Source organism: Rhododendron vialii, chromosome 1a (assembly GCF_030253575.1).
Source record: "Rhododendron vialii isolate Sample 1 chromosome 1a, ASM3025357v1".
Lineage (NCBI taxonomy): Eukaryota > Viridiplantae > Streptophyta > Magnoliopsida > Ericales > Ericaceae > Rhododendron > Rhododendron vialii.
Window position 1 is genome coordinate 35,846,122 of NC_080557.1, and position 70,882 is coordinate 35,917,003.

General features: G+C 37.0%; 5 protein-coding genes and 3 long non-coding RNA genes across 17 annotated transcripts; 3 read left to right on the forward strand and 5 right to left on the reverse strand.

The window, feature by feature from the left end:
* Positions 1–368: 368 nt before the first annotated feature.
* Positions 369–3,006, reverse strand: LOC131334642 (uncharacterized). Of its 7 annotated transcripts, none has more exons than XM_058369788.1 (6): positions 2,681–3,006; positions 2,499–2,553; positions 2,155–2,400; positions 1,256–1,556; positions 1,041–1,118; positions 369–632 (listed from the first exon to the last, which is right to left on the reverse strand). In XM_058369788.1, the coding sequence occupies exons 3-6, from the start codon at positions 2,364–2,366 to the stop codon at positions 582–584; spliced, it is 642 nt and encodes a 213-aa protein (XP_058225771.1). In that variant the 5' UTR covers positions 2,367–2,400; positions 2,499–2,553; positions 2,681–3,006; the 3' UTR covers positions 369–581. The 7 variants fall into 7 exon arrangements, with proteins under 7 accessions (XP_058225771.1, XP_058225794.1, XP_058225783.1 ...); XM_058369811.1 differs by having other exon boundaries at positions 2,495–2,553; XM_058369800.1 differs by having other exon boundaries at positions 2,675–3,006.
* Positions 3,007–5,035: 2,029 nt separating this feature from the next.
* LOC131318485 (mitochondrial dicarboxylate/tricarboxylate transporter DTC-like) lies at positions 5,036–11,016 on the reverse strand. Of its 2 annotated transcripts, XM_058348313.1 has the most exons (6): positions 10,734–11,016; positions 9,455–9,538; positions 8,495–8,556; positions 6,352–6,713; positions 5,886–6,100; positions 5,036–5,460 (listed from the first exon to the last, which is right to left on the reverse strand). In XM_058348313.1, exons 1-6 carry the CDS (start codon positions 10,848–10,850, stop codon positions 5,404–5,406), a joined length of 897 nt encoding a protein of 298 aa, XP_058204296.1. In that variant the 5' UTR covers positions 10,851–11,016; the 3' UTR covers positions 5,036–5,403. The 2 variants fall into 2 exon arrangements, with proteins under 2 accessions (XP_058204296.1, XP_058204289.1); XM_058348306.1 differs by having other exon boundaries at positions 5,036–6,100; positions 10,734–11,014.
* A 2,105-nt stretch (positions 11,017–13,121) lies between these two features.
* On the forward strand, positions 13,122–13,796 carry LOC131333519 (uncharacterized). The gene is made up of 2 exons (XR_009201830.1): positions 13,122–13,198; positions 13,646–13,796. It is a non-coding gene; the product is annotated as an uncharacterized LOC131333519 (long non-coding RNA).
* Positions 13,797–16,071: 2,275 nt separating this feature from the next.
* On the reverse strand, positions 16,072–16,740 carry LOC131331134 (uncharacterized). Its single transcript, XM_058364982.1, has one exon. The coding sequence runs from the start codon at positions 16,738–16,740 to the stop codon at positions 16,072–16,074; it is 669 nt and encodes a 222-aa protein (XP_058220965.1).
* A 14,041-nt stretch (positions 16,741–30,781) lies between these two features.
* LOC131325661 (uncharacterized) lies at positions 30,782–36,469 on the reverse strand. The gene is made up of 3 exons (XR_009199780.1): positions 36,109–36,469; positions 33,748–33,841; positions 30,782–31,881 (listed from the first exon to the last, which is right to left on the reverse strand). It is a non-coding gene; the product is annotated as an uncharacterized LOC131325661 (long non-coding RNA).
* Positions 36,470–37,894: 1,425 nt separating this feature from the next.
* On the forward strand, positions 37,895–48,162 carry LOC131336327 (uncharacterized). Its single transcript, XR_009202779.1, has 4 exons — positions 37,895–38,373; positions 46,534–46,585; positions 46,667–46,778; positions 46,880–48,162. It is a non-coding gene; the product is annotated as an uncharacterized LOC131336327 (long non-coding RNA).
* An 8,418-nt stretch (positions 48,163–56,580) lies between these two features.
* LOC131304439 (tubulin alpha-5 chain-like) lies at positions 56,581–61,624 on the forward strand. The gene is made up of 5 exons (XM_058331678.1): positions 56,581–56,786; positions 58,601–58,815; positions 58,908–59,107; positions 60,049–60,557; positions 61,073–61,624. Exons 1-5 carry the CDS (start codon positions 56,674–56,676, stop codon positions 61,383–61,385), a joined length of 1,350 nt encoding a protein of 449 aa, XP_058187661.1. The 5' UTR covers positions 56,581–56,673; the 3' UTR covers positions 61,386–61,624.
* A 665-nt stretch (positions 61,625–62,289) lies between these two features.
* Positions 62,290–69,621, reverse strand: LOC131332970 (uncharacterized). 3 transcript variants are annotated; one of them, XM_058367276.1, is made up of 9 exons: positions 69,151–69,621; positions 67,483–67,575; positions 67,046–67,257; positions 65,797–65,941; positions 65,632–65,704; positions 63,916–64,062; positions 63,656–63,781; positions 62,712–62,815; positions 62,508–62,553 (listed from the first exon to the last, which is right to left on the reverse strand). In XM_058367276.1, the coding sequence occupies exons 1-8, from the start codon at positions 69,435–69,437 to the stop codon at positions 62,723–62,725; spliced, it is 1,176 nt and encodes a 391-aa protein (XP_058223259.1). In that variant the 5' UTR covers positions 69,438–69,621; the 3' UTR covers positions 62,508–62,553; positions 62,712–62,722. The 3 variants fall into 3 exon arrangements, with proteins under 3 accessions (XP_058223263.1, XP_058223259.1, XP_058223270.1); XM_058367280.1 differs by lacking the exon at positions 62,712–62,815 and having other exon boundaries at positions 62,290–62,553; positions 69,151–69,528; XM_058367287.1 differs by lacking the exon at positions 62,508–62,553 and having other exon boundaries at positions 62,706–62,820; positions 69,151–69,521.
* Positions 69,622–70,882: the final 1,261 nt, after the last annotated feature.

Here is a 70,882-nt window from a genome sequence, read left to right on the forward strand (position 1 = left end):
GGATCCGGTTGGATCGGTTTGGTCGGATTTATTTCGTGTGGAGTTTCAAGACTACTAAAATACTCCTATCAAGCCCCATTTCGTGTGGAGTTTCAAGACTACTAAAATATCAAGCCCCCTATCGTTTAAATCGGTCTTATTTATATATTTCGGTTTGGGAGCATTTTTAGGTACCCGAGACCGAACCAAAATTTTAAAATTTCTCCCTTAAAAATCGAAACCGACCAAGACCAAACCTAAATATACTTCCACCCCAAGGAGAGATCCACCACAATTCTAGGCCACCAAACATCCACCAAAAAATGAGATATCCAGCGAATCTTCAAGACAAACAGACGAGGGACAAAACCTACTGAATATGAGCAACATGGAAAAAAATTTCTACCCAATATGGAAGAAATTAGATTAGAATCGGAAAGATAAGATAGCATTTCTTCAAACATACAATAACAGAGACCACCTCAATTTCTCCTTTCTTTGTCACTTTCCTACCTACCAAACAAGAAAAAATGATACTATCCAATGCAGATTGCACCAGCCAGCCCCTGTTACCTTCCTTCATCTCTCTTTCAAACTTCTTCTCATTCCGAATCGCTTTCCATACTTCCCATAGCCTTCAATCCTCTAGGTCTCTGCATCGTCGTCATCCCATAGCATTCAAATGAATTTAATAAATCTCCATCTCAATTCATATGACATAATAATCAAACAGAACAATGTGATGCATAATTTTCTTGATGGTGTCGCTTTTTATGAACCGAAATCCATTTCAAATCCCGATAGAAAGGTCAATATATAATAATCCATTTCGTGTAACGTACCAAAAAACAGTATTTCAAACAAAAATTTCTTGCAGAATGACGTGATTTTTTGTGATTTTTTTGTGATTGCTCTATTTCAATACTAAAATACCCATCTGTGGCTGTGGCTCATAACTTCAAAATGCCACGGCCACGAGTTCTCTGCATAAATTCTTGGTTTTGAATCATATTATATTTTCATTACCTTGAAATGGAAAAGGAATAACTAATCCTGATTACCTTCTTGGAAGACTTCTTCTCCCTCACTTCATACCTCTCTTGGCAAAGGTCTGATAACCATGCTCCTGGACTCACCAACTGCAAAAAAGTTCAAAGAGAGGAACAATCCAAATGGGTATTTTGTTTTTTGTTTTTCTCACAGAGCAAACGCAAATGGAATCAAGAAAATACCAATCCACAAAACAAGAAATCCTTTTTATGGAAAATAAGCTTACAAGTAAGGTTCTTTGGATCAATTTGGCCCTCTTTTTAGGCCTCTGAGGTAGTTTACACCCTTTCATAGCCATAAAATCTTCCTCCTTTTCTTTGCTTGACAACGTAACAAATAGTTTTGGCCACACAACCTCTCCTTTATTTTCCTCCCTCCTTGGCTCCGTAAACAACTTTCCATTATCATGATCCAATCCTATTGAACCCCTAGTCGTATAATATCGATCTTCCTTCTCCGGTGACGACGAAAATGTGGCCACTTTTGTGTTCTCGTTCAAACTTGATTTGTTCATCGTCCCCAAATCCCTGTAACCAAACAAAAAACTGGCGCATCAAAGTTTGCATTCAACATCCAATTTTCCAGCTTCCTTTTTTCGAATTTTTCCCTTCTGTTCCTTTGTAAGATACCATAGATAGATATATCTGTTTGGAAAACTTGGGAATCTCATAACTCAGAAATCCAACCCTAAAAAATCTCTAAATATTCCTTTCTGTTTTTCAAAATTTTCCCAGCAATCAAACATTACTGCCCCAAAATATTCTGCTTCATGAACTATCTATTTTGGTTATAGATCTTCAAATAACTACCAGGGAAAATGGATCTAAAACCAATAATCAGGAAAACCATGACTCCACAGTCACCAATCTCAATGACATTCCCACCCTTTTCCCACAACTTTTCCCAAAAACCAAACAGGACCATTACCCAAAACCTAATCTTTTTCATACATTTCTTTAAACTCTCCATTTTTACTAAACAAAAATTCAACAAAAATTATTGAAAACAGTCCAAAGTTCTGAATTTTTTTTTCCTGAAGTCAAACAAAGTATCATAATCTAGACTTCTGTATATTACCTCTTCACATTTCTAACTTTTTAGAGGTTTTTGTTGTTGTTGTGTTACCTGCTGAGACGATGAGGCGATTGAAGAGAAGAGGGGTAGATTTGTCTATTAGTATCCGCAGCAGCACTGCCAAGGACACGAGATGTGATTTTCTTCCTCACAGCACCATCACCGCCGCCTGCGGCGGCTGATTTTTCCCCCAAAACTGAAGAGTCTTTGACCACCTTCACGCAACGCAGGCGCTTTCTTTTTCCCCACTGTAACTTATCCATTCTCTCTCTCTCACTCTCTACCCTTTTCTTCCCTCTGCTGCACAAGCAATTCAAATCCAAATACTCAGAGACCCAAAAGAAAATGAAAAAACAAGAGGAAATTACGAATTGAACGGAAAAGATTTTACCCACCTCAAGATCTGTGAGAACTACAAAAACCCACTTCTTCAACAACAAAAGACATAGCCTGCATTTGAACAGATTCACAAGAACCCATTAATATAATCCAACCAAGAAATGATAAAGTGGAGAGAGAGAGAGAGAGAGAGAGAGAGAGAGAGAGAGAGAGAGAGAGAGAGAGATATTACACATACAAGGAGACCACTCTGCAACAGAGCAATCAAAAGCTTGGGAAGATTGATTTTTTTTTTTTTTTGGGTGTGAATCTTTTTCAAAGAAGATGAATGAATCGAAGGTAAGACTCCTCAAAATCTTTCTGGGTTTCTTATATTACGGCAATTTCTCCCTCTAAAATCAAAATATGTGGGGCTTTAGTTCTTCTTCTTCACCCCACACTCTCTCTTTCTCTCTCTAAGATACAAAAACTTGTCTATGCATTTTTCTCTCTCTCTCATCAGCAGTTGTTGCCTCTTTGTTTTCTTTTTCACCCTATTTTTTTGTTGTGGGGTGGTGTTCAATACTGTTGAGATTAAAGTGAAAACAATCGAGGCCGTGGGTTGGTAAATGAACGGTCGGATGGACTTCCCTCCAACTGACCTCGTTGCAGGAGCACGAGAGAGAAAAAGAGAGAGGACTAGGGTATTGTTTAGACCCACCATAAATTCTTGGCAAATGAAATGTGATACATATACAAATAAATCACAGCTTCTGTGATTTTAGTATTTGACGCCACACGAGATCCGTTAGTCTTATTATTTACTCCATTTGTATATTTTCTCCCCGAAAAGATTGTTTGGTTCGCAAAACGTAAACGTAAAAATGAATTATTTGTCAAGATTAACTCAAACTTTTTTTCCCCTTAAGTTGAAAGAATTCATTAATGTCTCGTGATTTGACCCAAAAAAATTCGAATTTGTTTACAAAAATGCGTTGATTTTAAGTTCTTATTGTGTGGATCGAACATTATTTTTGGGGACAAAGATAGTATTTTGTATATCTTGTCATGCGGAGAGGTGAAAAAACCCTATACTTTTCTTTACAAAACCACCATCCTCCTGCTTCTTGTTTTGATGGCAAGCCAAGCTATGTATCATCTCGATTTTCTTCGAAATCATCTAAAAAATGCTTTTGTCCGCATATTTGTATTGCATAACAGAAAAAATATATATGCTTTATGGATAACAAAGGTCCTGTAGATATTCACACAACATCTCCTTTATTATTCATGCACAATATATCATATTCATATGGCTATAATAAAACCATAATCTGATCACATTTTAGTAGAAGAGAAATAAGTGAAGTTTGATTCTTATGCAAGGACGATAAACTTATTGAGACTTACAAAGTGACTCGAATTGTGAATCCTATTTTACGGCACATGCATTTCTCTTGTGCAACAAATGCATTAGCTTCCTGCAAGTTTTAGGTTTATTTTTGGACATGGTCCAAATCGGTGGACTTCATTTTAATCTCATTTTGATAATTTAAATTATTTTTTTATAGGCAAAATTAATTTCTTCAATCCCGAAAGATAAATGTCTTCTTTTTTTTTCACAGACAATATATATTATTTATTTACATTTTTTTTTTGGATCTGATATAGATATATTTACATGTCTCAATACATATTACTAGATTTTATATATATATATATATATATATATATATATATATATATATATATATATATATATATCTATCTATTATAAAACAGAAGGGTGTGGGGACAAGTTGTTGGAATGGTCTAGATTCATTTGATCCAATGGCTGGAGTGCATCTTCTCACTTCCCGGTTAAGTGCACATGGTTTTCACCTAAATCACACAACTGCCATGCCCTTCCAATCGGGATGCGTAGTGCCGTAGGCACGGGGTAACACTAGTATATATATATAATAAGAAAGAGCTCGGTCAGAACCATCCAACCTGAACTCTTATCTTTTTTCACGATTAACGACAAGAAGCAATTAATACTACAAGTTAGGGGTTCATGATTTCATCCCCGCCAACCCTTAAACTTGACAAACCTAATCCTACACCCAATTCAACCCTAAAACCTTCTCAGCCCTAAATTCAGCCTGATGCCTCCATTCTGCTGTGAGTGAACTTAAGGAGTTGTGATTAGAATTTGCCTACAGAGCAAAAACCTCTTGAGACTGCTGAAAATTTGTGTGGCAGCAAGCTTCAAGATTCACAGATTAATTAAGGTGTGCGTAAATTAACCCAAATAACTAATTATTAAAAAAAAATCAGGGTAATTTTAGTACCAGGAACCACCGGCTATCGGTTGATCATGTTAGTACCAGGAACCACCGGCTATCGGTTGATCATCTAAACGAAACAAAATAAGAAAATGGCAATTTTACAAATTTCCCTACATGAACAAACCAGGGTCAGAGTGATCAGGAATCAGGGGGGTGCGACTCTGTTTTTATCTTCCTACCATTGCAAAGGTTCACTTTAATATGAAAGGGCATGCGATCAAATACTGCTACCAACAACACAATTCTAGTCCAATGACATCTTCAAAATCAGCAAATAAAAGCGATTTAAATCAGCAAATAAAAGCAAATTGCAACAAACGATCAGAAATACATCCGTCCATAGAGCTACTCAAGAGTTCACAAGATTATTTTGCTTGAACAATTTTTTCTCAAGCATTTCCAAATAATTAATTCCCGAATTTGTCTGACTGGAAAACGCAAAAGATCCCACTTCTGTCGCATCCAAAAAATTTCTAACTCGATTCAAATGTAATACAATAATGCAAACGCTGTAAAAGTTTCTCAAGCAAAAGGTTTGGCCTGGAGGATGCGAGGTCACCAAAACTAGTAACAAAGTACAACAGATGGCCCAAAGTATTATTCCAATAGTAATAGAGCTGAACTCCGACTGAAATCTTCAAATCCGCTAACACTACAACCCAACAGATTTCTCAAGCTTCTGGATTTGGTTGAGGAAAATCCATGTCATCTGCACGTAACACACCAAACAACAGTAATGTAAAACATGAACAGAACAAAAGTGGGCTCCCGTGTCCCACCTCATTAGCAGGTGGGGTTACCATAAATAACAGGCGTGCACACACAACATAGTGGTGGAACTTGGAATTTTGTTTGGTTTGGGGGCACCTTTACACGAGTGTTTCAATATAATGACATCAAAGATGGCTTTCTATGCATAGAAACACACTAGTATCAGCCATATATATCAGTAAAAATTGAAATTCCAGGGGACGAAGGAAATTCTGATTGACATTTTAGGAGCTAAAAACATTGGAGGCATGTATAATAATGATTATGATTTTATTAGGGGCAGCTGCCCCATCGTCATTCAATAGCTGCACACAGAGAGAGAGAGAGAGAGAGAGAGAGAGAGAGAGAGAGAGAATTGATTACCATGACATGGGGAGCAATCCTGACACAGTATACAGGAAATCCAGTATAGAACTTGAAGGGCCCTCCGGCTTTGAGGGTTTTCATGGTACAATCCAGAGAACCTGTGTATGGGTATTTCCCCTCAGCATCAGGTTGCATCTTCTGTATCTGGGTTTTCACATAATCAAAGGGTAAACTGCAGGCTGCAGCAAAGAATCCTGAAACCGAACTAGCCCCTGAATATAAACAACAAATACATAACCGATCAAAACCACATATAACGCTGGTATTTGTAGCAGAACCAATGCCATTACTTTATCGTGGATGACAATTGAAGAAGAAGAGAGTATGAGTTGATCTACTACGTAAACAACTAAACAGCAAGGTCAACCTTAAGAGCATTTTTATTACTCACAAAAAACCGAAGTACAGCTATGGAACATTTGGGCATTATTCCAGTTATATAGTGTTTGACAAAGAGTCTTACCCACCACTGTAGCAGCCTCACCCAACCCGAGAGTATCCTTGCAGAATTCCACACTTTGGTCATATGAGGCAAGCATTCCCATGTTCAGTGCCATAGCTCTCACAACAGTAGGGCCCGCACCTTTCCAAAGAGACAACACACCTTCATCTGCAACAATACGATAGAGGGCCTGGAATGCATTTGTGTAGTTCCGGCGCTGTGCAACAGGTAAGGTAGCATCTGCCTGCATTCGAATGAGGGCTAAATCTGCTGGACTACCAACACATGCTCCAATTGCTCCAGCAGTTAAGCCACACAAAGCCTTCTGATACAAGGGTAGGGGCTTCCCATCATTAGCCTCAATTGCCTTGTTTGTCAGAATCCTGACACCAGAAGGAAGAAACAAGTTCCAAACAACATCATCCTTTGACAAGAGTCAAGTGGCACGACTGCCCAAAAGGGAAGAGCACCTCTGATTTGTTGGAAAAAGCAATTTAAATGGGTCCGATGTCAAAGAGATTTATCTTTTTGCACCAACTAAATACTGAATCAGTTGGGGGAAAAGAATTCCAAAAATAATCCCCACATTGAGTGGTGGGTTACCTTGCACATATCTTGTGGGAGCAAAGAATACACTAAACCAACTCAAGTAAATGGATAAGGCCCTTCTCTTAATAAGTGTTGGGATACCTTTCAGATATGTTCTGCTTAAATAAGTCCTTCATGTCTCGTAAAATCTTACAACTTTGGACAGTTGGGTGTGAAACTGTTTTTTACGAAGCATTAATTTGAAGAGATTTTGGGAAGTGATAGCGATAAATTCCATCAGATTAAAGGCACAATCGCCCAAAATGGACATTCAAAATGCTACTATGATATGGAATCAAGGGGTCTCTCGATACAATGAAGCCCAAAACGGCGACCAAGGTAATGCGCTAATGTTTGGCTAACACATGAAGCCTCAATCAATGTTACAGAAATTATAGGTTTATCCAAATTCATGCTTGAATAAGGGTATCCTCCTAATTGGCAATCACAGAAACTTAAATGCAAATTTAGTGGTCGGGGGTAATAGGCACGTCACAGGTCCTCTTTGGAATATCGCTTCCAACTTAGATTCCAATTCATCTTACTTTCCGTTACTATATTATTATTGAGCAGGTATTCTCCACTAATCACATATCCTTTGAGGCGCTGAGATCCTATTTACTTTTGTCCTTTGCAAAGATTCATTACTCAACAAAAATGAATGCAAATCAATGGATCCTTCCAAATCCCCAGACCATACTATGTGTCTATGACATAGGAAATATACAATACAGTAATCAAAAGAAAGATAAGAGAACACAAGTTTCTAATTATGAGCCAGTTCATTACCTATTCACATTTTCCACATTAAAATCAATAGGATTGTTTCAAATTGCATCACCTTCTTTAAAAAAATAAAAATAAAGCAGCATACCATACCATACCATGAACGAAACTTCTAGGAAGGGAAAAAAACACAAAGAAATTGGATGTCACAAAACAACCATACAATCAAGGAAGAACAACCCTGGATATGAATATGATAAGCCCAACTACTTTATTCCACTAGTGTCACACAAAGATGCACGAGAGAGGGACTGTATGATGGAGTATGCTTTCAACAAGATGGCCTGATTAGTAATTTGATTTTGTAGTAGGGTTATTTTTGCAATCTCATTTTTTAGGATTTTATAGAGGACTAAAGTCTTCCATTATGAGGAGACCAAGATCTGGGCACCACAGTTTTTTGCAATCTCATTTTCTAGGATTTTATAAAGGACTAAAGTATTCCATTATGAGGAGGAGGCCAAGATCTGGGAACCATAGTCTCTCTCTCTCTCTCTCTCCATATATTCATGTTCTCTTGTGGTTTCAAGGCCCCTACTTGACACTAGATTTCTTCCCTTCCTTCCTCTTCTCTCTATCCTCAATTCTCCAAGTATTTTGAGAGTGTTTTGGTGAAATAAAAGAGCTGCAGTTTCCACAAGAACTTTCAGATTATGTGCCATTTTTAGTTTTGAGAGGTTTAGTGTGGCTTCGATCTCCAGATTACATCACTGTATGTGAACAATAAACGTACAGCCTTGAGATAAAATGTGTCGATCTTTGTCAGTGGTCAACATAGAGAAACACTCACCTAAATGTTCCAAGCCGGGCAGTTGTATAGGTAGCTTGTCTAAGCAGCCCAGCAGACAGCCCCTGGTCAAGATTAATCAAAGTTAGACAATAAAATGTACATAGCAACTGGAAAATCTCGTTACTAGTCATATAGTACAAGAAAATGCATGAACTGCTGAAGAGGTCTGGATGATGTTTTAGTCCTTCAGTGGACAGAACTGATAGAACTTAGTAGGGAAAAATAGAAATCCAAAGAAGTCCCTTATGTAAGCTAAGAGGCATAGTATTTTCTTCCCCTTTTTGCTCAAGGGAATTAAGTTATCTGTTGACTGTCTTGTCTATATCCCTCCGACCAAATCAGAATTCAAAAGATTTGCACAAAAACGTAACCAAAACTCAAGACAATACCACTAAAATGGAGAAAATGTGAACTTAGAAATATTACTTTTACACCAAGATGCAACTTCTTAGTTTTGATGAACAATTTGCTTGAATGTTTGGACTGTCAAATACGAGAATAACAAACAACACACAAACATAACTCCACGAAGAACACCTTCATACAGTTTATCAAAAACTGCAACTTCTTTGAGAGGGAATTGTTAGGTCATTGAAATTGCCAACAATATGTGTTCATCTACATTAAAAACTTAGAAGGTCTCTTAGTGTCCTTCAGTTCGAATTATGCCATTGCACTTCATATGCGGCTATTCCTTTCAAAATATGTATTTAACGCAATAGTAGTATGCGACACTGAGGGAAATGAGAGATTGCACCATTTCACCTACTTGATTACTTCTACACTTACTTGAAAAGCCAAAAATTTAATACTCATGCCCAAGCAATTTTCTCTTTTATATACGGGTATGACTAAAAGCAAGTGCAATACTTACAAACACCTAATAGCACGCACTAATTACCTAAGAATTCAGTGAAATGAAATCAAACTCGTAAACAACATCAAATGTAAGAAACAAACATTGTAAAAGGCGCGAACACCCTCATTCTTAAGCATGTTCTTTGTCACATCTGCCGCTGACCCTTGACCCAATTGAATCCTGACCTGTAGTTGCCAAGAAACCACAATCAAATAAAATTCACTCACAATCCCACACAACAAAATTCAAAAGTTGACAATTAGAAACAAGAACATGAAATTAGCCATCTCAATCTTCAGATCCTAACAAATAAAAAGTTGAACAAGAGGGATTTGGTCTTTCACCCACTGGCGGCTCCCTGTGTAGGGAAAGGTGTTCACTTGAACATCCTAAACCATAGATAACCATGAGAAAAAATTACATAACGTTTAAAGTTCTATGACATACACTTTGAATACCTTGGAAATTGTACTAATGAACACCCTATATCTTGTTATTTATTCTTAAAACAGTTTATATATGAACCCATTACATTACTCCAAACACCTAGTTTGCTTGAACTTACCCATAACACAATTATATTTATAGTACTTCTCAATGTATAGTTATTTCAAAGTTTCATTCTATTTCTTTCTCGTTGAGTGGCCATGGTCCCAATTCATCCTGCTCGAGAGCGCATTATCTTTGCCATAATAAGATTTTCTTTTGTTCGGTACACAGCGGAAATAAACTAGAAAATCAGATAATTGATTTGTTGGCTATGATAATCAAAAAATGGGAACTTAAATGTGTACTTGTAATTTGTTGTGCAAAGACTCAATGGAGTTAAATCTTACCGAATGCAATGATTGATTATTTGTCCCCGTACACGGATTCTTTCTTGGAGTTTTTTCCCTCCATATGGGGCCATTTCCTAGGTTGGTTGTATACTGGGCTCGCTTTAGTTAATGTGGCATTGTCGTAATTCTCATAGACCCTAATCCCTCCGTCCCAAAATGTTTGTCCGGTTCGCAAATAGAGAACTTAAATACATTTTTCCAATAAAAAATTAATTTTTTTTTAACAATTCACTAGATAAATATTTAGTAACAATTATAGTTCAGACATTCACAACATCCGAGCAAGACCCATGGATCTCAGATCTGATACAATTCGAACCCATGTCCAGAATTACAATCCTAAAGAAAAACGAATGTAAGACCTGCCAAAATTCCTATTGGATCTAAGATCTGAAACCCTTGAAGGTCACCAAAAACTTCAGCCATTTTTTGCATGAATTTTCTTACCACAATTACATAAAATAACGCGAAATAACATTTCTATAATCTATATTCGTATTACTTATAAAAAAAAGAGAGGTTATATTTATGTTATGAGTACCTTGATCATATCGACGGGTTGGATGACACAGGTGGCGAGCATGCCAGAGGCTCCGCCATTGACGAAGGGCTTGACGGCCGGCCATACACCGACGGATTTAGGCTTCTGCTCTCCCATTTCTCTCTTCAATCTACGAGTTTAACAGAGAGAGAGAGAGAGAGAGAGAGAGAGAGAACAGCGGGGAGCTGCGGAGGAAACTGAGGCGCCGCCTATGTATACGTATGATGGGAAATGTAACATAGGAGAGATGGAGAAAACCCTGATACCAAGAAATGCAAACGGAGTTTTGTTATTTTTATACTTCTTGCTTATATATAGACCTCGATTTCCACAAAATTACGAAAGTAGTACCGCCAATCTCAATTGACTGTTATGCCCTCCTGCTTTTTGAATTCCTTTTGGGAAGTTATTTACTTGCGTATTTTTTTTCACTCTTTTTTTTACTATCTGGAAATGTAGGTGCATGTAAAAAAAGTATATGAGTCAAAGTATAGCACCTACTTGCGCGGAAAGTGTCTTAATGCGGTGGCAACAAATGTGGCTCTAGTTGCGCGCAAAGTCAGAGTCAATCCAATATGCTCTCGTCTGGCAAGGCAGAGGAATCAATCTCGCATGTATTGTTTCGGTGTGAGGGCTGCAATCAAAGTCTGGATTCATTCTCTGTTTCGTTTAAGTCCTGAGGAGCTTCTTGATTGCAGAAACATGACAGATTGGTGGGATTGTATTCAAGAACGTAACAGTCAAAGTCACTTGCCTCCTTTCTCATTAGGTATGGCTCTTCTTTATTGATGGTGGATTTGACGAGCTAGAAATGATTTTATTTTTAATGGTAAATGTTGGGCCACGGAAGCGGTTAGTGGTAAAGCACAAAGAGATTTCTATGAGTTTCAGGATGCTAACTCTAAGGTTCCATCACATCTGTCGAGATCCACTTGTGATGAGACCTTAGTGTGGCAGCGCCATAGGATGAATATAACCAAGATTGATGTGGATGTTGTTGTCTCTAGGAGCTTGAATTCTATTGGTACAGGAGCAGTAGCTCGAGGTCATGATGGCAAGGTCCTTGGTATCTTCTTGAGTATTTACACTACCATTGTAACACCCGTTCCGAGCATGCACGTGCATCGCATATGACATTTAATTTTATGTTGCATAGGTCATGCTAATTGTTACACGTGTTGGGTTATCGTTCACATATCATTCATAAATTGTTAAGCGATACATGATTAAATTTGAGGTTTAATTAAGTTAATTAAAAAGGGATTGGTCTTGGTAGGGAGAATGAAGGGTTAAGATGAGTTTTGACCTTTTAGAACCCATACACCCAACCTCATGGGATAATTATTCCCTAAAAAAAACCTTCTACGGTATTCTACATTATTCCACCCCTCCACCGTTTTTTTTCTGTATCACGTAGAGAGAGAGAGAGAGAGAGAGAGAGAGAGAGAGAAGAAGAAGAAGAAGAAGAAGAAGAAGAGGAGGAGGAGGAGGAGGAGGAGGAATTGGGGAAAACTAATTGAAGGTAACCATCTTTTACCTAATTTATGTTTTGGGTTTTGATCAAACATGTTTATACCTAGATATTCTTGTAGTTTAAATCCTAATTGGTTCATGAGAGAATGGATTTTAACCTAGCAAATTCGTCCATCTTTGGGACATGTCTCAATTCTGTCAATTAGAGCTTGAACTTGACTGAATCTGTCATGTTCTTAGCGAATTTTTCTCATAGACTTTCCGACCTTGTAATTTTCTGGAATTTTTACTGGAGATGGATATGCATGTCTAGTTTGTTGGGTAAAATTTTCAGAATTTATTTCGAAGAGGGGAAAAGTTAAAATCGCGCACCGAACTGCTGCTGTGAAATTCGTATTGCTGATTGCACTGACACAAGTTGAGAAAACAGTCATATCTCCTAGCTCGAGACTCGAAATCACATTCCGCTTGCTTTGCTGAAAACTAGACTCGTAGGGCTTTCCAACGGTGCAACCCGTGCGCTGTGGTTATGCCCTAGCAATAACAGAATTTCTGTTAAAGTTTACTTAAAATCTGTCTCTGCACCAGTTTTAGTATTTGTTAGGTTACAATCGCGAGGCCGTAGTAAGGTTACCCGAACTCCGTTTTTTATGAATGGCATGTCGATTCGAAGAGGAAGAAGTTTACTTTTCAACGGTGTAAGTGAAATTCTTAGAATTCACGATTATGTACTGGATATGGTCAGAACAGTACATGTTGGTCATGGTCTAAGCCTTATTCTTGGGAATTCTTGTATCAAATCTCATTGAATCATCTTTTGAGCATTGAAGCACATCACCCATCATTTTTATTGCATTTTGCTTGCATTTTAACATGAGTTGGTGTATGAAATATACTAAGTGTAGTGTCATTCATATTCTAGGATCGGGGGACGAGTCTCCACCTCAAGGTTGAGAAGGAGGCGTTTCGCTTTTGTCTTTTGAATCTCTAAGGTGAGTGTGCTATTTCATTGAAGTGGCTAGCTAAAAATAAACTTATTATTTTTCTGCAAATGTTGGAAATTTTGACGGTAGTGATATGGATCAAGTTGCTTGAAACATGATTTATTTCAAGAGCATGCCATAGCTGTATTGTTGGTTGGAATTGTTTTCTTCTTGATGTACACAAGAAGGGTATAAATTGTCTGTTTGCTGTACACAAACAGGGTATAAATTGTTGGAAGTACCCTGTTCACAGGGTCACGGTACCGTCATAACTCCTGGTTGCGAGGGAAGCAACCCTATGGTTTCTTGAAATATTGTTGCTTATTTTATGGTTTGTGAAAAATAGTATGTTTCTTGCTAAATATGATTAGAAGTATTACTCGATCCATATTTGCTCATGTAAATTGTTTTATGCTTTCCGCTTGAATGAAGTAGTAACACTCACAATCCTTTCAGGTAACTGAAGTAGAGTTTTGGTCCACTACTGGTCTGACGGGCTGTAGGAGCGAGGATGAGGGTCGACTTGGTGTCCTTTTGGCATAGTTCATTTTGTGATATCAATTTTTGGAGAGTTGTCGTACCTTATGTGGAAGCAACTCATCTTGTAAAGTTCTCTTGTAAATTTTATTTTGGAAGCCGGTTGTAATATACTTAGTTGACATTGTCTTGCGTTTATGGAATGAATTTCATTAAGGTTGATATTAAGCTTTCATTAAGACTGATTATGTTAATCCTTCTAGAGCAGGTCGTTTCAACCATTAGTACTTCATGAAGAATTACTGAGGCTATGGCTATTCAAAATGGTTTGAAGCTGGGAATTGATTTAAATCTATCTAAAATGGTTATTGAATCGAATGCGGAGGTGATAGTAAGTAAATGTTCTGCCTCTCTAGACCCACATGTTGATATAGCGGCTATTATTCTTGATTGTTTGGCTTTGAAAGAATCTTTTTCTTCCTATGAGTTTGATTTTGTTAAACGTGATTGTAATAGAGTTGTACATTATTGTGCTCAAAAATCCCTTTTGAATGGTTGGTCTGGTCTGGTCTGTGGACTTCCATTTTGCCCCATGGGGTTCCCAACTGTCTCATGTTTAGTCTTTTACGCCTTCCAGATTAATAACACTTCTTTCCTTTTGTCAAAAAAAAAAAAATGAGTATAGCACCTACTCGAATTTCGACCGTTTAAAAAGAAGAGTACCACACCTACTCAATGGACCGGCCAGAGGGACATGGCAAAGGCAGTAATCTCGATGGGGATGTTCTTACCATCGAAACTAGTCCTTGTCGGAGACTCAAAAAGAAGGGAGGATTTCAGTTTTGAATTTATAATTTTTCTTTTTGCACGTATTTTTTAATACTTGTCTAGGATCTTTTTTTCTGTTATTGTAGCGCCAATTTCTTTTGGGGCGACTATTTGCAATCTCGTATTTTCTCCCTTAGTCCACTACATTTCGGTAAATAGTTGTTGAAAATCATACATAAGATTTCGGTAAATAGCTGTAGAAAACAAGATTATATTTTGGTAATTACGTGTCGAAAATATGTTCAACCTTCGGTAAACAATTGAAGAACATACATTTTCGGTAAATAGCTGTTGAAAAAAATATTATATTTCGGTAATTGTATGCTGAAAATGTATCTTAATTTCGGTAACTAATTGTCGAGTATAATTAAAAAAATTTAACGGGCTAAGGAAGAAAATACAGGGTTGCGAATAGCCGCGCCTTTTCTTTTGAGGATCGAGACAACGTGACAGTATATTTACAATATCATCCATAGTCATTGACTTTGAAGTAAGAATCCTAGTCCTTGTGGTAAGAGCATCCGCATCAGTCTCAGTAAATTTTGAACCAAATTACACTTGAAAATTCATTTTTTCTATTTTAACTAGTCACCTTTTTACATGGATCCACACCAGACTCCCTATTCTAACTCTATTCTATTCTAATATTCTCTTTTTATACTATTTTTACATTTTTTGTTTGAATGTATATTTCATTCTTTTAATCCCTTGGCCAACAAAGTATCAATTGTTAGTACTTTTAAGCTCAACAAAAACAGAAACTACCATCTCTCCTGAAAATATGATCCTAAGCACAATCCTCCAAAAAAAAAAAAACATTACCCAATGAAATACCAAGTGCTAGTACTTAATTTTAAGCTCAACAAAACAAAAATATCTCTCTCCTGGAAATAATGAAAGCCCATGTCTTCATAGACACATTCTTCAATTGAGCACTACTTTTGTCTTCAAACTACAAAATTCATTACCTGCAATAGTAAAATTTAATTTAGTTGACTGATTTTAAAGAAATACTACAACAAAAAAGTGTACCAAGAAGTTCATCACGAGACTGAAATTTACAACAAAACTGTCCAACCAAATTGATTCCTTGTTGATCAATTTGATCACAGGAACTTCCACCAAGACTTTCAATTGATTGGTCAATATCCATGATTATTTCTCACAAAATCGACCTACATCAGAAAAATGTTTTAAAAAAAAGATTCAATAATTCTACACCATACCCAACTACACACCCAAAAATTCACATCCATACTCACAATAGGAGTGGGTCCCACACACATTGAGTGTGTAGTGTGTGCAGGCTCTACCCCTATTACGAGTGTGGGTGACCGGGTGTGTGATTGAGTGTGGTAGTAGAATGATTGAAAAAAATTATGGTATCTTATGATGACAAAAAAAATTGAAGTATATGCATAAAGACGCACAAAAAATAAAGTTTTCTCAAACATTTTTTTCACAACAATAATGTCATAAATATGCATAAGAAAGGGAAAAAGTCTTACAATAGACAAGTTTTTTTTTTTTTTGCCACAACGATAACAGATGATATTATTAAAATTCCAAACAAAACATCAAACGGAAGACTCGTCCCTAAAAAGAGGACCAAGCAACCACAACGGAGGGGACTCAGTCCAACGACTATACCCCAAACCACAAAAACCTTCACCAGCTAAAACATGAGCAACATTATTAACGGTCCTACGAACAAAGGAAAAACTGCAACAATGGAAATTATTACTCAAAACCTGAACATCATGAGTAACGACTTCCACCTCTTGACTAACTGCAGCTTGACTATTGAGCATATTCACGAGCAATTGAGCATCACTCTCCAAAATAACAGACCCTAAACCGAGTTGAGATCCCAACAAAATACCCTGCCGAATTGCCAAGGCTTCTGCAACCAATGAACTCGCACACCACTGAAAAAATCCCATAGAAGCAGCAACAAAACAACCTCGAAAATCCCTGATCACAACCCCAAAACCCCCTCTCATCAACCCTTTCTTCCAAGACCCATCCACATTAATCTTAAAAGTACCAGCTGGAGGCCTTTGCCACGAACTAAGTCTTCCTTCCCCACACGATATTACTGGTGCAGGACCCAAGGAGTTCGCAGATAAGAACTCTTGCAAATACTCCACAGCCCGCTTACATACCATCCCAGGGAGAGAGAGCTTTTGTTCAAAAATAGCTCCATTTCTACACTTCCATATAAACCACATCATAACTGCAGCCATCGACATACACCAATCCTTATTAGCGTGATTATGCCACCAAAGCTCCATAACATCCCAAAAACCATTAAAAGAATTGAGTTGTACAGCCCTCATATCAACTTGTAAATGTGACAAACGCCACACCTGAACGGCTAAAAGGCATGTACAAAAAAGATGAACAATGGTTTCTTGGCCAAATCCACAAACTGGGCAGCTAGAATCCTCCACCACCTGTCTCCGCTTCAAAGCTATCCTAGTTGGTAAAATTCCATGAAAACATTTCCACAAAAAGTGCAGAACTTTCTTAAGAATGTTGCAACGCCAAATGCTTTTCCAACGCTTCTCCTTTACTTCCAATATGATCTAGGTCCATCCTCATCTCGTATTCTGCCGACCCTGGGCAAGCTACTAGAGAATGTACCATGCCATCCCAAGTTTAGAGTACAAAATATGAATAGGCCACTGATAAAAGAAATAAATAGGTCACTGCAAAATTTAAAAAAAAAAAATGTACTCTAATAGAAAGTATGAATAACATACCTTGAATGAGAAAAACTTGTTTTCAGTTGTGCTTACAGCACTCAATTTTGACCGTGCAAAAGTGTTCTGGACGGTCTGGATTTAAATGAAACTTTTTCGGAGAAAAATTAATTATGACCAGTCATAATTAAAAATGAATCTCAGCCATTAATTATGCGAATAGATGGTTGAGATTGACTGATGTGTTTATAGCACATCTGAAAATAATTAAGTACTACGGAGTACTAGTATCTCTCACCTTGAATATGATAAGGCCTCCTGTCAACTTTGTACTCCAAAACCCTAGTCATGGAGATGTCAAATCAAAGAGAGAGACAAAATGTAGAACGAAAATGGCAAAAGTCTGTCGAAAAGAAATACGTAACAACAATTTAGGAAAGAAAATCAATAAAAGGGCAATTTGGGAACATAAAATAAAGGCTCTGGCTACTTTTGAGAGCAAAGGACAAAGAAGTCCATTTGTCAAAGAGAGCATTTAATGGTCGTGGCAGTAAAAAAATGCTTCGCGACATTATCGGCTCCCTATTAGAATAGCTAAAATCAATATATTTAGTTTATTAGTATCTTTCTAAAAAAGTGAATAGGCCGATCGTGCTACTCGTGACAAGTTGGAATGCCTTTTTTGAGGTCTTTGATTATCACCAAATAGTTGCTTTAGGATGTAAAAATTATTTTTGAAATCCAAATTCCTATTGGATAATCAATTCAATTAGGATGAAGGCATGTGAAAATATGACCGACCCCAACAATACTTTATCTTGCATCTTGAAACGTTATGTAGTAGATTTACTAATTTCTTGGGGTTAAATAGATTCAAGACTTTTTGTTTCTCAACATTAAAAGGGCAATAGAGTCATTTTGTTTCCCTGTCTTCTTATAATTTTTATTCTTCGTCTATGGGTCATGTATTTTATTTTATTGTCTTGGGAAAGGGCCTCTTGTGGTTGGCATACTTTGACTTGAAGAGGAAGCCTCACAATGTGCAACATACAACATGCTTGCTTATATTTGACTTTCTACTAGCTTATTTTAGCTGCTCAACTCAACCCTCTTTCTTTCCGCTAGGGAAATACCGAATCCGACTATGGGTACCACCGATGAAACCTGTACTAATGGTACTGTACAAATCGCATTATGGAACCCGCTTTGGATGTCCATAGAAATGGTCCAGACCGTTCTTAATTTTTTCAAACAGCCATGAAATAATAGGTCGATCGCACAACCGCAAGTGTTTGATCAAGTTATCTAACTTTTCTATTGAATTACGAATGGATAGTAGATGATTGTATTAAATCACTTAATTTTAACGTGGCAAGCGGGAAAGTTCTTTTAAAATCAATGAGTAGTACCACTTATTTGTGTGGGAAGTGGACCCCATAATGCAAATTTGTTCACCATCACTACTCATAGTATTACGGGGAAATACCTACCTCGACTTTTGCTTTCCTGCTTTCTACCTTGACTTTCGCTTTGTGTGGGAAGTTTGTACATCTATCATCTATGTAAATCACGAGGATAAAGTGGTAAATTCATGTGAAGAAGATTAGAAGAGGCGTGACTTTCCCAAAAGTGGTGATGCACGAGTTAAATATAAAATGGGTCTGGCCAAGTTTAGTTCATTGTCTAGCTTTCATAGGGCACGTGACAATACACGCAAAACAGTCATTTCGTCCCAATTTTTTTAGAGATTTTTAAAAGTTTGTGTCACTTTTTAATTGATTATATTTTATAATCTAGGTGATTTCGAAAACTTTGTTTAATAGTACTAATCGAGAGTTATTAAACAAGATCTATATTGCATACTATAAAAAGTGTTACCAATTGAAATATATAATCAATTTACTATCAGATCAGAATGAAACGGGGGACTAAAAAATGGAGATGGAGATGGAGAGGAAGGTAGAACTCCAAAATACAAACTTTCATAGATATCAATGCAATTTAAAAGATATCTATTCACTTTTTGCAGACATAAATACATCTTCTTTTTTTTTCTATTATCCAAGCCCAATAAACTTTAGTTTTGGCATTTCCATATAATTTTTTTTAATCCTTCCATATAATTAAATCATTGAACCCAGAAAAGTACTTCTATTCAATTTAAAATCGTTGAAGCTTGAGGGGCAGTTATGTCTATTTTCTCATTGGCCCGCCTAACGAGGCAGCAGCGCAGCTGACCAATGCTAGAGCTAGAGGAGTTTTTAAATGCACGCAATTCTGTCTCAGTGCACTCATCCATTTTAAGAGCAGAGTTCTCCATTATGGGGGCGTTGCGGTAGTGAATAAGTTTTGAGAAAAAAATTTGTTGCAATAAAGTTGTTAGCTGTTTTCGGTAATAAATAAGTTGTTAAGAAATGTTAAATTATTTTCGGTGATGAATAAGTTGTAGATGTTTATGTGACTTAAAAAGTTGTTGAGAAAGAAGTTATTGTTGACAAGTTGGTAATTAGAGTGAACAAGAAGCTAAAATGTCAAAGTTTGTTGATTAGTCTGAATAAGATGATAAAATGACCAATATTTTTTCACCCAAAACTTAGTGGAATCATGGCCTCTGCATTGAAAAATATATTAACGAGGTTTAGAGGAACAACTAGGTTAGGGGCTCGTGCTAGCACGAGATGTCTCATGCCTGTTATTGATAGGAGGTGTTCATGCGTGTTGAAAGTGTTGGTGCTGTGATAGCATAATTTCTTTTGAAAGTAGTTTTTTTATATTTACAATACTTTGAAGTCATGGCAAAGCTAATTACACAAAAGAGAGTTTGATACATCTTCATGGCAAATAACATGAACCAAAAGATTTATCTTGAGTTTTTGGAAAGGCTTCTAGCTATAATAGTAGACATGGCTGCAAACTATGCACACCAAAAGATTTGCTGTAACGTCTACTATTTTAAGAGGTAGAACAAAAGGTTTGCTTCATAGGGGTATTCCTCTTTCTGCTTGTTCTTCAAAGGCTCCGCAGGGCCATTTTGTTCCATGGTGTCCTCATTTGTTGGTGAGTCTACTATGGAGGGTGCCTTCGTTCCATGCTTCTTCGGGGTGTTTGGGCCTAGATTTTGGCTTGATGCTTCGCTAGGTGCTTGCTGATTAGGAATTTTGTCGAAGACAGAGTGCACATTGAACACACATTGGGTAATTGCTCCATACGTGTACATGGATGCCTTTAGGATGAGGGCCCATTTTTTGGGGGAGGATAGCTTTTGAATCATTTCAACTGACAGATTAACCTGTGCAGTGTTTTATGTTAGTTGGTTGTGCTGTGTTTAATCTAGGCAGGTTAATGTAGTGAGGAGAAGGTGTTATATAACGTACATCGGTTGTATTGTTGACCATTTCTGCTGCAGTGATGTCGTAAAGCTATTCTGCCTTTTCTGCAAGTACAGTTGTAGAGATGGATCTAGTTTGATCTGTTATGTCCACATTGAATTTGATCCTGCAAATAGTTTACATTTAGTGTGATGCAGCGTAGCCTCCTTTTACGAAATTATTTGCAAGAAGAGATCATGAATTTGCTTATGTTAAAGATTCTCTCTTTGAAACATAAACACAAATAGGTATGAACTAGAGGTACTCCCTCTTCGAACACACGATAATGAGAGAACTCTCAATTTTTATTTAATTCATAACAACTAACTTTTAATGTCACCCTACAACTTATTTTATACTAAAAAATTAAGACCGAAAAGAAATCAGCAAAACAGGAAGCTGAATCTCGGTGAATCTCTTATTGACTCAATAATTACCTAAATCAAAAGATTTGAGATATTCTCAAATCTGAATACTAGAAAATAAAAGAAAACTTGCCAAAACAAATGGCATTTAAAGTGAAATATTTAAAAATAATTTATAACCAAAATAATAAAACTAGAAATATTTGTCCACGGTCCAACCTACTCCACTTCTCTCAAAGGCAATCGCTTGAAGGTTCCACTAATAAAAATGAAATTACTCCAGTAAATCTTGTGGGTGCTTACAATTACCGTCGCTCCTAGCTTTCCGGAGGAGCTAGACATCCGCAAGGATTTAAAGTACAAAATCCTCAAAAATCTCTTCCAAAAATAAAACTCCAGTTTTTGGAATTACAGAACTAGTGTTTGATTTCTCAAACACTTAATCTCTCAAAAGATAATAAAATTTATATTTCACAATTACAACACTCCTCAAAGAGTAGATATGACAATTTTTGCTCATAAATCTCTCAAATAAATTGTATGAAAAATAAAGTGTAGAAGAGGATGAATATTGCTCTTGTAAAGTTTTTGAGTAGTCTGGTGAAGCTTGGTTGATTTCTCTTCTGTTGAAGCTCTGGTTATATAGGAGAGAGACTTGAACGTTGAGATGTTTTCGTTGAGGTGCAAATCTTGTAAAATAGATTTGATTTTCAGTTATTGCATTATAACGTTGAACCCAATATTTCTTCTGATCTGATTTACAACATTGAATGTTAGGCTCCAAAGTCCACAACAATAAAGTGAAGATGAAAAGAGAAGACTGAAGAAATAAATGGTCGACGCAAAGTGAACCATTTTTTTCCCTATAATCTGGACGACCATTTTCATTTAGCTAGTATAATTAATGGTGTAGGGCTATTGATATGGTTTGAAAATGATTTCATTATGGACCAATAAAAATATGATTTGGGCCAATGGCTTTGAAAAGTTTACATGTGGGTTCACTAAAATTAAGATTGGGTCCAGGGTTTATAAATCAATTGATCTAATTCATTTGCCTAAAACTAACATTATCAAGGGCTGGTAAACAGGTTGAAATCGAAGACATATTTCGACTTAGAGAAATAATATGCTTCATGGACTAAAAAAATATCTTATCTCAAGGACTTAATAAACTTTAATAAGCTTTTAACAAAATCAATTTTGTCATTAAATATAATCAAAATCAATTATTTCTAACAATCTCCTCCTTTTTGATGATGACACAAAATATAATTTTTAAAAGCAGTGATAAGTAAAGAGTGAGCGAATGCTCCCCTTAAGTATGTGCTTCCCCACAATCTATGCATCAAAAACAATATGATTAACGAGTAATAGCAATAATTAATAGATCATAGATAGCAATTTTTAAATTAGTCCACAACAGTTAAAAACAACAAGATAGATAAAAAAAAACTTCTTTTCTCCCCCTGTGATATCATCAAAAACAAGAAAAGCTCAGAGAAAAAAAAAATGGTTATGGTTCCATCACCATGCCTCTCTTGCCCTGTATCACTTTATCTTCTTTCATCGAAAGCTTGGCTTCTTTGATTTTCGTATTCTCGAATAATGGTTGCTACAGCGATAGGCACAATGCCAATCCAGTACCACAGCGTATCCACATTTACATTCCACCCGAACCATGGTGGTATTCTTATTGTAAGTAGTGCACAAAGCAGAATGAAAATAAAGAGTTGCATCTAGAGGGTTTGGATAAACATGCGCAACTCTACTCGTTCGATGTCTCTTTCCTAAAACTCAAATGGTAACCCTTGCGGTAAGTTTGCCATTACTCGATTTGGAAGGATAGTGATTTGGAGAGATTAAAGTCGATCGATCGATCGATCGAGAGAGAGAGAGAGCGAGAGAGATGGAGATTGTGTAACGACCCTGATTTTCGGTAAATAAAATTTTCGTTAAATATTTGAATTTTATTTTAATTACTTGGATTTGCTTTTAAAATTCCCTTTTAATTTTTAATAATCCGTCATAATTAGATTTAAAACTTATAAAATTATATCTTTTCGTTCCGGACAATTTAGTCCTTTTCTAAAGACAAGTATGCTTGTAGAAGCACTTATATATTTTCCTAACAAGTTAAATAAAATTTTTAAATTGTATTTCTTGGCTAGAAATCCTACTTGGCAAGTAGAATAAGCTTCCAACCGATTAATTAGAGAAACCTAACTATCATTTCGCCTAGTTACATTCTCCTAACCCTAGATGAGCCTTATGAACCTTTCCAACCTTACTTGAACCTTTTGGACCGAAGGAAGTCATCATTATGCTACTTATAATGGTAATCATTACACTTCATGACTAGTCATTTCAAGACCTTACTTATCATCATTTCCTCTCTACCCATTGGATAATAGTTTCTAGGAAATTTTTTATCCCTTGAACAATAGAAATAGAACTTGCCAATGAGTACATAGTTTTGACAAGACAAATCATTAGAACCCTTCAATTATTTTGCTTCCAAAAGAAGCAAACTTAGCCTTGTCATGCATGCAATCCTAAGACTAATAGCCCTAAACCTAAATTACCCACCAAAGTTGCTTTCCTAGATTCTCTAAGTACATAGATATGCATATATATGGGTATATATACCTCATACCCTATTATAAACATGCCTATATGACCATATATGCACTTTCTAGGAAAATATTACCCAAGGGACAATGTTCTTGTCATTGGAAGCCTTACCACTCATCATCTCCTCTTCCATAGATCTAATAGGACTACTTAGTACTTTAGTGTACTTATATATATACATAGGCATATATACACACACACACACACTTAGTACTTGTGAGAGAGAGAGAGAGAGAGAGAGAGAGAGAGAAAGAGGGGAGGGAGGCCTAGAGAGAGAGAGAGAGAGAGAGAGAGAGAGTGGTGTGTGTGTGCGCATTTGATTTTGTACACTCCATTAAGCTACCTTTAGCCCTTAAGCCTAATAGCTACTTGACACCTCATTTCTAGTCTACTTTGAGCATAAAATCCTAGCCTTAATCATCCTAGATTTGCTTACAACCTAGCCTTTAATCATCCTAGAAACTTACTTACAACCTAGCCTATGATTGACTAAACATGAGAAGACTACTCTTTTGACTTGCTATCATTTTCCTCTTACTTGCAAGACTTACCAACCTAGGTTATAATTACCTAGGATTTGCCTTTAAGCCTTGGAAAATCTCCATAATTACCTATTCTTACACCCAGATTGGATTGACATGGCTTGGACTTGTTTAAAGATGAGATTTGACAACACAATGGAACAAAAAAATGAGAGAAAGGAGAGAGAGAGAGGGGGCGGCCTAGGAAAGGGAGAGAGAGCCAAGTTTTTGCTATAAATAGGACCCCCATCATGCCATTCAACTCACATCTTCAAGCCTTCAACTTCTCTCTCTAGAAATTCTAGTGTTCTTACTTTGTTCTTCCTTATTCTAGAGTTCTTGCTAAGTTCTTCAAGAAACCCATCTAAGACCTCCACTAAACCACCACTCGACCACCCTTTCGATCCAAAAAATTTAGTAGTTTAATCAAGAACTAGTTTCGAGAGAAACCTTTCTCTTTTGAAGCTATCGGAAGCTTACCGTAGTAAGTCACTCCGTCCGATAGTCGACTTACTTTTCCGTAGCCGCCCTACCGCCAAGAAGAATGGTAGAGTGTCCTTACTCTTTAACACTAAGTATAAGAAGATTTTCCCTTACTCATTAATCCTAAATATAGAAAATTTGTATGATCATGTAGATTATCCTTACTCACTTCTCTAAATATAACTAGAAGTTGTATATTACTTGTACGTTTGAAATGTATGTTAGTTAACGAACTTATTTTTGCTAATGGAAGTATGAACATGTGGAATAACCGACTTTTACTTCAATAAACATATGTTGTTTTGAACTTCCCAAGAAGGAGGAAAGAACGGATTTTGAAACATAGGAATTTATCATTTGATTGGAAGTATTTGTATTTTGATCTTTAGGATGGATATGAGAATGTATACGTGATTACTAGGATTATTTGCCTTGATGTGCGATAAAGCATAAGTGATTTTCACTCCAAATGCATCCGTACGTGTGGCGTTATGCTTTAAGTGGTGATTTGAGCATGATTAGTAATATAGAGTTGGATGATTTTGCTAGTTTAGTTTCAAGATTACAATGAATGATTTATGATTACATATGTGAAAAGTCCTACCGCGGAGTCTTTGCATGAGAACGAGACACAGAAATCGAGAAAGTAGAAACATGACACCTAGGGTGTGGTTAATGAAAAGACGCGATTTGAGAAAGAGAAATGGTTTAAAAACCACAATGTGGCCAGACGTGGTAGCCAATTGTGTGGTGTATATGTACGTGTGCCAATGGAAATCCGGGACGGCGGAACCATTGTGAGGATACTCGAAAAACCGGAACGGCGAAACCGAGGTTGGGTGTGTAGCTTGGTTTTCTGCGGAAATGAGCCAATGCAAAGTTTTGAGTGCCAATGGGAACCCGGGATGGCGGAATCATTGTGAGGATACTCGGGAGACCGAAACGGCGGAATCGAGGTTAGGTGTGTTAAAAACAATTTTGAAAATATTGATTTGGTAAATGAAAGTTGAAACCAATGACACGGTCTACGAAATATCGCGCAAGAGAAACTCAAAAAATCATGGATACCAACGTTTATTTGGATAGTGAATATGAATGTGTCATTGTTAGCTGTTTTGTCAAATATGCATGTACTATGTGGAAATTGTTAATTTTATGATCTATTGTTTGTAAGTTAAGGGTTGGTGGGTATGGATTAATCTATTGAGCTCCTGTAGCTCATGGTGTTACCTTTGGTGACCTTGACATATTATACTGAGGGCGACGCTGGTATAATGTGTCAGACTTGTAGATGATCAGGGTGAGCTATACACCTTGGAGGCTTTCGGTGCCGAAGAGCTGGCAAGAATGGAGGAGCAGATGTAGCTGTAGTTAGGAACCTTGGTTATCCTTCCCTTGTGTAATAAAAGTACTCTCATGGGAGTTATGATGTAATAATGAGCTAGACTCTATTTAAGTTTTCAATGAAAATGTTTATTTAACGTTCCCAAAAATTAGGGGTGTTACAGATTGTGTGGTTGAATTTATAGAGTATGAGAGAAGTGTGTTGAGGAAGGAACAAACTGAAGATAGGGGTTGCTGCATCGAATAGGACAAAAATAGGAGAAGAAAATTGTGTTCGGGTATTTATTGCTGTGTCCCCTCAATATCTCATAGAATTGAATGTAATATGTTCGGAGTGTGATTTATTAAACACTATGATGGTAAGTACTCCAAAAAAAAAAAAGAAGAAGATTAGACAAGTAATACTAATTTTAACTAAAAATCCCCAAAAAAATTTACAATGGATTAGACATACCGAGTTCTCTTCGGATAAAATAAAATTGTTCTTCAATAAGGGGTTTTGTAAAAATGTCCACCAATTGCTTATTGGTACTGACAAAATCAAGAATGATATCCCCCTTTTGAACATGATTATGTAGAAAATGATGTCTAATTTCAATATGTTTTGTTCAAGAATGTTGAATGGGATTTTTTGTTAAATTGATTGCATTTGTATTATTACATTTAATTGAAATATGATCATAATGTAAATTAAAATCCTCCATTTGATGTTTGATCCATAACAATTGAGCACAACAATTGCCAGTAGCTATATTCTCAATTTCGGCAGTCGATAAAGCAGCTGAATTTTGCTTTTTACTAAACCAAGATACTAACGAGTTTCCAAGAAATTGATATGTACTACTAGTGCTCTTACGATCAGTTTTACTACCGGCATAATCAGCATCAGAAAAACCAATTAAGTCGAAAGAAGTATTTCTAGGATAAAATAATCCTAAATTAGGAGTTCCTGTAAGATATCTAAAAATACGTTTCACAACTACTAAATGTGACTCATTTGAATTAGATTGAAAACGAGCACATAAGCAAATACTAAACATGATATCTGGTCTACTAGTAGTAAGATAAAGAATTGAATCGATCATACCTCGATACATTTTAGTAGCTACTGATTTACCATTTTCATCTTTATCGAGTTTAGTGGTTGGGCCCATTGGAGTCTTCATGATTTTGGAATCTTCCATGTTGAATCTTTTGAGAATTTCTCTCGTATACTTTGCTTAATTTATAAAGATTCAATCTTTTGATTGTTTGATTTGAAATACAAGGAAAAAATTGAGTTCTCTCATCATACTCATTTCAAACTCCCATTGCATACACTTAGCAAACTCTTTGCATAATTTTTCATTAGTAGCGCCGAAAATAATATCATCAACATAAATTTGAATAATAAGCATGTCATGATTTTCGATTTTTATGAAAAGAGTCGTATCTAATTTTCCTCTAGAAAAACCATTTTCAAGTAAGAATGAACTAAGTCTATCATACCATGTACAAAGCTTTTGAAAGCTTATAAACATGATCAGGATATGAATGATTTTCTAAACCAAGTGGTTGTTTAACATAAACTTCTTTGTTAATAAGTCATTTAAAGATGCACTTTTCACATCCATTTGAAAAAGTTTAAAATCTTTGAAACATGCAAATGCAAGTAGCATCCGAATAACTTCTAGTCTAGCAACAAGTGCAAATGTCTCGTCAAAATCAATGCATTCTTCTTGATTATAGCCTTGTACAACTAATCTAGCTTTATTTCTAATAATGTTTCCTGATTCATCCAACTTATTTCTAAAAATTCATTTAGTACCAATAATGGTGTGATCGTGAGGTTTAGACACTAAATTTCAAACTTTGTTTCTTTCAAATTGACTCAGTTCTTCTTGTATAGCCAAAATTCAATTTTTAGCTTCAAAAAGAGTTTTAGGCTCAATTTGAGAAACAAAAGCTAAATTACCACAAATATTTTTAAGGAATGAGCGAGTAGATATACCTTTTGAAACCTCTCCAAGAATCAAATCTTTTGGATGATTTTGCACGAATCTTCATTCTTTAGATAGATCTTGATTGCTGATAGGATCTTGTGGTTGATCAAGAGCCACATCATTCTTTGCTTGAGTGCTCTCTTGTTGGCTTTCAGCATTTTCTTTACTAATAGTTAAGTCTTGCACTTCTGTTATGATATCTATCTCATCATCATCAATAATAATCTTAGCAGTAGATGGATTAAATTCATCAAAAGAAATATAAACAAATTCTTCTATAAGTAAAGTGCACTTGTTGTACACTCTATATGCTTTACTTGAAGTTGAATAACCAACAAAAATTTCTTCATCAGATTTTGAATCAAATTTTCCCAAATGATCTTTTCCATTGTTTAAGACAAAACATTTACAATCAAAAGCATGAAAGTAACCAATGTTGGGTTTTCTATCGTTCCATAGCCCATATGGTATCTTTTTAAGGATAGGTTTAATCAAGACTCGATTTAGAACATAACAAGTGGTGTTAATGGCTTCTGCCCAAAAGTATTTAGGTAGAGAATTTTCACAAAGCATTGTTCTAGCCATTTCTTCAAAAGTTCTATTTTTCTTCTCAACTACCCCATTCTGTTGAGGCATGTGAGGTGCAGAAAAGTTGTGATTTATACCATGATCATCACAATATTTTTCAAATAAAGAATTTTCAAGTTCTTTACCATGATCAGTTCGAATATTTGAAATAAAAAATCTTTTTAATTTTGAACTTTTCTACATAGTTTTGTAAAAAAAGGAAAAACCTCATCCTTAGTAGCTAGGAACATAACCCATGTAAATCTAGAGAAATCATCCACAACAACAAAACAATAGTATTTGCTGCCAAGACTTACTGTTCTAGTAGGACCAAATAAATCCATGTGTAATAGTCGTAATGGCCTTGCAGTAGAAATAACATTTTTAGATTTGAAAGAAAGTTTTGTTTGTTTACCTTGTTGGCATAAATCACACAATCTATCTTTTTCAAATTTGATTTTTGGAAGACCAATAACTAATTCTTTTCTAGAAAGTTTTGAAATCGCATCCATGTGTGCATGTCCAAGGCGTCTATGCCATAGCCAACTATTATCACTCATTACAGAAAAACATTTTACACTTTGTTTGCTCAAATCATTTAAGTTGAAAATATAAACATTTTCAAGTCTTTGGCTAACAAATAATGTTTTGTGTTCTTTGATACTCTCGATGATGCAACTAGATTTTTAAAAAATAACTTTGTTGCCCTTATCACATAATTGGCTAATGCTAAGAAGATTGTGTTTAAGACCATCAACAAGTAAGACATCTTCTATAATAGGAGAATGAGATATACTGATATTACTTATACCAGTGATTTTTCCTTTGCTATTGTCACCAAAAGTTACGAATCCTCTTTTGGTGTTAGAGAATTGAAAGTTTTTTCATCTTCTGTCATATGCCTCGAGCATCCACTATTGAGGTACCATTTATCGTTAGTTGATGTGGATTTGAGGCACACCTTCAATAACATATCAAGTCTTGATTTTTGGTTACCATATCATCTTGGGTCCATGTTGGTTAGCTTGAACAAGGTATGTTTGGTTCTTTTGAACCCAAGTCTTGTTGACATAAACAGATGAATGTCCCTTCATAGGACATGATGGTGAAATATGTCCTACTATACCACAATAATGGCAAGTAATTTTAGGACGAATAGGCGAAGTGCTTTTATCAAAAAGATTTTTGTAAAGATTTTTATGCACGTCAGGATTACAACCAATTCCAGCTTTATGAAAAGAACATCTTTATTTTCCAAGAAGTAAGTCTAAGCCTTCTTTACCCTTTGTTAATTTTTTATGAGATTTCGTTAAATCATCAATTTGTTTATGCAAAAAATCAACATTTGAAGCTTTTCTCAAATTCTCATTTTCTTCTTCCAATTCAATTCTCTCTTCAATTAAATCTTTAATTTGCTTATCAAAAAGATCAGTGTTAGACCTATTTCTCAAATTTTCATTTTCTTCTTCTAAAGCATTTTTCTCGTCAATCAAATTATTCATTTCATTTGAAAATTCTTTGGCGAGTTTCTTAAAAATTTTATTCTTTGATTTTACTTTTTTAAAATCAACTTGTAAACTTCTAAAAGCATTTTGTAATTCATCAAATGAAAAAGATGAGGAGTCATGATATACCTTATTTTCTTCCAGTGCCATTAAATAGAGGTTTGCCAGTTCGGCTTCCTCGTTACTTTCTAAGCTGCTGTCCTAAGCTGCTACCATTGCTTTCTTTTTATCCTTTTTGCTGGACAATCAACTTTCATATGGCCTGGTTTTCTGCATTTATAACAGATCATCTCATCACGTTTGCCTTCATCTTCTTTGTTCTCATTCTTTTTGAAAAATTTCATTCCTTTCCATCCATTCTTTTTCTTGAGAAATTTCTTGAAATTCTTTATGATTAAGGCCATCTCTTCATCATCATTGCTTTCATCACTTGCTTCTTCAGTGTTCTTTGATTTACTGGTAGTGCTTTTTAGAGTGATGTCTTTCCTCTTTGTATCGACTTCCTTATTTAGCTTGCGATGTATCTCTCCTGTCATGAGAGTGCCCATAAGTTCATCCATAGTGCATTTGGAGAAGTCCATGGTTTGCAAGATGATTGATGCCTTAGTATCCAAAGACTTTACCATGGACCTGAGAATCTTTCTCGCCATTTCTGAGTTAGTATAAGATTTATCAGGAGATTTTAAACCATTAACGATATCAGTAAATCTAGTGAACATATCAGAAATAGATTCTTCAGGTTTCATTTTGAACAATTCATAATTATGTACTAGCATGTCTATTTTTGATTCCTTTACTTGGCTGTTTCCTTCATGAGTAGCTATCAATTTATCCCAAATTTCTTTAGCAGTTTCACAGATAGAGATTCTATTATATTCAGCAGAATCTAGAGCATAATATAAAATATTCATATCCTTGGAGTTTGATTATATCTTATGCATATCTGCATCATTCCATTCAGCCTTAGTCTTGACCACAGAGGTTTCTCCTACAGTTTTCATAGGGATGTTGGTCCAATCGTGATAATTTTCCATAAACTATAATCTATGGACTGGATATAAATTTTCATCATATTTTTTCAGTAGGCAAAGTTTGTTCCATTGAACAAAGATGGTCTGTTGGTTGATAGCCCCTCGATATGTGAGGATGTGGTTGCCATAACCACTCTTAGACTGTGAAGTCTTTAGACAAGAGTCCAACCTTTGATACCAATTATTACCCAGACAGCAACCTAGAGGGGGGGGGGGGGGGTGTTTGCTAATTAAAAATTACTAATTAAAAGCTACAAAGGCAAATAACTAATTAGCAAATAAATAGAGAGAGTTAAGAAGCGCAAAGTTAATTTATAGTGGTTTGGTCTGAATTTGTCCACGGTCCAGTCTACTCCACTTTTTTCCAAGGCAATCGCTTGAAGGTTCCACTAATAAAAATGAAATTACACCAATAAGTCTTGCGGGTGCTTACAATTACCGTCGCTTCTAGCTTTCCAGAGGAGCTAGACAACCGCAAGGATTTAAAGTACAAATCCTCAAAAACCCCTTCCAAAAACAAAACCCCTATTTTTGGAATTACAGAACCAGTGCTTGATTTCTCAAACACTTAATCTCTCAAAAGATAATAAAATTTGTAGTTCACAATTACAACACTCCTCAAAGAGTAGATATGACAATTTTTGCTCACAAATCTCTCAAATAAATTGTATAAAAAATGAGGTGTAGGAGATGATGAATATTGCTCTTGTAAAGTTATTGAGTAGTCTGGTGAAGCTTGGTTGATTTCTCTTCTGTTGAAGCTCTGGTTATACAGGAGAGGGACTTGAACGTTGAGATGTTTCCGTTGAGCTGCAAATCTTGTAAAGCAGATTTGATCTTCAGTTATTGCATTATAATGTTGAGCCCAATATTTCTTCTGATCTGATTGCAACAATGAATGTCAAGCTGTAAAGTCCACAACAATAAAGTGAAGACAAAAAGAGAAGACTGAAGCAATAAATGGTCGACGCCAAGTGAACCATTTCTTTCCCTATAATCTGGACGACCATTTCCATTTAACTAGTATAATAAATGGTGTAGGGCTATTGACACGGTTTGAAAATGATTTCATTATGGACCAATAAAAGTATGATTTGGGCCAATGGCTTTGAAAAGTTTACATGTGGGTTCACTAAAATTAAGATTGGGTCCAAGGGTTATAAATTAATTGGTCTAATTCATTTGCCTAAAACTAACATTATCAAGGATAGGTAAACAGGTTGAAATCAAAGACATATTTCGGCTTAGAGAAATAATATGCTTTATGGACTAGAAAAATAATTTATCTCAATGACTTAATAAACTTCAATAAGGCTTTAACAAAATCAATTTTGCCATTAAACATAATCAAAATCAATTATTTCTAGCAAAAAGGATAAACAGAACCCTAGATACATGGCATGAAGTGAATTGGTCTCGAGCACTGCAACAAGGAGAAATCTGTCCACTTTAGGTGTAATTCTTGAATGAATTCGCGGAAGATAGGATAACTGATGGACATATTGTTGCGAGGGATAGTCCACATTCGATTTCCCATTTTGATTGTAACCTCATCAAGGTTGAGCTTCTGTACCATTGGTTACAGCCTTGGACAAATTCTTGGGTGGAAATAGACGGAAGTTTATATTATTAGTGCATAATAAAGAAAAGAAACCAAACTCATCAAGTAACTGTGAAACACAGTAATTGCTATTAACCCAGACCTCGTCCTTGAAGATTGTCGTTCTACACGTGCATCCAAATTTCATCAAAGTACCCAGACCTCGTCCTTGAAGATTGTCGTTCTACACGTGCATCCAAATTTCATCAAAGTAGACTGGTGGTCAAAGATAGACGGCAAACATGCAGTGTGCAGATTATCTGAACAAAATTAGAAAAGATAGCAAGCGTTTTTCTTTAGGAGAAAGCCTGTGCATAATTATGAAACCAAACATTAGTAAATAATTTTCTTTCATTACCTTGTGGAGGTTCTGGGTCTTGCTAATATGTATTTGGTTCTTCTGACCAATCATATATAACCTCATTATCATTTTTATCAAAAATTATTGCGTTGAAAATCCACATCCGCTCACAAGACATAATTACTTTGTACCCATTTGCAATTTGATGGATTGCACAAAACTCCAATCGGCCAGAGGCATAAATCCAACCCCAGAAATACACATCTTTATGTGTTCATATGAACACTTGACAATCAGCCAGAGGCATAAACGTAAGGGAAATTGGGAAAAATCCAAGCAAACAACAATTGGAACCATATGTTCAAGCTTCACACAACAGGCCTACACAAATAACACTTCAAAATACTATTAACCCCTGAGAAACTCATACACACTATCCCGGAAACCATCCGCGAACACCTAAAAAGACTACAATACAATACAATAACCAGACCACACCTCCATAGTCATTCCGGCCACATGCACACAACAAATTGGACAAGAAATATACATTTTTGTATTTGCGGAAAGCCCTCACAATAGACCAAAGATATAAACACAGGAAGAACTGGAATCAAACCATGTAAAAAACAATTCGAACCATACAAAGCTCCGCCCAAAATAAAGGTACACAAATGGGAGCCTGAAATACTATTACCCACAAAAAGGAAAAGGAAAAGAACACACGCATAACCCCGCAAAACCTTGCCAGCGCCGAAATCTACCTACGCCATCTGCACAACACAAAAGGAGAACACAAACTGGACATGGGGAAAACAGCGCAAGCCTCAAAGGAAACGAATCTCACCTCGCGGCACCGCTCTGAGTCGGTAACAGCACCGCAGAAATACTCGATCGCCTTGCTCCGTCCGAAACCCACGAACTCCCTCCTCTCCTCCTGTCTAAAAACATCTGCTTCCGTCAGAGAAACCAGATATTATATATATTATATAATAAAAACAAAACACCCCGATGCCAACAAGCTGCAGGGGTGAAAGACAAAATTGCCCCCAACACCAAAACAAGCAATCGCCTAATTGAGGGGCACAATTGAAAAAATTGGGGAAAAATTGCCAAGCGGTGCAATTGGCTTTAACTCTCTTTGTTTTAAAGTATAATATAATATAATAAAAACAAAACATCCCGATGCCAACAAGCTTGATAAGCACCCGAGAATGTAATGTAGGGTGCACTAGTGTCTAGTTTTAGTTTAATTTAATTACTAATTAGTTATTGTTAATGTTGTTTGCTTGTAGAGTGTTCTAGTTCTGTTTTGTAGGTGAATCGCCAAACTGGGGAGTTTTCGAGGCTTAAGGCATGTCATGGCCTGAAAATGACCCGATGGCCAAGGCAGAAGCTGGATTGCCCGAGCAGGAGCAGAATTGCCCGAGCAAGAGGCAGGCAGCCAAGGCAGAGGATGTCGGCCAAGCATCGAGCTGTTGAGCTCGGCATCGATGTCAAGGGAAAAGGTCCATCGATGCCGAGCCCCTTAGTGGTCCAGTCCCTTAACCATCTCGGCATCGATGGGATGTATTGTGTTACATCGATGCCGAGCCCCTTAGTAGAGCACTTTAAGGCCGTTGCCATCGATGCCGAGGGGCTTAAGGGCGAATTTTCAGAGCATCTTGGGAATATTCCAAGCGTGGATCTCCGGAGTATAAAAGCTTATGTCATTATTTTGTACAAATAAGTAGATAGATTCAAGTAGTACATTTTTCTAGATCTAGATTAGATTTCTTTGCAATTCAAATTGTTCTTGAGTGTTCTTCATTTTTCAGTTTTAAAATACTTTAATTTCTGCCTTTAGTTGTTAGTTTTTGATATTGTCACTTTAATTAAAGTTGTTTATTTTCTCCCGATTTATCTTAATCTCTAGTTTATTTCAAGTCTTGTAATTTCATTATGTTAAGTAGATTTTTGCTTGCTTTTATCTCCCTAGATATGGGTGAGTAGTTTCAAGGGTTAGGTCATGGGGTGACTAACACCTCATGGCTCGGGCGAAAATTGCATTTTGCACCCAATAAAGCTTTAAACTTTGATTTGAAAATTGATGTGGGGTTCGGGTTTGTTTGACAAATTACCGAGGTGTTAACCTCTTTGATCATGTGTAGGTGGGAGCATCGCCTACCCACCACACATGATGCTTAGAGCTCTGTCGCTCGAGGTATTTGCCAAATGAATTCTAGAGCTAGCTTGGTTCTCAAATCATTTTATCTTCCGATTTGAGAACTTTAATCAAGTATCTTAAATTGTGTAATTGGGTGAAGAGTGTGATTCAGCTCGAGTCTTGAGTGTTAATAAGTTCTAGACCTAGCCTATCTTTTCTCTAGTTAATTCGTTTTTAATTTAGCCCTTTTATTTCCACCGTTTAAAATAAAACAAAGTTGGTTGTCTAAAAGCCGAAAGCCCTTACTTGCATCTACAAATCCGACCAAGCCATATAATTATTCCCTTGGGTACGATCTCGGATTTCCGGTTTATTATGCTTCAACCGACGTGTTAAGCCCTACGCTTGGGATATTATTCCATAATATCGGAGAAAACAAAGCAAAGCTGCAGGGGCAAAAGTCAAAATTGCCCCCAACACCAAAACAAGCAGCCACCCAATTGAGGGGCACAATTGAAAAAATTGGGAAAAAATTGCCAAGCGGTGCAATTGGCTTTAACTCTCTTAGTTTTAAACCTTTACATACTTTGGCCTTTTTTCACTAAATACACGAGAATTGTGTTAGCTCCCACAAGCGATGCTATTTTTTGGTTGACAATTCCATTGACAAAACGGATTTTCAAATGTATTCTTTTCTTTATCGAGTTTAGTTTTTTTATTTATTTTCTAAGTGTATTAAGTTTGGATAGGATTAGAGTGGAAGGAATCGTAATTTGTAATTGAAAGTGAGTGTGAGTGTTCTTTTTGAGCAGATTGATCGGCCTATCAAACTTGCATCCATCGGGACCAACTAATCAAGTGTGGCAGCCAAATGAAATAAAAGCAGATGGAGTGACGGATCGATTCCCCGATCGATCGGAAGGTTATTATTATAAAAAGGGGCTTTTCCTTTCAATTAGGGCACCGAGCACATATGCAGCAGCAGATGATAGAAAAGGCACGAGAGTTCTTTTTTTGGTGAAAAGCATGAGAGGATATTCCTTGGTTGATTGGAGTGCTCACGCAAGTTTTCGACGTTACAGTCAAACTCCAATCGGTGTTCACGACTTTCCTTCAACAATCATAGAGCTGTTTCTTCGGTGGATTTCCGAAGTATTGTGGAAGGCTTGAGGAGTCAAGGCAGCGGTAATCAAATACGGGGTGTGGTGAACGAGGAGTCAGCAATCATCTTTGGTCAATTGTGAGGAGTCTCAATTATGAAGTAAGGTCGATTGTAACCATACAAGTTAAATATAGTATTTGATTTCTTCCCGTGGTTTTTATCCGTTTTTGGGGTTTTCCACGTATATCCGTGTGTTCCTCATATTGTGTTCTTTTCATATTTGTGGTTATTTTCGGATTGGAGTATCTCGTAGGAATTTCAAATTGTTTTTTATTTTTATTTAAATTCTTTTACATTTATTAATTTTGCGTTATTTTTTGTGGATCATTGATTTGTCTCAAGAGAAATCAAAAAGTAAAAAATTATATTGAAGGCTAATTAGCTTTTTACTAAAGACAAAAATAATTCAAAAATTAGTTTGTCTTGGGTTATTTTTGTCTTTATTCAAAAAAATTTAGTTTTGAACATAATTTTTTACTTTTTAGATTCTTTGCATCGAAACATACCAATAATCCACAAAACATTGGCGCACAACTAACAAATGTAATAAAAAATAAATTAAATCAAGACAAAAATTAGTGTCAGCCTCAATTACATTATTATTATTATTTTAGAATCAGTAGAATTTGAGAAAGTTCAATCAAGAGAACGGTTTGGAGCTTTCTTAATAGCAATTCTCAGCCTTCATTACATTATCATTATTATTTTGAAATGGTATGACAACACCAAAAATGCAAAACCTAATAGGCTGTGTTAGATTTGGGTTTATGGAGTATGTGACTTGTGAAGGAGAAAGTACAACTAATTAAGGTAGAGAAATCAAAATAGCTTTTTTACCCGAAAAAAACAAAAAACAAAATAGCTTCACATATCCCTCTTACCATATTAGAGCCACTGCAAATGTATCTGGTTGTTATTTTCAAAAAATCTGTAATTGGAGACCTGCAATTGATACTACTATGTTAGTAAGTTGACTTGAATACCCGCGATTTAAAAAAGAAAAGAAAAAAGATTCAAACAAGTAGAGTATTAGGTTTGCAGGAATATGGACAGGATAAGCAGCAGTCATGCTATTTGAACATACACTTTTATACATATTTTGTACATACATTTTTATGGATCCCACCTCGGGTCCCGCCAATATGATTCGAACCGTTCATTATTTTTAAAATAATTTTTTAAGAGTTTTTGTAAAAAATCAACTCGATAGGATATCGCTAAGGGCTTTTTCAGAAATCTAAAGGTGAAACAGTCTGATTCACACTGCGATTTCTGAAAAAACCCTTACTGATATCCTATCGAGTTGATTTTTTACAGATACTCTTAAAACATTATTTTAAAAATAATGAGCGGTTCGGATCATATTGGTGGGACCCGACATGAAACCCATAAAAGTATATATGCAAGATATGTGTACAAATATATGTGTCCTTGGCATTTTTGGGATAAGCAGTGTCCAACCGTTATATAAAAAGAGCCAGTTTTTGGCATGCCATCTTTTCAATTTCGGACGAATTTGCCCTTTGATTTCTTCTATTTTACCAATTACCCAACACAAAACGCAGCAACTGGCAGGCAAAGGGAAAGAGGGAAATCCTGTCTTTTCGTCCCAAGCAAAAAACGTGGACCATATCAGGCCACGTAGGTGCCTCTTCCCTGCTCATTTTCTTCTCTTCCTACAGAGAGAGAGAGAGAGAGAGAGGAGTCAACAGAAGACAGAGAGAGGAGAGAGAAGGTGGCGATCGGTGGCGGTGGTGACCGAGAGCGTCCCCGACTTCGTCGATACATTTTACAACCTTGTCGCTGACATCTGTGAGTGGGGCTAGGGCTATTCCTTCCACTTCTCCCCCTCTCCTTGATGTCTCCCCCAGCTAAAAAATTAGATCGAATAATGGCTGTAGGTTGCAGGAAAAGAACCTAGAAATCAGGAGCGGTCCTGTTCCTTCTTTGATCTCAGCGATTTGTGTTCTTGTTCATGGAGGTGTGCGTAGACCTCTGCCGTTGGTGGGTGTTAGGTGTTGGTGGCAGAGTACGCCGGTGTGGGGATCTGAGACTGTGGGCGGGTACTTCTTCGATGGCTGTCTTTTTTGGCTTCCACTGGACTGGTTCTTCTCTGCGAGTTCTTCCTTTGCTACGTCAAAGCTGTTCTCCGTTTTGGTTCGCAGGTACGGGTAACTCTTCCGATTTTCCCTTTCCCTGAGTTGCTGTACCTACCCGTAAATCCGTTGGCCGCGGTTTCTGTTGTGTGGTGGTTTGTCTGTTCTCGCGATTTTTGTGGTTTCGTTTAGGGTTTCCTAACTTCGTTACCCTTCACTGCCTCGTCTTGGCCGATCTTGCAATATGCCTCAACGCACAGGCAGACACACCCCAAAAAACTAGGCCCGATCGAGCTACGACCTCTAGGGGAAAAGGACCATAAAATCGGTGGTTTCTGTGGCAAAATATGATCACGTTTTTATTACAGGGACAGGGATAGTTTTGGTGTTGATGTGTTGGTCCTTGGTAGGTTTCGAACGTTTCTGCAAATTTGTATGTTTCATTTTTTGCTAGGTTTATACTAAAGAGTTTGTATATCATTTCATTGACATTAGCTTTGCTATCGGTTTATGGGTTTTTTGCTAGGTTTGTGGGTTCTCTACCAAACTGACTCCTGAGCAAGTCACGGAGATGTCAAGTAAGGGGTTTTTTTTTTTGTTTTACCATTACTGTTGCTATTGTATTATGCTCTGTTAGAATTTGGTGTTGTGAAAATTTTCCGTAATTATGCGTGAGTTAAAACGATGCTTCAGAGATAGCCAAGGTGGAGAAACAAAAATTGTCGAAGAAAACAAATAAGGCTCTCGACCCAAGAGATTGCACTTATTTAAGAAAACTCTTATCTTCTACTTGTTTGAAGGCTTTAAGCAAGATTTCTTTGGCTTATAGGAGAGGTCATTTACTGCCTTGAGGATTTCAATTCTCTCTAGAAGCTTTTTCTTGGACCATGTGAATGGGTCTTTGAATACCCTTTGGAATATGTAGAACATCATAGAGTGCGTGCCGTACCCCCTTCCACAAAGACCGTGGGAAGTATCTGCGAGTGCAGCATTTGGATGCTCTACCACAAAGACTGGTTCTGCTCCAGCAGCCAAAGAAGGAGAAACCACTTTCTCCTTAGTGGGAGAAGCCACAACCACACTAGGAGGCGCACTCAATCTACAGCATCTACTTGTCATGGCCTCTTTAAGATTTTTCAAGTCGACCACATTGTTTAAGCCACGAGAGGAAAGCACACCAAAGTAACTGGTGGGATAAGAACCTCCTTTACTTTTTCTCCTTTTCACCTCTTCCCACTCACTCTCGTTGGTGTTAAACATGAACCTCATTTCCAGATCCTTCACCTTCCATTCTTTCCTGTAATGTCTGGGGCCAGTTGCTTGAGTGCAGAAGTGACCAAGTGTCTTACATTCATCTCGCTTTTCATATTTCCGAGGCACTGCAACTCTGATCTCATATGGAGACCCATGCCCTCAGTTAATCATGGCAGATTTGGGAAATTATCTTGTTGGTTTGAACTTCGATATAAAATCTAGAAAATTAGAGTTTAATCTTGGATTTAAATACGTTGTGATTTCCTTTGTCATGTGGGATGAATTTCATTTGCTCGATTGGTTTCGTGATGAGAGACTCATGTAGGTCTTGTTTCTATTCGTGGAGTTATGGTAGGTTCTTTAGATGTTAAGTCATTGTAGTGGCGATAGCAGAAAATTACATCATTAATTTATGTGCTAAGAGATAAATGGAGAACATCATGTGGGAGGTTTCCTCGAGATCATGCTAATATTTGGATTTAATGAAGCGAGACATAATCAAAGATTCAAAATTGAGTAGAGTAAATTGTAGGAGTATGGTTTATACACAGCCTCTTAACAAATAAGGAACTTTGTTTCAATGTGTGCAGCAAATTATGATTGAGCTTCGAGTGGTCCATGAAAGTGTAGACCATTCTTTGATAATGGCGTATTGGGTTTCACAATCCTCATATCTTTGTATGGGGCATCTGATTTAGGTGGATTTCTTGATTAGTTGACAAGACCTAATTTGGCTGGCCGTTGGCAATTCATACTTTAGAGATATTCTTGATCGCCGTACGTATTTCTCTTCCTATACAATTTCTAGGTCCATAAAGTGGCAAGATTTTGCAACGAAATCATCAATTTTTTGATATTGATATTCCCATTCTCTTCTTCTCTCGATCGATTTGTTTGTGATTTTTTATTTCATTTGGGGGCATTCTCTTGATTTGTTTACTGGATGGAAAAATGCCTATGCGACATGAGCATGAGTGGCTCAGGGAATCAATGGTTCCTTTGTGTCGGTCTTTTTGCATCTCGTCATGTGCTTTAGTACATGCTCAAGTATCCCATGAACGAACCAAGGCGTACAATGAGTAGGCATTTCTATCTTGGTCAACGGGTACTTGCAGTAGACTATGAGAGGTTCAAATTTGTTCTTTTTGGTGCACAACTAGAGTAATGTGTAACATAAGCTAGAGCATAAGAATATTAACTATTAGTATGACTGTACGGTGCATGGTATAAATTGAATGGCTCAAGTTTGTTTTAGCTATAATATCGCTTCTTCCCCTCCCTATTAACTCCATACGAAGGTTCTATCATCTACCACGAGCAGAAAGATGACTTTGCTTCCATGTTGCAAATGAACAGCTTTATGAGCGCCACTTCAATTTTAATAGTTTCCTTCTTATAACTCGTGAGGCATGTCTAATGCACTTAGATAACTTCTAGGGGGAATTCGTGTTCAGTGGTACAAGGGGCAAAAATTTCTCAACCCATGAACAGGTTTTTTGGGAATTACTCATATATGAAACGGAACAAAAAATATTCCTCATACATGGAAAGGTAATGTAAAAAGACTAATATAACCCATACACATTTGAAACCCTAAAAATCAGTTTCTCCTTGTTTCTCTTCCCCATTACGCAGCCAACAAGCTCGAGGAAAACTGGGGCAAAAATCAGTTACCCAAATCCACAGAATCCGCCTCCATCATTGTAGCTTCCAAGCCTCCATCGCCACCATCATCCACCGCCATTGCCGCAGCTCCACAACAACCCCTCTCTCCTTCCGCCTCTCTCTCTCTCCTTTGTCGTCTTCGTCCCTCTCCCGCTCCCCGTCCCCGCCGCCCAACCGATACGGTCTCCGGCCCAGGCAAGACAAGAAGCGGGCCTCCTCAAGTTGCGCCGCAGGCGGGATATAGACACTGCCGGATCTGAATAATCAGGCAGGTAGGGATGGGTCCGGTAGTGACTTTGATGATGGGCTTCACCCTCCTCTCTCTCCACGCGAAATTGAAAGACTTGACTTCGGTGAACCGGGTTTTTGATAATATAAAAAATCTAGATGTTTATTCGTGGACTACTCTGGTTGTTGTATGTGTGTACCAAGCTTGGGCAAGTTAGGTATGCTTGTGAGGTGTTTGAAAAAATGCCCTGTGTATGAACCTAAGTTGCCCCTAATTCAGAACAAGAGAGGTATGAAAGTGCATCAATTTTAGGAAGAAGGGGTATTTTTGTCTGCAACACCATATCTTGGAAATTATTGTTTTCCTTCCCATGACTGGGCAATTCCGAAAAAGTGCTCCGTGAGTTGGGAATTTTTGGCCCCTCTTACCACTGAAATGCAATTCCCCCCAACTTCTATAGCTTGATAATTGAGTCCTCACTTTTGTTTGCTCTTTGTAATTGTGTTGCTGTAATCTTTTTCCTGCATTAGTTATATTATGTGCTTTCCAAATGAAAATGCACCAGTTAAAAGTTTTGAAGTGACATCCTCTGGTTTGGAGAGACGTTCTTGCGGTTTCGGTCATGACTGATTACGTGACTAGATCAACAAAGAGAATTAATGTTGGTTATAGCCTAGGTTCCTTTCTAACAAATGGAAACAATTGTACAATATTACAATATGCTGATGTTACAATGTATTACATCACATCGTTTTATAGTTCTATTTGAATTTTCAAACTATATATTGAGTGCATAAGTTGCATTCCCAATAATGCCTAATAGTATTGCTGTGACTATTCATCAAGTATGACGTGTTTGGATGTTAAAGAAGTGCCGCGGAAGTGTCTGGTTTTGCAAATTGAAAGTTTTAATTAAGACTGTCTTTTTGGAGTTGAGGGGTATCTGTGTCCCAGAAGGGTGTCCGACATGACACGCCTCGTCATTACAAGTGTCTCTATGCTTCTTAATTAGGTTGCTTCAGACGTTCAAGGCACCAACTGTTGGAGTGATACATTATTTCAACTTATAGCCTTTGCGGATATACGCTTACAATGATAAACCTCGGGAACTACCTGTCTGTCATGTGGCTATTTAAGATCTGAATTGATACTATAAAGATGGTATTGATTGATGAATGATATCTGAACTGGTTGGTATTTTGATTCGTTTCAATGATATGAAAAGTAACTAGACCATTACCATAAGCCACAGGAAAACATCATAATCATACTTCACAGTTTTCCAAATGTGTCTCGAATTGTGTGAATGTTTTTATTTGGTTCAAGGAAAAGAACATTGGCAAATGAGGGTTGTTCCAGAACTGTTTAGCATTTTTTTTACCTCTACTGTTTTGGATCATGACTAAAGTAACATTAAAATGCGGACTTCCATTAATAATCCTGTTGTATCCTAAATTGAAGTATTGAACAATTACATTCTGTCAAATTCAAGTTGTGTATCACAACTCATATTGGACACCAAAATAGCACTTGTGGCTTAATAATTCAGAGATGGGATGGCAAGACAGGTACTGTCTTATCTGGAAATAAGGCTGGCATCTAATGATGTCAGTAGCTGGCTGCTGCTGTTTGGATTACTAGAGGCAAGTTTCTCCAAGCTAACTTAAAAATCTTTTCTAGACGATATTAGTTATTACATGGTTCTTCATGACATGCTTAGGCTACCACTTAGGAATACAAGATGTAGACTGGGAAAATTGTCTGTAAATGTCTTTTACTCTGTCAATGCTCATTTCTTTATTAGTAGCTCGTTGTAAGTTTATTTTTCACATGTTACCTCACTATTATGGCCTAGTGGCATGCCCACTACTTTCTCGTGCGAAAGGTTGGGAGTTCAAAATCCCTCCCCACATAGTGATTGTTGATGGTCGTACATTATTGATTATTGTTATTCTGCTTGTCCTGCCAGAAAATTACTCATTTGAACAGATTGAACGTGAGAAATTTTCATGTAAAGTGTTTCTAGGCATCATGTTATATGGAGTATGTTATGTATACAAGAGTAAAATGCTGCCCAATGAAACAAGTAGATGAGTCTGCAGGAGGTCAAACATACCCAGTTGTATTTAACTACATGATGTAGAAGAACAATTCTAGGGATAGATTTATCTTCTCAAACATGATTTACTTCCAGGTTTTGATGTTTTTGGGAGCAAGAGGGAGAGGGAGAGAGAGAGGAGCCGAGAGAAAGAGAGAGATCGAGAGGTGAGAGATGAGAGAGAGAAAGGAGTTGGGATTTTTAATCCCCTACACACACATCCTCACTTATATACTAGCACCCATACAAATCACACTTACACTCCTTCAAATAACAATCCTAACACATTAACTCCAAATCAAATAAACTCAATAAATTTTACATTTTCCTCAAGTTCTAACATTTATAAAACTTTTAAATAATATCCGAAAAATATGGGTCCTTACACCCTTCCCTCCTTAAAGAAATTTCGTCCTCGAAATTTGCTAAACCAAGCCCAGCCAAACATGCAACACATAGATACGCCTCAACCATAACACTATTCATCATGCAACAATTCGATAATTATGGAAATCTAAGTCAAACTCACATCGACCAAACCGAAGCAATTGCGGATATTTCTTTCTAACTTTGTCCTCCTTTTCCCACGTAGACTCGCACTAACGGTATCGTCTTACCCCTTCAAAACTTGATTACACAAATTTAGGATATGTATCGGATTCTCACCATGGACACGCTGACTTCTAACTCAAATTCGAACCGTTCTAACGCATGCGATGGATTCGATTCGTACTTTCTCAATATCTACACATAGAGCAAATCACAAATACCTAAAAGTTTCGGTGGCAATGCCAAACAGTATGCAATTTCGAAGCTTTTATTTATCGTGAAATTTCTATATACAATTATCTATCCAAACACAAAGATCTTGCCTTTAAACGTGACCCGATAGTCCAATTGACTTTCCGAGACTTCCATCTTGAAGGTGCGGTGATCAAGGCGGGTATTTATTATTTGGAAACAACTCAAGGTCAAAGGATTGATTGTATTGTTGGTATCTCTGGGCAAGGAAAACACATGATTTATAGACCTTTGCATGCTTTCCTCCAAGAGTATGATAATATTTTGCCTTTGAGTGCTGCGCTGGAATGGAACTTTAGATGTCAGCTCACAGCATGGTTAGATGGTATCATCTATCATAGCCGTCGAGGTTTGGTATCTAACCTAGACCACAGAAAAACTCAGAGTATGGATTGCCCTTCAATATTTCAATTAATTGTGCTATAGTATCATCCCTGAGCTTGTTTTTTTTACCTTTCCTGCTGGTGACTTCCTTTGTTGTGTCATAAAAGTAGAGCTGTACTTGGTTGGAAGGATAAAGACCATTGATACAATGATAGATTTGACCTTGTGCTCGGAAAGTGTAGATGCCATTTGTTCGCTTGGCATACGTAGTATCTAGATGGACACCCATAGATGTAAATGCAAAGATATCATTGTATTGGTTTATGTACTGCCGAAAATGAATTGAATCTGGATTAGAACCAGAGTAAAGCTGCAGCAACTCAGGCAGAATAACATTTTCGTAAAGAGAAACTTCTCTACCAGAGCAACATAATTTTATGGTTTCATAGGGAAACTTTTTAGCTCTGCAAAATCTGCAAGGCTGCATTGATGGTAATCTTAATGTCTCAGTTGGTATTAAACGTTACTTTACAGCTGGCATTGGCATTAGAGTTCCAACTGCTACGCCTACATTCAATTTTTTAGAATTAGCAATAAGAATTTTAGAGGGAAAATTATTTATGGATTGCAAGTTAAAATGTGTACCTATGGAGATGTCGGATAGTATGCTCGTGTGAAAGTTTAGAGGTTAGTATGTTCAATCTCAAATGATATTGCAGATAGCTAAAAGTTTAATATAAGTGTGATAAGTTGCATACATGGTTCATGTTCCGTTGCAGTTGTTGAACTTGTTGCTATTGTTGGACCAGGCATGGAAAGTGCAAAACAAGGGTAAACAATAAGTCAGTAAATTTAGAAATTTGGAAAAGCAACACATGGACTTCTCTAAAAAGCAAGTATATTGCAATATATATACAATGGTATGGACACAATGAATCACTTAGACTGGATACAATGTTCATACTGAGTACCTGGATACAACGTAGCTTCACCAAATCTTTAAGTAACCAAGAACGCTCATAATAGAAATTCAGAGCTCCACATATAGAATTCAAGTTTGATGTTGATAGTCATGCTAATTTTATCTCTAACATTTTTGTTGTATTTCCCTTGTACATATTAGACAAGGATTTGGACTATGACGGTTTGGCTTCAGGACTAAAGGAAGCTCTTCAAAATGACAAATCTGATCATCTTCAGAAGTACACTGGTATTTTTGCTTCCCTTTCAGCCTTTGACAATTCACTATCGATTTAGATGTGTTATTGCATGAATCTATGTCAAGAGTACTCTCTCTCCCATATGCAACTGACAAAATGAGAATGGTAACTGCGATTGATAAAATTAGTCTCATGTTTTCCCATATTTTTCTATAGCCTAACATAGTGGAAGATTGGCTTGTGTTAGTCATCTAAGAAGGAACATGTGGCCTGTCTCGGCGGCGACATGCAATTGAAGATGAAACTAATTTTATATCACTTATACAATGTTCACTTTAACGAAGCTTTTGGTCATAACTTTTGCGTTGAAGATGTCTAAGCTTTGATATGTGCCTTTGCCTTTCGGCATATGAAACCAAGACGAATATAGCTTTGTGCTTAAAACAAGTGTTCCCTGTACCCTTTTTCCCTTGTTAATCATGTTTGTATACCTTTCGAACAGGAAAATTGTTTGTAAGGTTCAAATAGAGCTTTTAAGGCTCTTAATCCAAAATTGCTACTGTAAATGTAAATTTCCCATTTTTGGGAGAGTTTGGATGGGTGATTTTGAAAACTTCTGCTTTGGTAATGAATGATTTTATTGTTAATAGTTTTAGTTCAAGCATGATATGCCATGTCCAAGCTGTCTGCTGTTACAGGTTTGTGGTTTCTGTTGCAGTGTGTAATGGAGAATCACGCTTCCCCGCTCAGGTAAATCTGATATATGCATTTTATACTTCATGCTTTTGGATGCTTGCAACTGACTATTTTTGTTTCTCCTTTCCAAATTAGGTGAGAATTCGTATTAGGAAAAGTCTGCAAGGCCTTGGAGGAAGATCCTTTTGGGCCTGTCTTACACCACTATGATTGCCCCAAGTTCCGACTTGAGCTCTCTGTCCCAGAGGTACGAGGAAAATCAGTTCTACAATCATTTTTAGTAACTTTTGGTGGAAAATGATCTGCAGCTTTGCAATGTCTTTGATTAGCTTATTTGCTTCTATTCAGTAAAGTTCGAGTAGAAGAATTGGGAACACTGCATTATCTTGACAACTTGCAGAATAAGGAGCGATTTACTGAACAAGGGTACTCAATAACTTCCAAATTAGAAGTCAGTTTAGCAAATCAATTTACTTTTCCTACTTTTGTGCACATGGTTTACCATCTTAGGATATCTTATCGATGCTGTGTAGGTGGACAAAATGTCAAAATATACCTCAGCACGCATACAAAAATTGTGAATGAGGAAGTGCATTTTCTTTCCGTCACTGAAATGCAAGGTACATCGTTCACTCGAAAGGTACCTCATATGCAAATGTTTAGCTTGGAAGGTACATCATTTCTCTTTTCTGAAAAGATATGTAAGGTGCATCGATTTTTTTGGCCATTCTTTCAGTTAGACTGGTCTATGTTACAAATAGGATGATTTGTGTTCGAGGTTCAAGATCTCGACTCAGCTTTAGGTCTTCAAATAGCGACCCAAATTTCCCGTTTACCTCTTGTCTTGTAAGATCTGCTTCTCTTGGATTTAGTGGCAAAGAGTGCCTACGGTAGAACCCAAGTGTTTGGTGAGTAAGTGAAATAGCCTCACCTATTGCCCATCCAACCTTTTTCCCCACATTATAGTGGTATAATTGACATAATGCTATGAGTATGTTACAATATTGATATTGCAATGAAGTTACAGTTGATGATGGTGCTATGAATTCTTTGACTCTCCTTTGGCAAGTTCAAGTAATGTGGGACTAATTGGTGTTAATATTGTTAGCCTCTTTAATAGACCTATAAAACTTGCAGGTTGAACAAACTGTGTTTGTGCGTGTATTTGATCTTTTTGGACTAATTAGAGGTGATATGTTATATTGACCTTCATTTTTGTTTCTTTGTAATGTTTAGTTCGTTCTGTTGTTCAGTCGTTCAGTCTAGGAGGGTGTAGTTTTTATTATTTTTTCAAAATATTGTGGTTCTTTCAGTTTTTTTATGTGGAGACTTTTTATCTTTTGGGATTTTGTTTTTACTGGTATGAAGTGATTTTGGAATGTAAATGGTTTACATTTGCGGACGTTACCCTTAGCATTTAAATGATAAGCATTATCATGCTATGTCTACCATGTTAAAATGCGAACCATGTAGGCGGACTAAGTCTTGAATTTGTATTGTTGAAGGTATGTTTAGGTGATTTCCAGCTATCATTTAAATGGTAGTGCAGTGACTTAAGGAAAACAATTAGACACGTGAGCACTATATATTTTGATGCTTGCTATTCAATGCCGTTCAGCTAAATAAGCCACTTGGCTTATTTTTTTGTCCTTATTCAAATTTTTTTCGCATTTGTTAGTTTTCGTCAATTTTTTGAGGATTATTGCTCGTCATGGCGAAAGGAATCTAAAAAGTAAAAAATTACGATTGAAACACAATTTTTTTTAATAAAGACAAAAATAAGCCAATAAGCCAATTTTTTCGTCTTTATTAAAAAAAATTGGATTTCGATTGTCATTTTTTACTTTTTAGATTCCTCTTGTCATGAAGAAGCAATAATTCTCAAAAAATTGACAAAAAATTAACAAATGCAAAAAAAAATTCAATAATACTTAAATCAACCAAGACAGAGCTAGAGAATTTATAGGTCAATGTAGGAGTGCAAATTCTTGCATTCAATAATACTTTTGAGTTAGGTTTGCGTCTTGTAACGATCCGGATTTTTGACCCAATTTTTTTTTAATACAAATTTATATTGTTAAATTTCTAATTCAATAATTAATTAGATTGAATAATTAAAATATATTATTTTGTGTATAATTGATATTATTTGCACTATTGAATAAGATATGTATTTAAACTTTAGATATACAGGAAATCAGTGATTCATATTCATCTCCTATCTTTCCTATCTAAACCCTAAGTAGAACTCTATTCAAACTAACTCTCCACTTCTCTATCTCTCATCCTATACATAAAAGCGTCCAGATACATTCTCACCATGTACATACATGCGTCCACATACATTAGAATTGAAAACCCCCCAAATGTAGCATTTGTCCCCTATCTTTTTATCATTATCAGTATCACTCTCCTTCCTCATTCCACCACTTCTACACTTATCCTCTCACCTTCTCACTACTTTATTCTCTCTCATTATACATATCCACACAATCCGCAAATTGAACACCAGTATATTATTTTACTCTCAATTCTATTGTTGAGTCTAGAATAGAGAGAGAGATAGTTGTGGCTATAGGTGTGTGCACACCGTGAGTTTCGTGGGCACATCGCTGCTGCGGCCCTGTTGGAGTGCCGCCGGACGTTGCCTCGAGATTTCAGAACCACCACGGCGATCTATGGATACCGTACAACACTTATCCGAACTTAAAATCGCGTTTGAGGTAGTTTTCCGAAAACCCAAAACCTTTATCTGCATTTTAATGGAGTTACTTAGATTTAAAGTTTATTGAAGATGATGATTTGCTGTTAAATTGTTAATTTATTTTTAGTCCTGTTTATATTAAAATTTAGTCCGGTTGTGCTGAAATGATTAGTGTTATACCCTGTGAAAATTTATGATCGTTTAACAAGTGTTTGATTGTGAAATTATTATTGATGTTGCACTGTTAATTTGTATTTGAGTGGATGTTTACGTGTTTAATAAATTATTGGAGTAGATAAATATTTATGAAATATTAACAAGAATATTTTACTAGTAAAAATTTATTTAGATTGTAAACAAGAAATATTTTAGATTATATATTAGTTAATCTTTAACTCTAATAAATATTGACTAGAATAGCCTCGCATAATTTTGTTCTTATGAAAATCTCATATTAATATGTAATATAGTTAGTAAATACTAAATTTAGCAATAAGTATTTTCCAATAAAAATAATTAGTTTGTAAAATCTATGAATAATATGAAAGTTAAAGAAAATGTTTAAATAGTAGAAATGTTTTATAAAATTTCTAAATGAGAGAAATAGACTTAATTTTAAGTATAGTAATTAATTGTTTGACTGAATATTATTTTGTTACTCGCATGATAAATTCTATGACATGATTAATTTTATCGCATGGTTATATGTTGTTAGTACTTTTAGTTGAAATGTTGAACCGTGTGATATTTTGTTGTGGCTGTAGATTGGACAAATAGGTTCCCTGGGTGGTTACGAGTAGTGACTCATGTAGACGATATTAAGTAAATGGAAATTGATAAAGTGTTGGAAGTGTGATTGTGTGGATTGTGATTTGAGCCATGGTGATGGCAAGGGTAACCTATGGGGCCCTGTGTTGAAATGGGTTACCCGAGGGGCCCGGTGTTGTGACGCTAACGTATGATACGTCATGGGAAGTTTCTCTTCGAGGAAGAGAATGGGTCCCATGAGACGGTTATAGTTAGTGAGACGTTAATGTATGATACGTCATGGAAAGTTTCTCTTGGAGAAAGAGAATGGGTCCCATGAGACGGTTATAGTTAGCGTGGGGTAATGGATGTCCGACCCTAATGTACGATACGTCATGGGATGACTCGATCCTCCTGTTATGGTCTTAAGTGAGAACATACTCGGTACATAACTTAGATGCGCTCACCTAGGACCCTGGTGCAGGATAAGCAAGAGGAAGGGTGGACCCATGAGACGATTGTAGTTAGTGGATGTGGGAGGAAAGGATCTCGTGGAGATGATCCTTAGATTTCATGTAAGATGATGGATAGTAAAGAAAAAGACGATGTGTTATTATTTTGTACCTTCGGTGTATTATGAATTATTATATTGTTGATCTGCATATTGTGGTATTGGGTTTTAGGATTTCTACTTAGTGAATTATCACTCAGGATATGTTTGTATCCTGGCAAATCGTTTGCTTCGGCGTTCAATTTGCCAGAGTGTGCAGGATTCCACAGTGGAGCAGTTGATACAGGTGGGACCCCTGAAACGGAGTCTGGGCCAACATTGCTTGGAATTTCGTGTCAAAACTAGAGTCGCTCTGGAGTTGCTTTTGTTACATAGATTTTTGTATTATTTTGAAATTGTAATTTTTGTATAAGGGTAAATAGGGGCCTAATAGTTTGTAAAATTCGGTGTATTTTAGGGTTAATGCTTCCAAAATCCCTTGAGAAATCGGAGCGTTACACGTCTTGCTTTTCTATGTGCTTGCTTTATATTCTTGTTGATCTACCATGTATGCATTATCTCTAATTACTGATTATTATGCTTCTCTCCATTTCCTAGAACTGATTGATTTGTGCAATTTGATGCCCTGATCTCATCAGTTTTGTTTACTCTCCCAGAGTTTTATGATTCTATTATACAAGAGCTGGGCTTTCACATGTCATCATTTGTATTCTTTTGTCCATGATCTTAGAGTTTGATTAAGTAATAAGAAATTGAATGGCTCCAACAAGGCTGGGATGACCATTTTGAGAAGATGGGAAAATTTTAACATTAATGGTGTTCCTTATTATCAGTCTATAGGCACATTTATGGTAGTTTGCGAATTGCCATGTTTAATTATTTGACTAAGAGCACATAATAGCATAATGGGCATCGGGTTTGGAAAATTATTGCACTTGCAGAGGTCTTCCATTATAATTTGTACCTTGATGATGCATTTTGAGAATTTATGGATTGGAACTTGTGATGGATTGGCTTTCAATGAAAAAATATTTTGTTTTACCTCCAGTTCAGTTATTAAGTTGTCTATCTTGAGTTCAAATGCCTTGTGAGAATGATAGAGGTTTTACTTTTCAATTTACGATTTCTGCATTCCTAATGTGTAATAGGTGGCACTTCTTGCAGCATGTGTGCGTTGGGGCTTGAAAGTTTTGTCTGCAACGGAAGCTGGCGCAAGAACTAACCCTGCAAAAATTAGTGTGGTTGATTTGAAAGAGTTAACAAATGACCCACTATCTCAAGCCATAACTCTTTTGGTGTGCATGATTTGCTTTCTAAATACTTTTGAATCTGTGTACCTAACTACCATAGACTTTACTACAATCAAACTACTCTCCCATCTGTAATTAAGGTAGGCAATATTTACATGTGCATCAGCTAGACTTTTTGCTGTCTTAAGCAATGTAATATACATTCATAACTCTTCTACTATCATTCCTACATTTCCGTCTTGACCATCAAAAACAACATTAATCTTTGCCTTGAAACAAAATAGTATATCCTCTTCAACGGACACATGATATTCGTGCTTTGCACGTGGCCGCACCTAGTACATACATACAAAAGGTCTGTTGCACTGGAAATTTGGGGCCTCCAGCTTTATTATGAATTGACCCCCCAAGTGATATCATGGCCCAATAATTTCGGTTAAAGGTTTAGTTTTAGTTTTAGTTTTGTTTTCAATCATTATTCTATTTCTTTCTCCAATTATTATCTTATTTTTTCAATTATTATTTTATCATCTCTCTTTATCTCTTTCCAATCATTACCCTTATATTCAATCATTACTCTATTTCTCTCTCCACTCACTACCAAAACTAAACTAAACTAAACTCTCAACCAAACACAACCACTGTATTTGGGCTCAGCTCAAAGCAACCCAACCCAAACAACAGAAAGTCTACACACACATACAATCTGTGCACAGATTGTGCACAGATTTTGTTGTGGGGCCCACCACGGGTCCCACACAAATCATCCGAACCGTTCATGAAATGTAAAATATTTTTTCAAGGGTCCCCGTAAAAAATAATCTCAATCCGATACCTATAGATACTCGATCCAATCGTATAACTTTTCATTATCCGAAAATCTGAATGAAAAGTTGATAGTTGGATGAAGTACATATAGGTATTGGATTGAGCTTATTTTTTACGGGGACCCTTGAAAAAATGTTTTACATTTAATGAACGGCTTGGATGATTTGTGTGGGACCCGTGGTGGGCCCCACAACAAAATCTGTGCACAAAAATCTGTGTGGATAGCACAGCTCCCCAAACAAACCTATGTCGGATGTGCTTGAGTTCCCAGAGAACAAGTAATGTACCGATCGAAAGCTTCCAAACAGCTCTCTTGGCATCCCCAATTTATTTTGTTTCCAATTGGAGCGAAAATAATGCCTGAGTTAGGTTTTTATCGAACTTTATCGCGTTGGGTTGATTCTTCAGTTTTTTATAACGAGAGTGTCTAAAAGTTTAACCCAGAGTAGATATAATTAGGTACGTACAAATCCGCCCGACACGCACTTAAACTGATTGGATATCTATGTGAATGGAAATAGATCCTCCTACAGATCAAGAATAGTCAGTACTTGGGACCTTGTGGTACGGCAAAAATCGGTGAAGTACAAAGGAAGAGCAATACCCTTCTTCGACGAAAATCCTTTGACTACACATTCACATTGGTATTATCGCTTTGGAAGAAATTTCATGCATGTACATATAATGAACTCCATTATGCAGATGCAGCAGTAAAATAAGTTAAACTTCATAGTCAAACAAATTAGGATTGGCTTCTACAAAATACAGCGCCTATGAACGAATATGTTCATGTGAAGGTCAAGTCATCGATGTCCAACTCCAGAATTGATTGTTTATTTGTTTGTAATTTAACTACCAAGTTGTTGGTAACACCCGGCATTAGAATCATATCAACAAAACACAAGGCAATATACTCTACATAGAGCTGGCATTAATTGCTTCATTTTATATTGTTTTGAACTTGCATTATACGAAGGCAGGATCCTTTGTGTCGAAAATTCTTGTGCCTCTATGCAGAGGGATTTTTCGGCCATTGGATTTAAAACATAAATCACACAATCCAACGGCCGAAAAACCTCTCGGCACAGAGACACATGGATTTTCGGAATATCGGTCCCCATTGCATCTGCCTTTCAAAATACGGGGAAAAAAAAAAACTTGGATTGCATGTGACAAAGTTTGGTGAAGTTGACAAAAATTTGGTGAAGTGAACAGCCTAGCACATTGAAGGACTGGCATTAAATAAGTACACCAATCATGATTGGAACTTCACGTATATTGGTTTAATTAAGTTTTTTTTTGTCATTTACTATAATTCAGTTGTTCGAGAGGAGTCACCTTGTCTTCAAAAAAAAGAAGTGGAGTCACCTTAAGCTCAAATGCAATAAAAACAATGACGTTGGCGAGGTGGGTATGAGAAAGTTAACAAGTGCTTGTTTTTTAGGAGGCTGTATGTTCGAATTCCACGAGAATCACTAGAGGATTTGTCCGGTTGTTAATTTCAGAACTTCAAAATTAGTTGAGGTGCACGTAAGCTGGGCCAGACATCCTGTTATGAAAAAAAGAAAAAGAAAAGCCCAAATGCAATAAATTGCATGCTTTAATCTATAAGTGGTGAGAAATTTTTCGGTGGTCATATTCAAAAGCTTATCTACAAAGTCTGTAGAGAATTTCAATAAATCCACAAACTAATTTGAACTTTTCTTATTATTATACATAAATTGGAATTTTAGTTCTTTTATATGATTATTTGCCTCAAAATCAATTGGAAATATCTCATTCTTCATCCAATACTTGATGTACTTTTTTTTTTTTGGGTTTTAATCTTGTCTTCACTGAACCTTTACGTTCTTGTGAGAAAAAGGCAATTACTTTTAGACCCTTCTAAATCTATTCTGTGGCAGAAGCTCGAGTTTTTGTGAAAATCTGATCGAATTGAACTTCACTAAGACTAGCGCAGCTAAACGAATCAAACAACCTGAGCTCGGCTTGACTATTGGCTCATTTAAATTTGTTCAAACAAAGTATAAGCCAAGCTTAGTCACTTTTTATTGTTTGGCTTGATATGCTCGTGAACAAGAGGTCATTTCGCAAATATTGTAAAGATACGTGTAAAATCCTGGCTAGGGTTTTCATGTAATGGTAATATTTTTTTCACATGTGTGAAAAAGGAATTCAGCCAAGCCTCAAAATACACTGTTTTTGGCTTGATTAACACCCCTAAATCGATTTTTTTTTTTAAAAAAAACCCCCTAAATATTCTATTTTTTTAGGAGGTGTTTTCGGTAGTGAAAAATTTGTGAATTTTTATTTGTGGTTTAAAAGTTATTAGGTGTTTTCGATCGGTAGTGAATAAATTGTTGAGAAATGTCAAGTTGTTTCCTGTAATGAATAAGCAGAAATGATATTGGTACCGACCTCCCGGTACCGAAATCGTACCGCCGGCCGCCGGTGGGCCGTCTCCGGCCGCCGGACGGCCGATCCGAGCCGTCCAAAAATTTTAAAAAAACAAAACGAGGGGGCCTACGCGGGAATCAACGGCATCCGAGGTGTGTAAGGTGCTTGATCCGAGCACCCTTTTTTCGTGTATATATGTATATTCCCGCGAATATACATATATACACGAAAAAAGGGTGCTCGGATCAAGAACCTTACACACCTCGGATGCCGTTGATTCCCGCGTAGGCCCCCTCGTTTTTTTTTTTAAAAATTTTTGGACGGCTCGGATCGGCCGTCCGGTGGCCGGAGACGGCCCACCGGCGGCCGGCGGTACGATTTCGGTACCGGGGAGGTCGGTACATGTAGCACTACTCAATGAATAAGTTTTTGATGGGTATGTGAGTGAAAAAATTGTTGAATTGGTAAAAACTTTTTATTTAGTGGAAACCAATTGGTAAAATGCGTTAAGTTTTTAGTATTTTTTGTTGGTGGGAACGAGGTGGTAAAATTCATTATTAAGTATACAAGTATAATTATTTGTTTCAACCATTTTTGTTTCTCGGCTTGAGATTATCTTTGAACAAAGCTGAGTGAAATAAGAATTTCAAATCTAACTTGCTTACATTTTCAGCACATGACTGGTTTATTTTGAGTGTATTGACCACTGTCCATCGTATTATTATATCGTGATTCCTTACGATACAAAATTAAAATACGTACAACATAATCGCACTTAATACTTCAATTTGAATAATTCATTTTAAGGATGCATGTATTACTGTATATCTTTTTCTTTGAACAATTCATTTCTAAGATATATACGGTATATCTGGCAGGCATCATATAATGATAGAAAACGAAGTAGTCGGCTTATTTTTCATTGTTATTTGAAAGAAATTTGTATATTTTTAGTTTTGCGTCATTTTGTGTGTGTAGATAATTAGTTTATTTAGATGACTAGTAAAAACTTATTAACCAAACTAATTTTTTTGAATAAAGATGGACTAAATCTAAAAAGTTTGTCGATTTTGAATTATTTTTGTCTTTATTAAACTTTCTTATATTTTGATAATGCTGTAAATTTTTAATTTCTAAATTTCTCTCTTCAAAAAAAATTAATAATAATTTTATTACAAAACTACTAAAAATATATATGAAAAAAATTAAATAAAAAGAAAATAGTACTAACCCATAGATTTATTTGTGTTTCAGATTCTCTATTAAAAAATAAGTACTTAATTGCAATTTTTAAGTCTAAAAATAATAGTTTTATTAAAATAAAAAAAATATATAATGTGAATCTTATTTGATAGATTTTAATGAAATTTATTAAACTCTGCAAAAAAAAATTAAAAAATTATTTTTATAATTTTATTATTTTTAATTTAAAAATAAATTCTTATTTTTTATTTTTTAAATTCTTATTTGAAAAAATTTAACAGGCAATTGAGGGAACGCCGACAGTTTCTGAAAGCTGTGAGGGGCCACCTAAACGCTGGCGCCAAAAATCATTTTCGGACTCCAGACGTTTATCCAATGCCATTTAATACTGTCGCTGCTTCCATATATATATAGAGAGAGAGGGGAAACGGATCTGAGGGGGTAGAGTAGTTGAGAGTCTGTGATTGTTGCTGTAGTTGTTGCTAGAGAGAGAGAGAGAGAGATGAGAGAGATCATAAGCATACACATTGGGCAGGCGGGGATTCAGGTAGGGAATTCGTGCTGGGAGCTCTACTGCCTCGAACATGGCATTCAGCCCGACGGCAAGATGCCCAGGTACTCCCTTAATAATTACTCTTCTGCTCTCTACACATTCCTACATCTCACATCTGTAATGTGCGTCTCCCGTGCGTATATTTAGTCTAGGGCGTTCAATCGAGGTCATCTGTTAGTCTAGGGCGTTCAATCGAGGTCATCTGTTCAGTCGATTCGCTGTGTATTTGTCTCTAATTTTGGCGTTCAATCGAGGTCATCTGTTCAGTCGATTCGCTGTGTATTTGTCTCTAATTTTCTTTGCTGGGTAGGCTTGTTGTTTCCATAACTTTCTATTCATCTCAGTTGTTTCTGTTCTGGATCACCGTTGGTTTGAAATTATTATGGCATTTGTTGGCTGGTGGTGAAGACTTGGACCTTGACTTTAGACCTATTGATTCTGGTAGGGCCAGATCTTGAATTATTGGTCTCCTTCCAAGTCCAAAGCGTCGTCAACTCCCAACTACTTGTGCGTTTGCCTTGAATGACTTTGAGCTTATCCTTGTTTCTGATTGTATATATGTATGAACTGAGAGCAGGGAGAGCAGGGGTGTAGCAATGTAGTCGAGAGAGGGTGAAGTCGAGAGAGGGGGAGCCGGTGGTTCTCCTCCCCGGAGAATTTTTTTGTTACTCTGGGTATGTGTACACGAGTGATTTTTTCTCGATTTCATGCTTGTGTTGTGTGCGTGACCCCAGATCCTAACGCCAGACATGCAAGACTTTGTCCCGACTTTAATTGGACCAGATAGTGAACGGTGGGATTTGTTCTCTACGGATTAGTCGAGGTGTCTGTGCCCCGGCACCCGATCTATAAAGAAGGATATATCTAGTGTTTTGTGGCTGCTTTGATGATGTATATGGAACTGGTGTTTTATTATGGAGGCACTGCTTGTTTGATTTTGATAGGATTAGTATTGAAGGATTTATAAATTTATAGAGATACAATCTCGTCGGACTAATAGTGATGAGATTAATAAAACCACAACCCATAATGTTATATTGCACATTTTGTGGGTTTTAATGCATGTTTAATCCAGACCGAAATAATTTTAACCTGACACCAGAACTCCATCTGGATGCTCATATCCATTCAAACAAACAACATGGGAAATTCGAGAATGTAGAATTGATTTTGTGTGTGTTTCCATTTCTTCTACTCCTCCCTTGAGTTGGTTCTTCAATTCTTTGTGGTTCATGGCTGTATTTGTTTGGCTTGAATTCGCTTGACGGATGGGTAAGAAATAAGTTTTCTGGTGTTTATGTGGTTGTTTGCCAGTTCACCGTATATTCCTCTCATTAAATCATGCATTTTAATGGCTTCGGTGGTTAGATAACTTTTTGTTGTGGAATGAGGACAAGTTTACGGCCAAAATATTCTAGGATGAGCAACACTGTTTTTAATGGGGACAGAAAACATGATTCTGGCTTTATGTGAAAGGGGAAAGTGGTCAGCTACATTCTTCTAAGTGATTAACCATGATATTTGCATTTCTCAAGTTAAAGATAGCTATATGTAAGTTAGTGTTTGTGTGTTTCCCCTTTTCAACATCTTATTCATAATGCTAGAGTTGAATTTTTATTCCACTCTAGATTGGTAGCTCCTTAGCTGTAACTTGTTCATAGAAGGACTACTGGTTTGCATTTGATTTGCATCTTTTGTAAATTTCTTTTGGGGGTGTTGTAAATTTCAATCAAAAAACAAGATTCATGTAGCTGACCCTAATTGATTGGGGCATAAGGCTCGGTTGGCTCGGTTTGGTTTGGTTTGGTTTGGTTTGGTTTGGTTTGGGGTGTTGTTAGTTTGAGGTCCTTACAAATTATGATGTATTTATTTGCAGTGATACAACTGTGGGTGTCGAACACGATGCTTTTAATACCTTCTTTAGCGAGACCGGCGCAGGAAAACATGTGCCCAGAGCTATATTTGTTGACCTTGAACCAACAGTTATTGATGAAGTCAGGACAGGAACTTACCGCCAGCTTTTTCATCCTGAACAGCTTATTTCTGGCAAGGAAGATGCTGCTAACAATTTCGCAAGAGGACATTACACAGGTTATACTCATTGTCTTCATTAAATTCAAAAGCCCCAGCATATGAACACTTCGTTTTTGTAAGTTTAACCTGATTTTGGTGATGTTCTGCAGTGGGGAAGGAGATTGTTGATCTTTGCCTTGATCGAGTTAGGAAGTTAGCTGATAACTGCACTGGTTTGCAAGGGTTTTTAGTGTTCAATGCTGTTGGTGGCGGCACTGGTTCTGGTTTGGGATCCTTGTTGTTGGAGCGCTTGTCTGTGGATTATGGAAAGAAGTCAAAGCTGGGGTTCACCATCTATCCTTCTCCTCAGGTGCTGACATTTGTTTTATATTGGTAGCCCCTTCAGTCTATCATACAAGTATTATAACGAGTAGTAATAGGCATCATGGTATTATAACGAGCATTGTAGCTTTCTAAGGTGGAGTTAGAATAATGCTGGTTAACATAAACTTGAAAAAAATCGGATCCGTTTAATGGGATGTATCGGTAAAATCTCAAAACTTCTGCTACCTGTTAAAAAATGGTATTGATTTTGCTCTAGAGACCGACTATGAGTACAGACAGGATGAGCACATATTGTGCACAGACCACTTTTGGGGTCCACGCTGGGGTCCCACACAAACGGTCTGTGCCGTTCATTAAATTTGAAATAATATTTCAACTCAATCGGATAAATATAAGTACTTGATCCAATCATCTAACTTTTTTTCATTCACAATTCTGGATCGTTTGTGTTTGGACCCCAAAGTGGACTCACAAGTGGTTCCTGCACATTTGTGCTTATCTTGTCTACACACATAGTGTTAGTGTTTGCCAACATGGGATTAAAGCTCTGTTTGGAATCTGTCGCCAGATGTGGGCTTCAAAGGAAGGAATTGGATGCTCAAACTTAATGAATACAATAGGTATTTATACAATAGCCTAGTAGGTGGCTTGCAAACTAGCAGGGAAGGTGGTTCAGAAGTAGAAGGGATATAGTTTATTGGATCATTGTGTAGATACAATCCCTAACATGAAGAATTACGAATCCCTCATACTGAGTGGTAGTTATTTCAAATCCATCACAATAGAGCTCTCAATATCAAAGTCCCTAGGTAAATCTCAAATCTAATTTGATTGTCATTGGATAGTAACTTCTTTCATTTGAACTTCACAATCCTTCAAATGGAGCCTAATATCGGTAACTAGAATGTTATAATTCTATTCATTGTTTCGATTGCTTAGGTGCACCTAACTTCTTGTTTATTGCAGATATCTACTGCTGTTGTGGAGCCTTATAACAGTGTTCTTTCTACCCATTCCCTCCTTGAGCACACGGATGTTGCTGTGCTTTTGGACAACGAAGCCATTTATGATATCTGCCGCAGATCCCTAGACATTGAGAGGCCTACTTATACAAATTTGAACCGATTGATTTCCCAAGTAATATCTTCTCTGACAACTTCCTTAAGGTTCGATGGGGCCATTAATGTGGATGTTACCGAGTTCCAGACTAACCTCGTACCCTATCCACGCATACATTTTATGCTTTCCTCTTATGCCCCTGTGATATCAGCAGAGAAAGCATACCATGAGCAGCTCTCTATACCTGAGATCACAAATGCAGTGTTTGAGCCCTCAAGCATGATGGCAAAATGCGATCCGAGGCATGGGAAGTATATGGCATGCTGCTTGATGTACCGAGGAGATGTTGTTCCCAAGGATGTTAATGCTGCTGTCGCCACCATAAAGACCAAAAGGACTGTACAGTTTGTTGACTGGTGAGTAAAATAGTACTTAGTAGATATTGATTTGCGAATAATTATCTATAGACTAAATATCATACATTTTGTGGAATATCTTGTAGTTGAGAAGTAATGAACTAATGAAGTATAAACCTAGAACCATCTTGAAGTGAAATAGGGAATAATAGGTGTGGATTTATTAAGCGATTCTTTTAGGAGCAATAACTGTACAAGGATAGCTCTTGATCTTAGTTTGGAAGAACTTATCTGAAATGAATGCTCTATTGCTATGTACAACCATTTTCTACGAACTTCGTTGGGAAACAGGTCTCTGTTGTTCAGCTTGTGCTCCTCGTGTGGGAAAGTAGATGCTGCAAGCTTGCAGCCCCATTTAACAAGAAATAAGCTAACCTAGGTACCCATTAACATATATTAGATGGGGTATGCACCTAACCTTTGGCATTAAATACACAGAATGTCTGGCCTCAGACTCGAATTCTCACCCCTTGGCAACCCAATTTCATGTGTTGCTGTCTTTTTTCAATTCTCAGGTGTCCAACTGGCTTCAAATGCGGCATAAACTACCAGCCTCCAACGGTGGTGCCAGGGGGTGATCTTGCCAAGGTTCAGCGAGCTGTTTGCATGATCAGCAACAACACAGCAGTGGCAGAGGTGTTCTCACGCATTGACCACAAGTTTGATCTCATGTATTCCAAGAGGGCATTTGTTCACTGGTATGTGGGTGAAGGCATGGAGGAAGGGGAGTTCTCTGAGGCCCGTGAAGATCTAGCTGCTCTCGAGAAAGATTATGAGGAAGTTGGTGCCGAAGGTGTGGAGGAGGAAGAAGAGGGCGAAGATTATTGAGTAAAGTTTGAGTGTTGCCGTCTCCCTTCTTCTGGCTCTTCTCTGTTGTCGTTCCATCTCAATATGTGTATTATCCTTCCTATCTGCATTAGGAAACTGTTAAAAAAGCCGTGTTTGGGGTGTTTAGGAATGAAGTGTTTTCCTTTGCTACAGAAGAAGTCTTTCTTTTCACGGGTTTCAGAATTGTGACTTGTTATTTCATCTCAATCATGAATGCTATTATCCTTCTCTTTTGTGTTTCCCGTTTAGCCTGCTCAAGTGCTTGCAGTTCAAATTTGAAAAAGTTTAGAGGAATGTGTCCAAATGCCGTGATTTCTAAGTACATTATGGTTGTGTTAATTTGCGGGGTATCATTTTTCCCTCCAGAATCTCAAGACTGTAAACACACCTCACCACCTCAGATTGACAATTTTTCTCTTCAGGTAAAGTATAGGCTTGTTCATTTCATCATCTTTTTCTGGTCCAAAAGGTGAACTGCACAATTCGAAGGGGCAAGTAAACGTAGGAAGGTGAGATTGATACCGGACTTCAAGCTTTCAATATGGCACCAAAAAATACTGTGCTCTTCTAATGAGGTCCATCTCTGGACTGCTAGCGTATCAACAACGTTCATTATTCAGCTCATTGAGTTTGTAGCTAATAACATTGATTGTGCATCGGACACTCATATTTACGAAATATATTCTTTTAAACTTTATCCTTGAAATCACAGAAAAATCGTAGTCACAAGGGCAGACTCGGCGCTGAGAGGGGCCGTTGATCTCTTTTTTGATACAGCCCACAAATTTGACAATATGAACAAAATGAACGGCAGGTCTACCTTGACTTTAAATTAATGGACTTTGTTAGTTAAAATACTTGGTGTTAAAATAAACAGTAAGTCAAGAAGCAAAGCAACATGCAATTTGTAGCTGAACAAATTTGCCATAAGCAAGTGAACGAAAAGGTGGCCCCATAGAAAGGTGCTGGATATAGTACCAAGACCAGTAACTTCAACTTCTATACAAGTAAGTGTTACCTAGAGAATCTCTATACATATTTTCAGACATCTTAACTGGTAGACATTTTGACAGGTTACCAAACCATACAGAAAACCGAAAATCTAACTGCTCAGCATGCATCTCAGACTTCGAAGTAATTCACCCTTGTTTCTGCTCTGAAATGCTCCCTGAAAACAAACAAGGAGAGAGAGAGAGAGAGAGAGAGAGAGAGAGAGAGAGAGAGAGAGAGAGAGAGAGAGAGAGCATCAGTGCTTGATTGGCAATGGATGCTGAGCAAATCCAAGACGTCTACTCAAAGCACCAAGAAAAAGCAAAAAATCTTAACCTGGAAATGCATTATATAGCATTCGCGGAAATACTAGGTTGTGGTGTCGCATGACGTGCCACAAAGGACTCAACAAGCGGGTTGACAAGATGAGGTGCTTCATCCTTCACTCACATCAACAAAACGATGATAAAAAACAGAGTAAATTGTCGAAAAAGAACTCGTAAAAGTTCAAAGGAGTCAATAGCATGAGTAGACAAGGTCAAGTAGATAATAGTAGTTCTTTTTGGAGGGACAAGAAGCCAAGGGTCCTAGTGTGGTACAAAGTCAAAAATAGCCTTTCAAACTTATATTGTAGACATAGAAATTATAGTCTCAGTTCTCCAAGATGGCGTTCCATAATACCCGTAAAATGGAACCAGATAGAACTATATATCACAAATCAATGTGCACACTGTCACTGTTGGCCCCTTCATAGTTGTTTATGGTACATGGACTCTTCTAAATGTGTCAATGTACGTATCAGACACCGGATGGTTTGGTAGGAAATGGGATCCGTGTCAGATGTGTAACATGCCAATTGGCACTCACCCATAAAACTATTTCGTAATATGCTGGTATCATCGTGTGCATAAATCTCCAATGACATGCAATGTTGGCCTATTGTGAACACCCTTTTTTCTTTTGCTCGGTGAAAGTCAGCATTGTTAGTTGTGAGGTTTGACGCTGAACCCATGTCAAATGCATGGAAGTACATGATACCTACCACTTAGCTACCACTCCACTTGCTATTGCAAATCACCCACCCTTTTCCATAAAATTAAAGGACTGTAGTGGAAATATGAATATTTTGCTGTGTCTACATGTCCTAGGGGCTAGGACTGAAAAATAAGTCCAATAATTTTATATGTGTCTGCAGCCGACACCTGTATTTGAGATCATGTAACATGAGCTCGGGAGACACACACACACACACATGCTGAGGGAGAGAGAAAGAGAGACACCTGAGGGCAATGGCCAACGTTAGGGAGCGCAATGAAGTCTTCCACAGAATCAAATTTACCGTAGGCTCTTCCCAGCTCAATGGGTTCCCATGGATCCTTGTCACCCCATGCTATCAAAACAGGGCACTAAATTGTGGAGAGAGAGAGAGAGAGAGAGAGAGAGAGAGAGAGAGAGAGAGAGATCCGTGTCATCCAAAGAAAAACATAACGCGAGACAAATATTGAGACATAATAATAGGGATCAAATTTAAGAATTTGACCTTGACTTGAGGCAATAGTTCCTCCGGAAGAGGGCCCCCTGAATAACAAATAAACTCCAGAAACACATCCACAGCACCAGGCTCAAGCCCGGGAAGAAGGATACTCTGAACTAATTCTTCTGTCACCTGGGACGTGTCGTGGTAACACTGAAAGAAGCAGAATATGCTTCATTTTACACCATTTTTCACAAAAACAAGTATTTGGATGTTCTTTAAAACAGCAATCTACAGATGTCATTTAAACAATGGTTAAAGAGGATTCAAGTACTTGACAAGATCCATTCCGAGGAAACTGCTAACATGCCATGAATACCAAACACAGAAGATCATCACTTGAAAAGCTTGTTGCCACAAGTGTTAAAAGTCTCCATTATTCATTACGAAGGTCACTCCAAGCTTTCACATGGAAATTTATGTTTATTTCAGCACAGTCAACTATGTTTGCTATGGGTGGGATCGGGAGGAAAGCTCTGAAATGGTCTCATTGTTGGTATATCATTCTAGTTTCAAGGACGATACCCATTTGTATGCCAGAAGACAATAATGTTTCCATTTCAAGGCATGCAAAGTAGCAAAGTACTATAGATGGTGTTGTACCCCCATCATGTATGTTGAGATGAAACGTCCCTCTATTGGAAGAAACAAAATGGAAGTAGCAAGAAGCAGAATGAGAATGCGGAACAAATACAAATTGGGGGACTTGAACCCAAGACCTATAAGCCAAAACTAATACCACGTTAAGTCACCGATTGTCCTCAAGCCTTAAAGTACTTAGGAAATGTGTCCAACAATATACATCAACTTATCCAACACAGGAAGACAATGTTGCAACATTTTTACTTCAAAATAAATAGGACTGGAAAAAATCAAAGCTTTTGTCCCACAGGTAAGCTATTATCAGTTGCAGTTCTTGGGAAGTGATTTTAATTGTAACCGAGAATTGTGATTTGGAGGGTAGAATGCTAATTTAGACTTTAGAGGACATAGGGATGTCTAAGAATTATGATAAGTTGATGAGTTGTTGTGAGTGAGCAAATTCTTAAAGATAGTGTTGGGAGCATTTCTGTCCGATTCAAGGCCAGTAGTTCTTTTCCCATTTGGCTAGATACAATGAACAACTCCATGTTTTCTGTTTTCTGTTTGATAGTCTAGTGGGTTTGTTCTTGTTTGGGAGAGCCTGAGTTGTTTCTTTCATGTTTTCTGTTTTCATTGATTGTATTCTCAAGGCCATACCCTTGGTCCATATTTCTTGGTTTGTTAGTCTAATGGATTACCTTACCCAAAAAAAAAGTAGACTCCACATCGGCTATCAGCAGGCTCACTCACCATCATTTCCCTAGATTCTCGCATAAAGTATCTTAAAGATTTTTATGCCCTACTTTCTCTATAATTACAGGATGTTTTTGCATCACCTATGCCTAAAGCATCACAATTCAAAATCGTCCCACATTTGTTTCAGATTTTTATTGACGAGTTTTCATCTCTCCATTTTCTGACTAGGGTAATACGTATTCAATTAAGTTTGGATCTAGAATCTTTCAAAAGGGTGATGAATTCGTGCTAGTGGAACCTAGTCTATTCACAGTCCAGTAAACTACTATCCATCAAATACTCTGAACAAAGTATGCTTCTTTCCTCTTAAACCTCTTGACAACATCATCATCTTTTCGTGAGAATAAGTACTGAGTACAAATCCACGGCGTCATGGAGGAATACCTGACAAAGAATACTCCTCACTGACTCTGGCGTGGCAACAGATTTAAAAAAGAATTTGCCCACTGCAGTATTCCTGACAAGAAATATATCAAGTATGTTTAAGATAATTCGAAAGTTCAATATAACGAAGTAAGCCAATAGAAACCATTATATATCCAAGTTTACCTCAGCAAACTTTGAAATGATCTGATTAGAGGTCTTCCATACCATGGTTGCTTCTTAATATGAAGCATACGTAGAGATATGTTTAGAATAGTAATGCCCCTACAGATTTCGGGTTCCATCACAGCTGCCTGAAGACCAACAACTCCTTCATGAAAGCGAAAAGGAATCTTTCTTATATGTGTATCATTTTTGCTATTATCTATAGAAAGATTTCAAAGGAATGCAAATAACCTAGCACTCCTTTTAAGACATCAGCAGGAAAGGGAATGTGTGAATACACCATTGAATGAAGAATACGTGATTAAATCAGAAGAATAGCGTAAATCAGAGACCAAGTCAAGCATATTATGAGACTCCAAAATGGTTGTCAGCCTTTTTCACTTAAAGGAACTTGGCCAGGATGAGAAAGCTCCTGGGCTAGACAGGTTCACCATAGCGTTTTTCCTGAGTGTTGAAATGTGGTGAGATAAGGTGATTATAGCTTCGTAATTCTTTCACGAAACTATGTGTTTGAGAGAAATTTCAACAGTGACCGTGTCTTAAAATGTATGACGGGGGCCTGGGAAATGTGGTGTAGTTGACATCAGAGATTACGAACCAATTAGTCCGGTTGGGTGTGTCTATAAGTGCTGCATACATTCTTGCCTTGAGGTTTACTAAAGTGACTGCAAGCTCAATTTTTTATTCTCAGTAAGCTTTCGTAGCAGATTGTGGATGTGGTTTTGATTTTAACAAGTGTGTAACTTCTTGGTTGAAAGTCTTTTGCCAGAGGTAATTGGCAAATCTGGCATAGAGAGGACATGCGGTCATGTTATCTGGGGTTTCTTCATCTATAGTATACAGTATGGGGTGGCGAAAGTAGGTCTTTTACCGTTTTAAAGGTGAAAATTTATGTGGTTGTTAATGAGTGGTTAAGTTTCTTGAAAGCATCAAAGGATGATGAGCAATTTGAGCCGTATGACAGGTAGGATGTGAGGAAGTTTTGCAGTTCATCACACTCCTTAAAAGAAGACCTTATCAATGAACAAAACCATTTCTGGGCTATCCTGGGAAAATTTTAGTAGCAACGACATAAGTGGAAGTTGATTAAATCAATCACCCAAATATTTGGCCTCAAATACAGATAGTCAAGATGAATGTTGTCAATGAAAAAGATGGCCAATTCAATGTTAAGAAGAAGATCAATTAAGCATAATACGAAGAGTAGAGAATTAAAATCACAGAAATGGGATCAATAAAAGGTGTTCACCTCCAATAGAATTGCAAATAAAGAATGCTTTGTCTTTCACCACATCAACACAGAACTCATTTAGTTGGGAGGCCCATGTCTCAAATGTGTAAAAGGAGTTAACTCCAAAGTCACGAGGATTTGGTTTGTCTGAATAACCATAGCCAATAAGATCAATCGAGAATACCCTATGGGAACGCGCAAGAACTGGAATATTTTTCCTCCAATGGTCGCTGTTAAAAGAGATAAGTGAGACAAAACTAGTGACTGAAAAAGCTCTAAGAATCCAATTTGTTTTAAAAAAATCAAGGAACAAAAACTTCCACTGATGAATCGTTAATATCTAGTGGACCACCATATCCCAACTCATAGATTTAGCGCAGATAAGAGTCTCTTTTCCGAGCACTGTGTGAATTTAATACCTATGTCAATAAGTTGAGGACAAGCAAAATGTAGACCTGTTTGCTCCAAAACCGTGAACTAAAACTAATGCAGGGCCACTGCTCCCAGCATACTGATACCGAATAGAATAGCCCCTCCAATTCCACGTACTACAAGACAAACAAATCACATACAGAATTAGAAAGCCAACATCATAAAATCTAAAATGGATGTAGGAAAACACTCAGGGCATCCACGAGAAGTATATGAGTTGAAGATAACAGGAAACCAGGAAGCATAACTAATTGTATCTCAATGGAAGAACTTTTTGTGGTATCAACTCCACAAACTTGAAGAAAAAGAAAACTAATCCCCCACATCATAAATGTTAAGATCTCCAACATCCACAAAGTTAATTTCAGATGAACTATGCAATGGTTTAAGGGTGGACAAAGCCAGGGCCGGCCCAAGGTATTTGGGTGCCCTTGTTCTAAGAATGGTGCCCTAAACGCTTGATAATTTTTACGGAAAAAAAAACTGTCATAGAAAGCCAAAACTATAGTATTAAATCCCCTTGACTAATACATACATACATACATACATATATATATATATATATATATATATATATATATATTTCAAAATTTGAAATTTCCATTCAAAACAATTTTAATTACGATACTTGCTGCCCACGTGCAACCACTCTGTGAGCAAGTGGAACAGTGGAGTAGAGGACTTTATAGGTGAGCACCTTGCCAATTGAGCCTTTGCTCTGTCGACGTGGGACAAACAAGTTGCAAATCAAAGCCTCCCACCTATAGTCTCACATCGCTAGTTGAAGGAAACAATGAAGGCAAAGAATCTTTTATAAGTAGAAAGTCCTACTCGTCAGTAACAATGCTCTAGAGACTGGGCCTTGCTTCTGAAAAGAAAATTGGGTGCCCCCAAAATTGGGCATTTTGGGGATGCCCAAGGCCCCTTGTGCATGGGCCGACTCTGGACACAGCCATCCCATTGCAAATGGGGTAATCAACTGTAAGGTTGAAGCTTTGAAACCGGACAAAATGATTAATGATGTGATGATTGCTTGGAAATGGCAGAAGAAGCAGCAAAGTGCTATGGTCAAGCTCATAGCCTATATATCAACCATGATTGACTAAGGTTTATGACAAGGGAGTCCAACCACGGAGTTTCTCCACTCAAGGAAAGTAATGCAACCACAAGTAACCCGACATAACAGGGATGGTTGTCCGGTACCTTGGCCATAGAACACCTTAAATCTAAGGAAAATTCAGTATCACAATGTAGATTGGAGTATTGCAGATTCACTTAAATTGATTTACGTTACGTCCATTCTTTAGAGAAATGAGCATTATGAAATGCATTTAAGTTTACAAATATAAATATGGATTAGATATCTCAGGTCTGGTCTATTATGAGTGATTTGCTATTTCTTATAGGTTACGCAAGCGCATCTTTTCTTACGCCTCTAGTTGTATTGTATGGATAACTAACTATTCTAAGGATCTGGGGAGTGGAAACTTTATATCCAACCCAAAACCCTTTGGCAACGAGTACTGGAGGTGATATTCTAATTTCTATCGATACCCAAGCAATTAATGTGGGACTGTTGTCTAACATGGAGTACAACGTGGGACTGCTGTCCAAACATAGCCTAAGAAAGAAAGAGTGAGCAATGAATGCAATGGTTCCATCAATAGGAAAAGGGGAGAGTAATAACTAACCTGGTTTTAACTTGGACTTGAGGAGGGCTACTGTCTTTGGTTGGATCTTCAATTACTCCAATGTTACTATTAGTATTATCCAAACAACAACGAATGGCATAATAATGGCCTGTAGAGAGAGAAAGCCCAGTAGTTGTGTCTCTCGACAGACTGGAATTGGATAGACCAAAGCCAAAGGGGGTTGACGTCGTGAGCTTCTTTCTAGTAATCCTTCGAGGGTTCAAAGACGACGGGAATTCCAGTTTCGAGAGTGGGAGTGTTGAAGAACTGGTGCTCCCCATATTCATGTTTGCAAATGCACACCCTGAAAGAAAGAATCCGAGAGAGAGGAGAGGAGAGAACTGGGGCTACTGGAAGGCGCCAAAGGAATTTTGGAGTGACAGATTTGGCCACGTCGCCAATTCCCTGTCTGTCGTCGGGTTGATTACAGAAAGGGTAAGCTCACCGTACACAGTAGCGGAGGATTTTTAATAACAAAAATTCTAACAAGCAGAGACTTTGCAGAGAACTACGAAGAGAAAAATGCGTTTGGCTCTATTTTGGGTACCCAAAAACTCTAGAAAAAAACATAAAGCAGTTCGTTCCTATGAATCCAAAAGTAATACTTATCGATATCCGCTGGAACTGATTTTTTACAGAACCCCATAAAATAATATTCAAAAATTTATGGATATTTTTTTAGATTTTTTTGGTACCCAAAATGGAGCCAAACGCATTTTTCTCTTCGAGGTTCTCTACAAATCGTCTCTCCGGATAGCAAGGCCCTTTTAATAAGTGGGGTCAGAAATGAAATATGTGTAATTCATGAACGAAATCCCTTCTAATTTTTACCCTATTTTTACTAATTTGGCCCCACTTTAAAGTTTATTTTTGCCCCTGTTCATATAAAGGTTTTGTATTTAAGAAAAAAAAGAAGAAGAGAATAAATAGAATCTCTACCCACAAAATTTCCAAACGTAACGCTAGTTTATTTGTTCCAGCATGTCCTTGAAAGGTATTAATTATCAAAATATATGTACTGGGCCATCATTTTCCCTAAAAATTATCAATATTTTTATGAAAATTAGGCAGCCAATGGGGTCGGCAGCCCACCCTTGTCTCTATGTTCCTCCGCCACTAACCGTACATGTCCACCTCAAGTGTGTGGGGTCTACTTTGGATCTCAAAGAAATATAATAAAATATTCATAAATTTTTAAATAATTTTTATACGGTGTCGTAAAAAATCAGCTCTAACAAATAGTATGGTAAGTATTTTTCCTAAATTAGTAGGGTGAAACTGCTTTCGCTCCTATGAATAAAAAAAAATTTAATAATATCTATTAAAGTTAATTTTTTAGGGCATCCACACTAGACTTTTTATATTTTGGACCAAATTACACCTTAAAAAGTCACTTTATTACTTTAGCTATCCACTTTTAAAATGTCTCATGCATCAGACTCTCTATATTAAAATTATCCTATTAAAAATATTATTTCTTTTTTATTAATCTTTAAAAAAATCTCTCAATCAAAACCACAAATTTTGTTCCGACCCAACCCCAACAAAAGGAAACCCAATTTTGTTCCGACCCAGGCTATCCCTCTCTCTCAATCTCTCACTTTACTCTCTGTTTTTCAACCCAACCCAAACAAAACCCTCTTTTTGTTCCGACCAATTGATCAAACCTCAATTTCTATTCTGAACTCACCCTCTCGAAGGCGTCGATTACAGGGGGTTCGATCAAAGAAGG

Coding starts and splice junctions, on each gene's coding strand:
- LOC131331134 (XM_058364982.1), bottom strand. CDS start 16,740: ATGGCTGCAGTTATGATGTGGTTTATATGGAAGTGTAGAAATGGAGCT.
- LOC131334642 (XM_058369788.1), bottom strand. CDS start 2,366: ATGGATAAGTTACAGTGGGGAAAAAGAAAGCGCCTGCGTTGCGTGAAG. Junction 1,119..1,255: donor TGATCCAAAGAACCTTACTT/GTAAGCTTATTT, acceptor ACTTTTTTGCAG/TTGGTGAGTCCAGGAGCATG. Junction 633..1,040: donor AGAAGAAGTCTTCCAAGAAG/GTAATCAGGATT, acceptor ACGACGATGCAG/AGACCTAGAGGATTGAAGGC.
- LOC131304439 (XM_058331678.1), top strand. CDS start 56,674: ATGAGAGAGATCATAAGCATACACATTGGGCAGGCGGGGATTCAGGTA. Junction 59,108..60,048: donor CCATCTATCCTTCTCCTCAG/GTGCTGACATTT, acceptor TGTTTATTGCAG/ATATCTACTGCTGTTGTGGA. Junction 60,558..61,072: donor ACTGTACAGTTTGTTGACTG/GTGAGTAAAATA, acceptor TTCAATTCTCAG/GTGTCCAACTGGCTTCAAAT.
- LOC131318485 (XM_058348306.1), bottom strand. CDS start 10,850: ATGGGAGAGCAGAAGCCTAAATCCGTCGGTGTATGGCCGGCCGTCAAG. Junction 8,557..9,454: donor GTGTTCGCGCCTTTTACAAT/GTTTGTTTCTTA, acceptor AATCTTGACCAG/GGGCTGTCTGCTGGGCTGCT. Junction 6,101..6,351: donor TGAGGCTGCTACAGTGGTGG/GTAAGACTCTTT, acceptor GTTTATATTCAG/GGGCTAGTTCGGTTTCAGGA.
- LOC131332970 (XM_058367276.1), bottom strand. CDS start 69,437: ATGAATATGGGGAGCACCAGTTCTTCAACACTCCCACTCTCGAAACTG. Junction 67,576..69,150: donor CAAGTCCAAGTTAAAACCAG/GTTAGTTATTAC, acceptor TTTGTCTTGTAG/TACGTGGAATTGGAGGGGCT. Junction 64,063..65,631: donor TGAGGAGTATTCTTTGTCAG/GTATTCCTCCAT, acceptor TGCTTCTTTCAG/TGTTACCACGACACGTCCCA.